Source organism: Hibiscus syriacus, unplaced genomic scaffold (assembly GCF_006381635.1).
Source record: "Hibiscus syriacus cultivar Baekdansim isolate YM2019G1 unplaced genomic scaffold, ASM638163v2 tig00110783_pilon, whole genome shotgun sequence".
In the NCBI taxonomy this organism is placed as follows: domain Eukaryota; kingdom Viridiplantae; phylum Streptophyta; class Magnoliopsida; order Malvales; family Malvaceae; genus Hibiscus; species Hibiscus syriacus.
Genome location: NW_024062861.1, coordinates 2282994 through 2355082, shown reverse-complemented (window position 1 = coordinate 2355082; position 72089 = coordinate 2282994). Strand labels below are relative to the sequence as shown.

Genomic DNA, 72089 nt, shown 5'->3' with positions numbered 1-72089 from the left:
GCGAATATTTGCATGGCGATGGTGACCAATTCACATGAAATGTATTAGTTATAAGCAAAACATCATATAACAAAGCAAGCTTTTGGATTAGTTCATTACATAACTTTTAATCATGTAATTGAGTTCGGGCGGTCGGGAGTCTATTCTATCATTTTTTTCATTGGTTTTTCCATTTGTATGTGATTTATTGATAGGTTAATCTAAATCAGATACTGCATAGATCTATTATAGTATATACTCTATCAACCCAGTTAACTCCATTAACAACACATCAAGATTCGAACTTCTAACCTTACTCAAAGGATTTAGAGTCTCATCCTACTAAATCCACTATCAAATGTTATAAAATATATTCTATAAAAATATTCAGAATTCAACAAATCTAACCTAGTTCTTTTAAAATTAAACTACAACAATAATAATAATAATCCTTAAAAATAAAAACTATATTTATGTCATAATCAAATGCATAAAAATTTGTTTATAATATTGTTATGTTATTTTTTTTATGTTTATAGTATTATTATAATTCGAATTAGCTTGTAAATGGTCTCAAAAATACATTTTCATTTGTTTTCCATTCGAGTTTTGTAACATAACAACATTATAAACAAAATTTTATGCATTTGATTATGATATAGATTTATATTTTTTATATTTTTATTTTTAAAGGAATATTAATAATAAATTTATTATTATGATTTAATATTACATAAATTCTAATAGTTCTAGGTTAGATTTATTGAGTTCTATATATTTTTCGGTGAATCAAACACTAGATTCATTTTAGGAATGTCAAAAAGGAGTGAGTTATAAATTTTATGGCTTAATAGTTGACAACGACAATGGACAATGCCGATCGACGATGATCAACAGTGATAGTGGTGAGTGGTGGCGGCGACGAGAGATTTTGGTCGAATTCAGGGTCAAATTAATATTTTATCTGAAGTTTAAGGGTCAAAATGAGACTTCATCTAGAGTTCAAGGTCTAACTAGTATTCAATCTAAAGTTCAATGGCAAAATTAAAAATTAAACCCTTTTGACTAACTTGTCACCTTATCAAACTAACAAGAATTAATAACTTAGACCAAAATTTAATAAATTAATAACGTAAGTGACCAAAACTTAATTTTTTTAATTTAATGAGAAAAAATGTGCAAATATGAAAGGAAAGCAATCAATCCAATAGTTTACCCTTCTTGTTGTCATGCTTGCATACTCACACGGTCATGCTTTAATTTTTTTTTGAACAATTCCTATAATCTAGGGAAAATGAGAAATGTCATCTGAGAGCTTTTAACCACTCATTTTAGAGATTGTTAACGGTCATGCTTGAATCTTTAAAATATTTCTTATATTATACATTCATATCATAAGCTTCATGTAATATAATCCGTACATCTTTGTTTTAGCTCGACGATATAATTTTTTAAGCATTGGCTCGACGGTATAATATAAACAAATATTAATTCCATAAAATATAACTCAAACAATTATGAGATCAGATTTTATCATATCACAGTCAATAGGTTAATTTTCAGCTCAGACTATCGCCCATTTTTTAACAGAAAATGATAAGTTTGGAACATCTGAACATATGATTAGTCATGTGATCATTTTGTAACTTTTAATAGTTAGATGACTCAACAGAACAAAGTCATGTAATCGATGAACCATTTTGTAACTTTTAACAGTCGGGGACTCAACAAAACATTATCTTATTATCGAGAGACTCAACAAAACATCGCCTATAACGAGAGGACCATTTGTGTTCTTTACCCACTAAAATATATATGGAATTTATCCAATTAAAACTCAAGTATATTTCCTTTAATGATTTAATTGCTCTATACTTTCCAATTTGTTTAGGTTCAAATACACTCTTGGCAATTTTTTTTGAGAAAATCGCCTCAGTGACCAAAAAAAAGTTATAATATACGATTTTAACCAACTTTTTTTGGATTTGCCAAAATGACCAACAAAATCGCAACGCGAAATAAAAATCGCAACGCGATCCCCAGAATCGCAAATCAGTTTCCAAAATCGCAACGCGATTCTTGAAAATCGCGATGCGATAGTACAAATTCGCATTGCGATTTCAATAATCGCAACGCGAATGAAAATCGCAACGCGAACACATAAATCGCAACGCTATCCGTAAATCGCAACGTGTATCCGTAAATCGCAACGCGTATGGGTAAATCGCAATGCGTATCCGTATATCGCAACGCGTATCCGTAAATCGCAACGATAATACATAAAATCGCAACGCGTATCCGTAAATCGCAACGTGTATCCGTAAATCGCAACGCGTATCCGTAAATCGCAATGCGTATCCGTAAATCGCAACGCGTATCCGTAAATCGCAACGATAATCCGTAAATCGCAACGCGTATCCGTAAATCGCAACGATAATCCGTAAATCGCAACGAGAATCTGTAAATCGCAACGATAATCCGTAAATCGCAACGAGAATCTGTAAATCACAACACTGAAATTTTGGGTATATAACACTGAAATCATAAACTAAATCCCTAAATCGCAACTCATTCCATCTCCATCTATCACTCTCCGGCGACATCCGTTCCTATATCCAACGACATCCTTCCCAATCCGGCAACAGGTTTAGTTTCGCAGCTCGTCTGTTTAGTAAATTAATTTACAACCATGAAATCATCTGATCATGTTTGGATAGATTTGTGTTTTGGAGGGTCATGGGATAATGTTCATGGTGTTTTACAATATATGCCTTTACCCATGAATCTTCAACTAAAATTGTCTTTACAAAAGTTAACTTATGAAACTCTAATGCTACGTGTTTCAAATAATTGAATTTAGAGCCCCTAAGTGGATTTAGGCTATCTTATCAGAGAAATGGTAAAGTTTATTGTTAACCGACAATGAAGATGTTGAACGATTCATTGCTTACATTAGTGTTTCACAAGATGATGTTACATTGTATGTTGTTGAACCTAGAAGTAGTATTGTTGGGTCAGTAGCGGGTAGTAATCAACTAAGTTTTTCTCAAAACCCACAACCTTTCTCTAATCCAAATCCCAATCAACTTTCGCACCAAATTCCGGTTTTCGTATTGACCAGTTAGACGATGATGACCAACAGAAAAAATTGTGAGTACTAGTCAGTATTCGAAATTTGGTCTTGGTCAATATCCGGACTTTGATATTGGTCAATACACGGATTTTGATGATGTTTCAGAAGAAAACAGACCATGTGTGTAATGATTTAATATTGGTCATACCCGAATTTTGATGATGAAACACCCGTGCCGAGGAAGATGTTGTTGATGATAATGAGGAGGAAGTTACGACTGTGAATGAACATGTTGAACATCCATTCTGTAATTCATATAATCCTGAAGAAGAAAAGAAGAAAGAAAAGTCCCCGAAGAAAAGAAAATGCCACGGGAGTATAACTGGAATATGCCAGAATTACTTCAGTTACCGGAAGAAGAGTTGGCAAAGAAAGCAGTTGATTGTTACACAAAGTTATTCGTGTCAAGAAGATGATTGTTTTGATACAAAGGAAGACTTGAAGATAGCTTTGTATACAAATGTGTGGAAGATGGCTATCAACTAAAGTTAACAAATCAAGCAAAGATCGTTTCGAAACAAGGTGTATGATTGACAAAACTACGTGGCGTATGATTGCAAAGAGAATAAAGATTGCAAAATGTTCAAGTAGGACTTTTATTGATAAACATACATGTTCAAGAACCCTCGTTTTTCCTCACCATAGACAGGCAAACAAAAGGTGTTGGGTGGTTTTCTGGCTGAGTTATGTTTTTGAATGGCAGGGTATATCGGGGACATGAAATATGACTGACATGATGCTCGGTTCAAGATTAGTATATCATATTCTCAAGCTTGAGAGCCAAATGTTATGCCTTGGAATTGTTGAGGGGGTCGCCAGAAGCATCGTTTGCCCAACTGCCGGCTTATTGTCACAATTTAAAGCTGAAAAATCCTGGTCGGTAACTCATATCAAAACAGATAGAGATGGACGCTTTGAGTTGCTGTTTATCGCCATTGGTGCTACGGTTAGTAATCAATATAATTTTGTTGACTCATTTTTGTTAGTTACATGCATTTCACATTTAAATGATTATATTTCTTGTGATATTATTTTGTAGATTCGTTCGTTTATTACTTGCATGCGCCCAGTTATTATAGTTGACGGAGCACATTTGAAAGGTCGATACCTTGGAGTAAACTTATTAGCAGTAGCCATGGATGCTAACAATGGGATATTGCCAATAGCTTACGGGGTTGGCAAATCTGAAACCTCTGATTCATGGACATGGTTTATGGGGCATCTTAGGGATTGCATAGGTCCTATTAGCAATCTGACAATCATATCCGATAGGGCAAACTCAATTGACAACGCTGTTAGAAGGTGTTTCCCAGATGCTTTTCATGGACTTTGTGTGTTCATTTGTATAGAAATCTAAAATCAAGGTCTGCTGGTATAAAAAAGCACAAATGGACATACTGGAAGGCTGTAAAAGCTTATCGGGAAGTGGATTTCAATAAGCATATAAATTGTTTAAGACGTGTTTTGCCTCAGTGTGCTCAAACACTAGAAGATGTCGGGTTTGAAAGATGGTCAAGAGTACATCAACTTGGAGCAAGATATGGTTTCATGACGTCTAATAGTGCAGAATCAATCAACGCTCTAAGTCGTCATTCCCGGAAATTACCCATTACTATGTTAATGGAGTTTTTTCGAGCCTCTATTCAACAGTGGTACTACAAGAAAAGAAACCATGCAGGTATTATTTCTTTGAATTCGTAACTTATCATATTTATATATTTTACTAAGTATTGTTTATTTAAATTTACAGGAACATTGGAACATCGTGTTACACCATGGACTGAAAAAAGATAACGAAACGTGTTGTGAAGTCAACGTCATGGAGAGTTGAACCATGTTCAAACACTTTGTTTCAAGTACTGGATAATAACTTAAATGGGCTAGTCGATCTAAATGCAAAGACGTGTAGTTGTATGAAATGGCAAACATCTGGTTATCCGTGTGGCCATGTTATAAAGTTGCTCTTCATTTAAACCAAGATGATTCAAGCGCATACGCTATGGATTGCTACACTACAGAAGTTTATCGACAGACTTATGCCGAGATTGTCTACCCTATTCCCATCCTTCTGAGTGGGACATACCAGATGACTTACAAACAGTTTTGCCACCAGCCATGGACAGAAGGCTACCTGGCCGACCAAAAAGTCACGATCGTATACCGTCTAAGGGTGAAGAGAAGAAGAGATCGACATGTAGTCGGTGCAAGGAAAGTGGTCATACAAGGTTGACATGTGGATCACCAGTGCCATCAAATCATCTTTTCCTCTACCAAAATATGGATCCTCATCAAAATCCAAAGCTCATATGGTGTCAAGCAAAAGGCAATCATCTTTAAATCCCAATCACGATTGGCTTCACCTTTTGAGACTGTTAACTTAGGTGATTTTTAAATGCAAACGTTGTATTATGTGGATTTTATGTGTGAACTTTTAACATTTTCAGTTGAATTAATGACTCAGGCCAACCATTTTGACTTAACCAACTCTTGTTATTCAGTTGTTATCACTATTAGGCATGCATTTGACTATCGCAACACGGAAATACAATCGCAACGCGAAATGAAAATCCCAACATGAAAATCGCAATGCGGAAATGAAAATCGCAACGAGAGAATCGCAATGCGAAATGAAAATCGCAATGCGAAATGAAAATCGCAACGAGAGAATCGCAATGCGAAATGAAAATCGCAATGCGAAATGAAAATCGCAATGCGAAATGGAAATCGCAATGCGAAATGAAAATCGCAATGCGAAATGAAAATCGCAACGAAAGAATCGCAATGCGAAATGAAATCGCAATGCGAAATGAAAATCGCAACGAGATATCGCAATGCGAAATTATAACGCATTGCGATTTTCATTTCCGCATTGCGATTTTCATTTCGCATTGCGATTCTCTCGTTGCGATTTTCATTTCGCATTGCGATAGTCATTTTTGCCTTCAACATAATGCAGATTGAAATCAACAAAATCAACCATTACATTTCAATCAATTAAACAAGCACAAATAAGAATTATGTTCGCATCAATTACACAAATCAACTTTTACAAATCATCTTTTACAAATCAATTAAACAATCAAAAAATAAGCAATTCTTATTTCCGATCATCTACTATTGAATCAACTTTTACAAATCAATTAAACAATCAAAAACAATCAATTAAACTATTGAATCAACTTTTGCAGCTCGACATCATTTTCACGCAGTTCACTTCTGAGATTAACCTGCAGAAACCAAACATTTGTTCAGACAACACTTTCTACAAATTATTGAATTCTAGTTACTTAACCAACATTTTCAAACCAAAAGTATATAAACTTACCAATTGTTTATGGACATTTTTATAACGCGGATGCAGGTAGGCAGCGTCTCGTATATATCGATTTAGCCATATAATGCCGAAACACAAGCCTACTGCAGCTTTATCTCTATCGGTGGGAGGTAGATACTTGATGCTTCCCGTCGTCAAACGCTCCAACGCCAAGCATACGAGAGGACCACAATCTCCTCTGGCTCCGCTCGTTTGTTGTGGCGCGGTCTCGTCTTTAATAACTGTAATATTGAGCTTCTTTGGCTTCTTGTTTCCAGAACGAGTCCAATAATTGATCGCATCCAAGAATTTAGCCAAATGAGAGCTCCATCCCTTAATAACATCTCTTAAATCAGCCAATGATATGTAATTTATCATGCTGTCATACACTATTGTCTTAAGGGATGGGAGCTGAAGCTCGACGAGAATCCAATGTTTACGTTCCAAAACAGGGATAAACACCTGCAATCATAAGTAATAATTCATTCATTTGCGCACTTATTTCATAAAACCTTTAAACTCAATCTAAAATAAATACTAACCTTATCGACCTCCCACCATGCAGGATAAAGTTTAGCTTGTCCATTGCCCAAATCAATGATTCATCTCGTGCATTCTTCAAGTGAACGGCGTGAAAAGACGTCGGCATTATTGTATATCGTATATTTTTATTTTTCTTAAGTTTTCTTATTATTAGAAGACGTGTCACCCACGCATCGATATGCTGTTTTACAAAAAGACATATATTAGTGACTTACATAAATTTAAAAAAAAAATTAATCAAATTGAAATATAGAAAAATATAAGACTTACCCCCCATCGAAATAGCCATTGTCTTCGACCCCTAATAATACGCCCCACCAAGGCCGTTCAAGCAACAAAAAGATATCATCGGTGAGCTTGCATATGTCAGTGAAACACCCCTTGCTCCGCTCATGTAGATAAAAATCAACTGCGGTCTTAGCCAAAGGTGTTATCCAAAATTGTGTCCGGTAGTTGTTCCCTCTCCTCTTCAGATACCGGTATGGTACTGGCCGTAACTCATACGAGAGCCAACTTGAATCCATCATGTCCGGCACGACAGAGGGTTTCTCAAGAAGCCACATATGACGCCATGTGAATCGGGCTCTTGAATGGTGGGAGGGACCTCTTCAATGATGACAGTGGCCTCTTGAACGGTGGGAGGGGACTCTCGAGGAATGATATGGGGGGCCTCTTCAACGATAGGAGTGGACTCTTGAGGGATGACAGGCGAGTCGGGCTTCTTCTTGCGGTGTCTTCGCACTATTGGGGTGTACGGAGACTTAATAGCACGTGCACGCTGTCTGATGCGTGAACTCCGTCGTGCAAGCATAACCCGACGTAAAGCATCCACTCTATCGGGCCGCTAAATAATTAAATACAAAAATCAGTAAATAAACAGACATGATATTTAAACAGTGAAAACAAGACAAATATGTTTCAAACTTGCATTGTATTCACCCAAGTCATTATTCTATCATAGTTCACAAAATGCATCAGATAACAAAGAAAATATGTTTCAAACTATACCCTGAAGTTAGTATTTGTTTTGTCTATTGGTTGAAGTAAATTTATCCATTCAAGTTTCAATTTGCAGAAGAAAAATAGTTTACTTTCGCAACACGAAACTTAAATCGCAACGCGAAACCAAAATCGCAACGCGAAATGAAAATCGCAACGACAGAATCGCAATGCGAAATGAAAATCGCAACGAAAGAATCGCAACGTGAAATGAAAATCGCAATGCGATTTTGGTTTCGCGTTGCGATCTTGTCGTTGCGATTTTGGTTTCGCGTTGCGATTCTGTCGTTGCGATTTTCATTTCGCGTTGCGATTTTGGTTTCGCGTTGCGATTTTAAGTTTCGTGTTGCGAAAGTAAACTATTTCTTCTTCTGCAAATTGAAACTTGAATGGATAAATTTACTTTCAACCAAAAGACAAACAAAGACAAATACTATTTCACAGTGTTAAAGAATACACAGTTTAGCAGAATTGGCAGCAACCGAACAAATTTACTTTCAACCAAAAGACAAAACAAAGACAAATATATTTCACAGTGTTAAAGAATACACAGTTTAGCAGAATTGGCAGCAACCGAACAAATTTACTTTCAACCAAAAGACAAAACAAAGACAAATATATTTCACAGTGTTAAAGAATACACAGTTTAGCAGAATTGGCAGCAACCGAAACAAATTTACTTTCAACCAAAAGACAAAACAAAGACAAATACTATTTCACAGTGTTAAAGAATACACAGTTTAGCAGAATTGGCAGCAACCGAATAAATTTACTAAGCAATCTAAGTGAAATGGCTAATCTAAGTGAAATTACGAGTAAATTTATCATTAAGTTAAATATGGAAAATCTTAAACTTACCTCGTTGCGTAGAGTATGAACCTCATTCTGCAACGATACTATCATCTCACGTAGAGCGGCAACCTCACCACGTAAAGTTGACACCTCACGCCATGCACCATCGTATCGCTAGAGTACCGATCTCCTCACGCAAGGCATTGACCTCATCACGTAACTCCCTTGACTCATCCCGTTGAGGTGGAGGTGGAGACAGGGAGATAGGAGTCGTGGCATCTTTGCCGGTCGCCTATCATGAGGTGATGGTGGAGAAGAGGCTCGATGATGTGACGGGATAGGTGATGGCTCTCGTTCTAGAGGTGTATAGTCGTCACGATCGGGTGATGGCTCTAGGTGAGGTGATGGCTCTCGAATTGGAGGAAGTGATGCTGCTCATCATCCGTGCCATCAAAAAAACTCTGACTAGCTTGCCACCAATCAGTGGCAAGCTCTTCCTCCGTGGGTGACAGTCTTTGTAATGGAATGTTGGCCTCCTAAATATAAAAACTCAAACAAAGTTAAACGTCTACTATTAATAACTTGTTTAATATTATATGAAAGTATTTGTGTTAACTTACATTATTTATTGTGGCATATGGTATTAAGTCTTCCCAATCCAACAGAGTTTCCTCTTCCAGGAAAAGCCCTGGGAATATCATTGACGTTTTTATTGCATATGTACGCATGCTGGGGAAAGCCTCGAATATCCAAATCTACAACAATATAATAACAAAATTAGTAATTGTTAAATAATTAATTATAATTTTAGAAACATTATATAGAAATTCTTACCTTAAAGGCCCAACAAAGCCTGACAAAGTGTATTTGGACCCATCGCCCCGCAAACTTTTGCGGTCATCAAAGGCAGACGACAACTTAGTCCAGGTAGCTTTCCATATATCGAACCCCACGGAAACAGATTCCATGCATTCAGGTCCTCTACCAATATTATTAGCTCCCGATGAATAGGTTGTCTGGCCTCTCTGCCTAAAAAGCCGGCATACACAAGTAGTAGAAGGCATACTCGGACAACATCGAGTCTTCCATCCAGTGAAACCAGCTTTCTTATTAAATAATTTCTTCAGGTCGTCGACATGTAGGTTCGGCTTCTCCATTGACTCATCCGGAAAACCCGGGATAACCATGATGGGCGGGCGATATGACGAGTGTACCGGCCTACATCATCGTGTCCGAATCGTATACCAGTGATTAAGCAGAACTCCTTCCGCCCAAAGCAAGTACGCTGGTGGAAAATGAAACCATATCTCTTCCTCACCACGTTGTATACTGTCGGGTAGATTTGATGTCATGGTCTGAAGCCACAAATGGGCAAATTAGCATCTCCACCGGATGCTGTACTCTCAGCCATGCCCGAAGCAGGTTTCCTCAAACAATTGTCTTTGAGCAGGTGAAAGCTTCTTTGCAATTGTTTGGCCAGGCTGACTTTATTTCTCAAGGTCAATGAGCGAAAAAAATTCTACAAAAACAATAAACATACCAAGTTAGATATACCAAAAACTACACTGTGAAGATATACCAAAAACAATAAACATAAAAAGTAGTAGTTTATTCTTGAAACTAAAATTTGCAACACTGTTTTGTCTTTTGTTGAAATGAAAATCGCAACGAGAGAATCGCAACGCGAGATGACAATCGCAACGAGAGAATCGCAACGCGAAATGAAAATCGCAACGAGAGAATCGCAACGCGAAATGAAAATCGCAATGCGATTTTGGTTTCGCGTTGCGATTCTCTCGTTGCCGATTTTCATTTCGCGTGCGATTCTCTCGTTGCGACAGTCATTCTCTCGTTGCGATTTCATTTATCTCGTTGCGACTCTTCTGCAATTGAAACTTGAATGGATTGCATTACTTCAACCAAAGACAGAACAAGACAAAGACACTAACTTGAAATCGCAACGAGAGAATAGCAACGCGAAATGAAAATCGCAACGACAGAATCGTAACGCGAAATGAAATCTAAGTGAAATGGTTAATCTATTATTGAAATGACCAGTAAACTTATCATCAGTTTCATATGAAAAACCTACAATAATGCAAACATTTCAAAATAAAAATAATTAAAAAAACTAACCCTCGGAGGTTGATTTTCCATTTCTGATATTTGTGAGGGATTTTGACCGTGAATGGTTGTGAGGATTTCGCCGGAGATGGGGACGGAAATCTTCGGAGATGGGGACGGATTTCTTCGCCGTAGAGAGTGAGAGATGGAGATGGGACTGAGTTGTGATTTTTAGGTTTGAGTTGCGATTACGGGATTTTGTCTTAATATTCTTTTTGTAATTTGAAAATAAAATACGCGTAGCGATTATAATGGCGCTTTAAATATCGCGTTGCGATTTACGGATACGCGTTGCGATTTTATGTATTATCGTTGCGATTTACGGATACGCGTTGCGATATACGGATACGCATTGCGATTTACCCATACGCGTTGCGATTTACGGATACACGTTGCGATTTACGGATACGCGTTGCGATTTATGTGTTCGCGTTGCGATTTTCATATTCGCGTTGCGATTATTGAAAATCGCAATGCGAATTTGTACTATCGCATCGCGATTTTCAAGAATCGCGTTGCGATTTTGGAAACTGATTTGCGATTCTGGGATCGCGTTGCGATTTTATTTCGCGTTGCGATTTGTTGGTCATTTTGGCAAATCCAAAAAAAGTTGGTTAAAATCGTATATTATAACTTTTTTTTGGTCACTGAGGCGATTTTCTCTTTTTTTTTTGGCATTAACTACATCATATATACTAAATGTAGTTCATATTACAAATTCAGGATTTGACATAATGGTTAGGGTAAGTTCAATTTTTCCTTGGGTCTCAGTTTTCTTCTCCTGAATATCATTCTTCTCCAAATTATTTTTCCTCCAATCATATCATTTAATTAAAGAATTAAATTTATTACATTAAATTAAATTTATGATAAGAATTTAACAAGAGAAACCCCTCAAACTCCAATCTAAATACCAAAAGTATTCAATATTGAGTAAACCAGAAGCTAGCTTAAGGGTGCTCGGTTTGTTCAAACTTTATTCTTTGCTCAAACTCTCGGCAAAGAATGTTGTCTACCCCTTTCATTGTTTGCTTAAACATGCTGATATGAATTGATTAAAGTAAAAAGAGGGGACAAATCTAATTCGGCTTGTGCAGTACTCTTTCCATGGGAATCGCCTAAACCTGTGTCCTCAACCAAGAACTTTATACCATAAGCTTTGAACCATATAATCAGTGGTACTACAAACCTAAAATTCCACCATACTTATTGTCTCTTGTCACCCCCCTCACTCATGGATTTGTCTGCTGTTTCTTCCGCTCTCAAAACAATCGGCGAGCTAACTCAACAAGTAACGTCCTTGTTGGGTGTCGATGACCAAGTTGAGAGCTTGGGAAGGGAGCTGAGATGGATGCAAAGCTTCTTAATGACGGCCGATTCAAGAAAAATCGATAATGAAGTGATACGTACCCGTGTTGAGGAGATCAGAGACTTGGCCTACGATGTTGAAGATGTGCTCGAAACTTTCGCCCTCAAGTTGCATCCAAAAGGAAATGTGGTTTTTCAAATTGCATCAAAAGGTCCGCTTGTTTCCTCAAGGAGTTTGATTGCTTCACCAGACCAGATCAGAGATAGAGAAGGTCACGACCAGGATCGAGGAATCGACACGACGATTGAAGACGTAACAAGGCTGGGGGATAATGGAGAAGGGCCAAGTTGTTCGACTGAAAGGCGAGAAGCAAGGCGGCCTTTTCCTCATAAAATGGATGATAACATCGTTGGAAGGGATGGTGATATCAAGAAACTGGTCTCGGTTCTTGTCGAGGAGGGAAGTGAATGCAAGGTTGTTTCCATATGCGGCATGGGTGGTCTCGGGAAGACCACTCTAGCCAAGAAAATATATCATCACAGCCAAGTAATTGGTCATTTCAATTACTTGGTGTGGGTATATGTTTCTCAGCAGTGTCAAAGAAGAAAAGTTTGGGAAGAGATTCTATCAGGCTTGAAGAAACTAGACAAAGATTACAGGAAGAGGAGCGTTGAAGAACTAGCAAAGAAGTTGCATAACTTTTTGAAGGAGAAAAAATGCCAGGTGATACTTGATGATATATGGAGCACCGAGGCTTGGGATAGTCTTGAACCTGCATTTCCAGTTGAAACGAGTAGCCATGGCAGTAGCAAGATTTTGATCACCTCTCGAAACAAGGAGATAGTCTCACATGCAGATAGAAGAGGATACCTGCATGAATTGCAGTGCCTGTGCGATGAAAAAAGCTGGGAATTGTTTCAAAAGATTGCATTCCCTCAAACTGATCCTGCAGGTAAACATGTTTATCTAATTAGTAACTGCAAAATTACTTTATTTTCATTGCAAATTTGGGAGCACGATGGTTACTCTGCGCTCCACCTAGTCTTTGATCTCAACATATAACATTACGTGTATATGCGTGTGCATATATATATATATATATATATATATATATATATATTATGAGTCCTATACTCCTATCAAATGTAGTTAGTGTAAAATATTGGAAGGGATTAAATTATTTTATATAAAATATTATTAAATATTTAAATTAAAATTTTAAGGGGATACATTTTCTATTTAACTAATATATAAACTAAAAATGAACAAAAATATTAATATTATCTAAAAGTTTAACCCTCCTAACCTTAATGACTCTGTCTCTGTATCCATTTGGTTACTTTTATTAAATTATTAATTTTATTTCAAATCAACACACATAAAATTAATTTTATTAGATTATTAATTATTAATTATCAACATATTTACGAGTTTATATTTATAAAATTTTATTTGATTGATCCGGATAGAATCGATGACTATGGTATTTGGTTGAGAGGGTGTTATATTATCTAGATTTTTTTTTAATTATTTTTGTAATAGACTCTATTTTAAAACTACAAATATATCTTTAACATACTAATTAGATAAATTGCTATTTTTTTAAATTGAAATACATTAATGAAAAACATTAAAATGATAGCAAATTAAATATTTATTATGAAATTGTATTCTTTAAAACTACACATATTATTTGAGTTTACTTATTTAATAAATTAATATTTTAAACAATTTAATCAATCACATCTCAACATATTTATAATATATTTTAACAAATATATTTTCTACAAATTAAAATCTTAATATTTATTTATTATTCCCTTCCAAAGTTTTCATTACACCTTTTTTCCCCTGGGAGTTTCAAGGGATAAAATTAATTAAAACCTAAAGAATTGGTATTGAGACCTTTTGATGGTCTGAGTAGAAAGGTAGTGGTCTTAGGTGGTTCACTCTTATTGAGGTGGACGAAGAAATGTAGTCGAGGGTGATTTAGAGAAAGGAGAGAAAATGATTGAAGAAGATGATGAACAATAAATGTGGATTGAAGGTCTTTCTTTTAACCATGTTTGTATGTGTATATATGTCCTTGACACCAGACAGTAGGATAGTTTGTGTCAGTCCTAAGGTTTATTGAAATTATGGCTATTGAAGATTTGGCAGGTGGATAGATCTAACTGATAGATAGTGAATTTAGCTGGTGATGAGATTGGCATCTATCATATCGAAGGATTATAGTCAAGTGGAGGAAATGATAGGGCCCGTATCCCGAGCTTGACTCTGGGCCATTATGAACTCGTCTTGGATCCTCCAACTCCCTCTTCAACATCAAATCTTGGCATCAATTTATTTAAATTTATCAAATATGAACCAGTCATGTTTGAATTTTATCAAAGTCGAAATTTATTAAATTATTCCAAGCCAACTTTTCCTTTTTCATATCACATTTGCAGTAGGACAGCCACCTCCCTATCATCAACTTGTTGAGTTTTTCTCTTAAACATAGTTAAGTAGTAAACCTAGCACCATTAACTTGCTTGCCGAGAGACGCACTTGACAGGCAAAGCGTGAGGAAAACCCATCATTTCTAGTTTCATTCCTGTTTTAGATTTCACATCTTTGGAAACTTGTATTCTACCTCATCTATTTTATTTTATTTTTCCTTACAGAAAACATGGTTGATGGCAAATTCAAAAAGCTAGGGGAGGAAATGGTTAAACATTGTGCAGGACTTCCATTAGCCATCGTTACTTTAGGAGGAATTTTGGTTACAAAGGATAACTCATTAAATGAATGGATGAAGGTATCTGCAAATGTCAAATCACACTTGAAGAGGGAAAGTCAAGGACCAGAACGTGTTAGCCTTAAGTTATGATGATTTGCCTCCCTATTTTAAACCTTGTTTCCTTTATTTAAGTCATTTTCCGGAGGATTATGAGATATCCGTTGATAGGTTGATTCAATTATGGTTGCCGAGGGTATTGTTTCATCAAAGCAGGATGAAAGAGATGGTGGGGAAATTGCAGAAGATCTGGCGGAACGTTACTTAATGGAACTTGTGGAAAGGTGCATGATTCAAGTACGGAAAAAAGACATTAAGATCAAAACAATTCAGATGCATGATCTAATGAGAGATCTATGTGTGTCGAAGGCAAAAAAAGAAAGTTTTGTCTTCATTGTTGACCAATCAAATGCATCTTCATTGTCCATAATTCCTAATGTTCGTGGAGTTTCTTCACACAAGTTTTTTTGGATACAGTGCATTAAAAGTCCAAATCTTCGGTCACTTTCGCTCTTTGATGAGTTCATTTCGGAAGAAGCAGAAAAAAAAACTTATGCCCCAGACAATGAGGAATTATGTACAAAATCATCAAGATGAAACTCGGAACCCACTGTTTTGGATTTGTGGGATTTCATTGCTTTGTTTGGTGTTTGGTGCGGCGGTTATTAAACTTCATGGAGTTTGGCGATACATGTGCAACAATTTAAAATTGCTAAGAGTCCTAAATTATGGAGGAAGATCTAATTTTAATGATTTTGCAGGATGCAAGTTACACAATGATGTAGGTAATCTCATCCATTTAAGATTCTTGAGTTTAAGGGGTCTTGCCTTCATATGGCAGAAGTTGCCATCATCTTTGGGGAACTTAAGGTGCTTACAAACCTTGGATTTAAGACTTGATTTCGTTCACGTACCTAACGTGATATGGAAGATGGAGCAACTAAGACATCTATATCTACCTCCGTCGTTTTCTCATGAAACAAAGCTGAAGTTGGGTACTTTGAGAAACCTGCAAACACTAGTGAACTTCAACACCAATAGTTGTTATCTAAAGGATCTTATCAACATGACAAACCTTAGAGAGTTGGTGATTCAATGTCCCTTCAAGATTGAAGATTTTAACGAGGAGGAGTTGGATAAGAATCCACCCATCATTGAAGGAAGGTATCTCCATACCTTGTCTATTATCAATTATGAAGGAAGAATAAACCCAAGACATTTGAATCACCTCCTTTCAAGCTGCATTAGTCTCTGTAAGTTCAGTTTGGATGGGGACAAAAGTGAGCTACCAAAGTACGATCACTTGTCTTCAATCTCGCTTACATAAAGTTGACACGATGCAATCTTGAGGAAGATCCGATGCCAACACTAGAGAAGCTACCTAACTTAAGAATTCTTAAATTGCATGATGAGGCTTTAAGAGCAAACAAAATATTTTGCTCTGCACAAGGTTTTCCAAAACTCGAGTCTTTAAAACTTGAAGGACTCTACAGCTTGGAGGAGTGGAATGTGGATGAAGGAGCCCTGCCTTGAAGATGGCATCCCTCTATAGGATGGAGATGGTTCCAGATGGATTGAGATTCATTACAAGCCTCCAAGAACTGAAGATCAAATCAATGTCAAGTATGTTCAAAGATAAAGTGGTGGAAGGAGGAGAGGATTTTTACAAAGTCCAGCATATTCCTTCTATCATATTACAAGACAATTAATTTATCCGAAGCTAAGTGTTTCCAGGTAAGATCATAATCTGTAATGTATAGGAAAATGCTTAGGTTCTTATCCTCTACTTTTTACTTTGATTAAGCAGTTATACTTGGGCACCGTTTCTTATTCCAGGTGACCAACAGAAGCTAAATACATTCCTCTAGATAACTCTGTTATTTGAACTCTAAAGAGCATAAGTTTTCATTCTGAGTAAATGAATTGCATATAAATCATAACATCACTCAATTTGGAAGTCTGAAATCCAGAATCTGAACCCTCTTTTATTTAATTCCAGGGGGAATGGTGTTATCTACTTGGATTCGATCCAGGGAAAAGGTAATCCTTTGTTTTTCAATTAGTTATGTTAATTAAACATGATTCATAGCTACTGCAACTTCAATTTACATCTTCTCTTTATCCTAAATCTCTAATGGTTTCTTTTCATTTGCATGAATTTTCTTCTAGGACTAACTTTTTTTCTTCTATTTGATCATACAAATATTAATAATCAAATGAAGTTCCATTGATATCTTTCATACAATGTCAACTACTCAAACATTGACATGATATATATACAGGGAAAGAAGGGATGGGACCAAGTATTCTCTTCAAACTCTTGACGTGAAATTCGTGGAATTTGGTGACAGATTATTGTTTAGTAAGATGATGTTGTAATCTTCTGTGGTTCAGGAATTAAATTGTAAATAACCTATTTGTTTAGGGACAAAAATTAAATTATCCCATAAATAAAATTTCCCACCGACTTTAGTGCTTTAATTCTTTCTTCATCACCGACAACTAGTTGATCTAATGAGAAGGTCAGAGATTCAAACTTTGACACTTACGAATGGACCAAACTAAGTTTGTCCCCATAATGGACCTATGCAAAATACAACTTAAATTGGTCCCTAAACTTTTAAATGTTTCAATTTCATCCCTAAACTATAATTATCATTCTAAATTAGTCTTCAAACTTCTAAATATTTAATTTCATCCCTAAACTATGATTACCATTCTAAATTAGTCCTCAAACTTCTAAACATTTCAAATTCATCCCTAAAATATGACCTTCATTCTAAATTGATCCCCTAACTTTTTGAAGATTCCAATTTCATCCCAAACTATACATATACACTAACGACATCCCTTGTTAATAAAATCGTTAGGCCAAGTTATATTATTATATATTTGGGAAAAAACAAAATTTAGGTTAAATTATGGTTGAAACTAATTACATATTTGGGATGAAATTGGAATATTCAAAAGTTTGGAGACCAAGTTTGAAAGAGGATCATAATTTTGGGATGAAATTAGATTGTTCAAAAGTTTAAGAACTAATTTAGAATGAGAGTCATGGTTTGGGGATGAAATTGAAATATTAAAAAATTTAAATACCAATTTAAAAGAAGAGTCATTATTCGAGGACATATGATGCAATTAACTCAATTTTAATAGAAATGGAAGTGTTGAGACCATATGGGGCCTAAATTTGTGTAAGAAAGAAAATTAGAAGTCAGGGTTGGCCTAATAATCAATTTGAAGTTGATATAGGAAAGGTCCAAAGTCAGATTGATTAGTTGGCTTGGGGATGTGTAATTAAATTTAGATTTTAATTTTTAATTAAGATATTTGAATAATAATATTAATTAATTTTGTTCTTAAAATTAGAGAAAATTAGTGATTTTTGAGGTATATCCAAAATCACTGTATCAACCTATACAGTATACAGCATGTTTTGAACATCGATTTACAAAGACGTCAGATGCCTGCGGTACAAGCTGAAGCACCCGCCTACCACGTTTTTGACTTTGAACCTTTCTTGTCCTACAAAACCCAATTCGATTGCTAACCACGCAAAAAGCAGCCGTCTCCCATACGTGGGTTTTGAAGTATTTAAATATAATCTTTTAAAAAATATATTTATTAAGTAATTGGATATTGTCAAACTCGTATAATTACGTGTCTTTGACATACACCGTACATATTTATTCTTTTTAGCTAAAACCTGTAGAATTTGATACTACCTTTCATATTTTGATATTATAAACAGAATGCCTGTTTGCTCTTTCTTATGCAACTTTTCCTTTTTTGCCAAGCAAAACAGAGGTCATAGGAATGGATACCACAATGTTGACGGAGTTGCCTTCCTTGTCCACTCTTCTCTCCGCTTATGCCTCTGTTTCAGCCATGGCCATGCTCATCCGTACCATCTTAAACGAAATGGTCCCCGAAAGGATTCGAAACTACATCTCCACCAAACTTTACAACCTCACCGCTGCTTACTTCTCATCGGACTTCAGATTCGTGATAGAAGATCGATGGCATGCCGACGATAACCAAATGTTTCGAGATGCTGAGGTCTACTTGCCGACCATAATCGGACCGTCCAGCGACAGTCTTATCGTCGGTTACGATGACTACAGCGACCCCATGGAACCACCAAAGCGAAGCATCCCTGTAGATTGCACCATCATAGATGATTTCCAAGGCATGCGGTTGAAATGGTCTTTATCTTCTATTGAATCGAAAAAGTACTACATCCCAAATAAGAGATTCTTTAACCTGACGTGCAAGAAAAGTGAGAGAGAAATAGTTGAGCAGAGGTACTTCCCTTACATAAACAAGACTGTACAAGCGATGCTGAGCAAGAGTGAGAGCCTCAACATTTACACATATGGTCAAGACGGTTCCATGTGGGAGTCGACGGTTTTCAAGCACCCTGCAACGTTCCAGACCCTGGCAATGGAGCACGAGCTTAAGGAATTCATAATGAAGGATCTCGACTCGTTCGTTGCACGCAAGGAGTTCTTCGAGAACGTTGGCAGGGCCTGGAAACGTGGGTACCTTTTGCACGGTCCTCCAGGAACGGGAAAATCATCACTAGTTGCTGCAATTGCCAATTACATGAAATATGATATATATGATCTTCAGTGTCAAAGCGTTAGAAGTGATTCTGATCTCAGACGCATACTCACATCCACCACAAACCGGTCGATTCTGCTCATTGAAGACATAGATTGTAGCACCAAAGTAACACATGACCGAAGCAAGGTCAAAGAAAACTGTGAAGAAGAAGAAGAAGAAGAACTCAAACGTCCAATGGGTGTCGATCCTGGGGTAATTCCTTTGTTTCTTTACTTGATCTGATTAAGTCCAAACAAGCTTTTCGGTTCTCTAATTTGACGTGATTGTGCAGGTAACACTGTCAGGCTTACTCAACTTCATTGATGGACTGTGGTCGAGCTGTGGGAACGAAAGAATCATAATCTTTACCACAAATCATAAGGACAAGCTAGACCCGGCACTGCTACGACCGGGGCGAATGGATGTGCATATTTACATGGGACATTGTACACCAGCAGGATTCAGAAAACTTGCATTTTCGTATCTTGGGATCAAAGATGACAAACTGTTTAGCTGCATTGATGATTTGATTAGAAGTATTGAAGTTACCCCATCTGAAGTGGCACAACAACTGATGATCAGTGATGAACCCAGAGTTGCACTCGAAGGTCTCATCGATTTTCTTAACACCAAGGATATAGAGGAAGCTGCGGTTGAAGAGAAGAAAAAGAACATCAAAGAAGAGTCAGAAACAGAAGAAAAGAAGGTTGAAAGGCAAAATCAGAGATTGCAGAGTCTGAAACAAGATGCATATATTTTACTTAGTTTAGCTATTATGCGACCAATAATCTACTTGCCCTGCAAACATGCAAACTACATTCACTTCATTCTTTGTTATCCAATCTTCATGTACCAAAGATTATATATAAAACATATATTTACATGAAATAGGCTTCTCCAATGAATTCTACTTATTTGGGTCAATGGAATATGCTTCTCCAAACTTAATAGAACCCTCCAATTTACTTGAAATTCATTATCTCCCTATTGGGTCTTCAATGAAGGCCTTTGATATGTTTTGGGCTTTTTCATATTTTGAGATTCTTAAGTTCATTTTGCACATGGAAGTGCTCTTCTTTATTCGTCTAATGTTTTGACTCCCCCTGTTTAATAATTTAAATGGACAGTTGAAATCAATTGGATGTACTTCATCCATGCATGTGTCATATTTTTTTCACTTATTTTTTACATGTAATATGTTAATTTGTATAGAAAAAAATATGAATTCATACCTTCAAACTCGTTTTCTAGGTTATTTATCACTTGTATCAAGAATGACTTGATTGATTGTTACATATAAAGATTAATAAATAGAAGAAATGCATACAAACTTATAAATCAATATATATGCATTGAGTAAGCCCGGAAGATATAAAGATACTTGATGAAGAGTATGAAAAACAAAAGATCTCACTAAGAACTTCAATTAATAATCTTAAATCAAACTTTAACTAGAAAAAGAGTTTAGCAACTGATAGAGGAGGAAGTTGTAATCAGCGACAAGAAAGGAGAATTTGATTATTTGTGTCTTCCCCTCGTAACTCTATTTATAATAGAAGTCATTTACATCAATAGAGAGAAAGAGTTTATATTAAAATATAATTCAAAGCCTGATCTTAATCTAAATACAAGATAAATATAGAAATTGCACTTGAGTATGGTTCTTCTTTCTTGAATTCTTGTCGAGGCGTGGACACACTTTATTCACCGAGTGCTTCTAACCGATGCGTTGATATTTTCAAGTGTATAAATTTGGTTAAAACACTACTTTTATACATTAATTGTTCTTTAACTGTTCAAACACCTGAAAACTCAAATACTTGTCAAAACAAAATCTTAAAGATAAATTGAAATATTAAAACATTCGAATTTATATATGAAAATCATATAAATATCTGACTTATCAGTGATATTACATTCGTGAAAGCCAATACAGTATTATGTTATTCAATGGAATGACCTCTAATCTATCATGGTCAACTAAATCTATTAGGGACTTCATGTAAGTACATTCTTTCTTAAATTGCAATAGCCATTTTTTAGTAATAGAGATTTTAAATTCATAAACTTTTTTTAAATATTAAATTTATAATTTTGAATTCTCTTATCTTCGTTTTCTCATCTGGGAACATTTTGTTACATTTTCTTTTCCCTTAAATTCAGGTGACTTTGAAATCATATAAAAAATCTTAACTTACATATATACATATTTGCTTTATCATGGTCAACTAAACTATTTTTAATCACACTAGACCCATTAAACCTTTAATACCCAATCAAAGTTTAACCTAAATGAAAAAAAAATATCCTTATTGAACTCAAATTAATATATCTAAAAAAAATTCAGAAAAATCCATTAATTCGATCACTTGCTGAATTAACTAAACTTTGTTCTGATCGGTTAATAATTTTTTTAAAATTTTCAATTCAATTAATGGTTAAAGAAAAAATTATTAATTTAATTTTAACTAATTTAAATCTATCGATGATCGAATTAACCGTTTAAACGACTTCCGTTGCGTGGGATTCCAACGCCATAGTATGTCCTTATTTCACTCAGATGTATAAAGCTATAGTAATTAAGTAATTTACATTTGTTGTTAGGTCAAATCATTTGTTTGTTTGGTTCTGTGGTGGGAAAATGACATGTTTTCTCTAAATTAATACCTAATTTTTTTCACTTCATTTTTTATTTTACCATCACGCTTTACGCACGCCACAAATGGACGATGGGCAGGTTTGCGAAAATATATATAAAAAACCAATACTTGTATCATAATATCTTTTAACTTAATTTATAAATTAATTAGGCGTGCACTCATGTTGTTTACTTGCATATGTTAATGATGTTGGATTAAGTTTAAATTTATTAGTTAATAAATATTGCGCACTTAATTAGTAATTAATTACTGTTTTACAAAGTGTTTTGTACCAAAAAAAAATTATAAGAAGTGCCTATCAATGCCTGATAGACAGAAAGGTATACGTAATCAATGCGTTATTTTAAAAAAAATAATAAATTTATGGATAAATTACATCTTTAGTATCTAAACTATTATTTTTGTTTTATGTTGGTACTCCACTGTTGAAAACTTAATGGTGATATTGACATATCACAATAAAATAATGTCACGTTGTCATTGAAAAAATAAATTTTTTTACATAAGTAGTTCTGTTAATTTTTATCGGTAATATATCAAATTGAAACCTAAACTAAATATTAGGCATGATTTTGAAAAAAAAATAAAGTTTGAGTACCAAACCAAAACAAAAGAATAGTTTAGATACTAAATGTGTAGTTTATCAAAAATTAATATATTACAAAATTATAACTTATACCTACAGGCACGGTTTATCTTATTTATTATTATTTTTTGGGTATGATTGGTTCATGTATAATTGATGAATCTTTAACAAAATTATTATTATTTTTACTTAAATACGTTGATGGCAAGCTAATGAAACCAAACCTAAGGATCAAAGATGGGTTAAAGAGATAGAGACATTTGGACAACTTCTTTAATCTTATTCTATATTATATTTAGTTGTATGTCATGTTTTATTATTTTAATTTTATATTTAATGATAGACTAATTGTCTTGTTGTGAAGACAACATCGATGATAGTTTTGGTATTTGCTTAAGCTTAGAATCAATGACGTATAACTTATTGATTATTTTTTCTAAATGTTATAATTCGAATAAATACGTCTATAGAATGTTTTATTGTTAATAGTGTATATGTATCTCACGTTAGTAATTAAACACGTTTAAAAATATCACATCAATAATATGTGCTAATCGTTAGTCAACTAACTACTTATAAGAGATAAAATAATTATGTATGCAAACGTTGAATAATTTTGTCACGGTGTTATTAAAAAAACATAGAATTTTCGCTCTATTAGGGTGGGAAATTAATTTATTTTAAATTTTTTAATAAACATTTTAAGTAAAAAGTAAGTTTGCACATTAATCAAAACTTAAATTAAATGTGTAAACTAATAACTAATAAGAATGTTGTATAACCTAGCTATGGTTTTGGCCTGGTTATCACAAATCTTCATCCATGGATCCTTTTATTAAAGAAACCCTTAGTTAAAATAGAGTACAATAACATCTTTTAAAACAAACACCGAGCATGAAAACAACCACAAAACAAGTAATAACAACACAGAAACGATTAAATCAGTACATGATCATATCAGCAGCTGCAATAATGGGCTGGTGATTCACAGAGAAACAACTCCATTGATTAATATTCATGAAGGTATCATCATCAACCCGATGATGATGGTGATCATATCCGAAAACCCCGTCGCCTGAGTCTATGAAACCGACGATTTCATTGAGAGATTGAAGCCTAGCACTGAGCTCAGCCATCTGAGCTCTAAGAACCGAGTTCTCAGCCTCCATGTTCAAGTAAAGTTCAGCGGCTATGTTGATGCTCGTAAGGATCCGGTGGTTTTCATTTGTGAGCTGAGAAACTTGGCCCATCAGATCATCGAGGTGCTTTTGTTTACGCACCCGAGACCGGCGAGCGGCTTCCCTGTTGGACACCTTTCTTTTGCGCTTTCTTTCGTTTAAAATCTGCTGAAAATCCTCGTCGGAGCAAGAGCTTCTCAGTGGAGTTGAGGAGGAAGATGATCCCGTTTTTGACGTAGCCATACCAATAACAATTATAACAAAACAAAAAGAAAAAATGATTATTTATGAAAAATGGTTAAGAGAGGTAGCTGATTATTTATGAAAACACATAGAACCAGTAAAGGAAAACAACGGAAAAAGATTGAACAAGATGGGTCCTGCGCCTGAGAGTGGAGTTTGTCATAAAACCACAAAGGAGGATTTCACTGAGTATTGGAGACATGAGTCTCGAGCATCAGGATCTTAACAGGCATCAAAAGATTGATTTTGCTAAGAAAATCTGGGATTTTTCTGTATATATATGTGTAAGATGAAAGACGATGAAGAATATGTAGAGAAAACTAAAGGGAAATGAAGAAGATGAAGGAAAGAGGTTGATGTGGGGATTCCACGGTGGTCTTTATAAACAGAAATTACCCATTGGAAACACATAAACTAATGGGGAAAACACATTGCTGATTTGCATCTAAAATGTGGGCGAAATTAATTTTGCATAATGTCAAAATTATACCTCAATATTTATTAAAATAATTATTTTGAATTTTATTTTTATGTATCTTGATTTAACTTTTAATTTTTGAGTAAAAAGATCTTTTACTTTTGATCGAATAATCACTTTAATTCTTATTCTTTTTTCTTAAAGTATTTTGATCTTCAACATAAATGTATCAATTTTACATTAATAAGATTTTTCTATCAGTGTAACTATTAATTTGGATTAGGGATGGGCATGAGTCGGGTTTCGACTAACCTAACCCGACTCGAAAATTTTATATCCTTCACTCGACTCTACCCGACCCGAAAAATATATACTCTCCACCTGATCCGAACCCGACCCCATTTTTTGAGAGAAAATCTAAACCCACCCTAAATAATAAAAATATTATTTTTATTTAATAAAAATAGTGATTTAATTAAAAAAATAATATATAGAGAGGTATTATTAGAATTATTCTTAATATATAAGGTAAAATTATATATTTTTTTAGGTCGGATCGGGTCGGATATTTTTCACCCTAAACCCGAATCTGATCCGAACTCGAAATTTTAAAAAAAAAACCCGACCTATCGAGTCGGGCAAAGTTCGAGTCTCGTGCCCATCCCTAATTTGGATGTTAAATGTCTGGTTAAATTTAACGTAAAGTAGATTTAAAACATACATATCAAATTATAAACATGGTTATACCTATTGTATCGATTGCTTAGATTTGGCATGTCAAAAAATTAAATAGCTCTCCTAAATTCTATTGACACTGTGTTTTTTCTTAACACGTTAATTCTAAATCATTCATATGATAAGCACATATATGTTTACGATTTAATTTATATATCTAAAATATATTACGTGTCAAGTTTGAATTGACATTTAGTTCCTAAATCGATGATTAGATTGATGGAAGGACATCATTGATATGATACTAATATTTTAAGAACTTAAATATAGTATTTTAAAAGTTAAAAACTAGTTTAAATTCTAGACTATAGTTCGGGGACTTTTGAAGAATAAACCCGAATAGTTATATATTAGTGCTAGTTTCAACTTAATGTGACCCTTCAACTCAGAAAACATATTAAATGTGGCTCTTTGACCAACGTTTTATGTTGTTGACTGTTACAGTACTGATGTGGCCGTTTACAATGATGATGTGGTGATTCACAATGTTGATGCGCTGGTCCACAATGGCTGATGACATGGCAAATAACATGACAGATGAGATAAATTTTTTTTTTGTTTTATTCGAAGGCTAAATTGATTTTTTTAATTAGGGGCTTATATATTTTTCAACAATAATAAAAAATATTTCAAATTTTAATTATAAAAAATAAATATAAAAATACTAAAAATAAAAATTAAGTTACACAAAAATTCTATATATATATATATATATATTAAAAATTTAAATATATATCATAAGCTATAAAATGATAAAAAAAATTATTAAAAAATCAAAAATATTTTTAAAAACATATATTATACATAATATATACATCTAACAAATGGTCATATCATCAACACTTATACAAAATATTCTGATTGGATTAGTTGAGACTTATAAATTTTATATCTAAATATAACTAGAAAACATCATAAGTTACTCACATCAATATACAAATATAATCATATTTTAGACAATTTTTAAGCATCACTTTATATACTAGCTTATTAAATGATCTGCAAGGATTTAGGAATAATCCTTAATTTTTTTTTAATTTTTAATAATATTTTTTTAATTTTAAATTATATATTTAATTTTGTAGTAATTTAAATTTTATTTTTAGTATTTTTATATTTAATTTATTGAATATTTGAATATTTTAAATTTTAAACATTTTATTTTTAAAAAAATTAAATAAGTCACTAAACTTAAAAAATCAATTTGGCCCTCGAACAAGATAAAAAAATAAATTTAGCTCATTTGCTATGTCATCTGTCACATCATCAATCACCGTAAACTATCACATTAACAATATGAATTGCTACATCAGCAGCGTGAACCGCCACATCAACATCGTAATGGTTAGTGATGGAAAATGTTGGTCAAAGGATCACATTGGATATGTTTTATGAGTTGGAGGGCCACATTGGGTAAAAAAATAATTCAATGATCATATTAATTTTTTTCAAAAGTACAAGGGAATGTAATGCGTTTTTGCCTAAAAGTAAAATATATATATAATACACACACAACACTAACATACCCAAAAAATAGTGTGATTTGTCAGAACGCAGTTCAATAAAAATGTATTTAAATAATTAATATAAAGCTTGTGGCTTTTTCTAAAGCAGCAGGAGCTGGTTATGGTTAATGGTTTACTTAACAATTTTTCTATTTAAAGATTCCCTACACTAACCTTTCCCAATGACCACTTTAATATTTATAAACTAAAAAATTTCATTGATTTTGTTTTTAGGAGAGCTGAAGCGGCTGATTTAGCCATAACAAGTTTTTTATTTAATTTATTAGAATAAGTTAAAATTTATTTTGAGATATATATTTTTTATAGTGTTATTAGGTGACGAGTTCGAATAAAATATATTTTTTTATTAAAATCTATCACATCGAGAGAAAAAATTAGAATAAAAATATTTTTTTATTGAAACTCGTCACCTCGACGTGATGAGTTCTGTGTCATTGTAGAAAAGATCATAGATCCCAAAATAAATATTGACTTGCTTTAATGGGCTAAATAAAAAATTTATATACTTTACTGAGCCAATTTTGCCGCTAAAGATAGGGAAGGAGGCATAATTTTATTCAAACTTTTAAAATTTTAAAAATTAATAAATTTATAAAATTTGAGGGGTAGAAATAATTTTTTAATAAAAATATGTAAAAAAATTTAAAATATATGATAATTTTAAATTTTCAATCAAACGATTGTAGTTAATGTTAAACATAGAATCGGAAGCCAACCATTTCAAATGGTTTCTATATTACCATGGAATCCGAAACTGTTAGTTTGGTCGAATAGGGTTGGCTGGTTTTGGACCAACCAAATTTCTTTCTTATTCTGTCGGCCGGCAATAATAGAACATTTTTTTATTGGTATTATAGAAATGGATATCGATGGACATGAAAATATTGGGTTTTTATAGGTGTGACTATAAAATAGTATCTGTTTAAAATATTTCTTAGTTATTAATAATACAAACATGCCATGTAGACATAGCCGTTCAAACTCGAAATCTTTAAGGAGAACAACACTCTCTTTACTACTGAAGTCGTTTGATAGGTTCTTACTAACGGAGAAGTTGAGTGTTTCTCAGTTATCAATAACGCAAACATGTCATTCAGACACAACCTTTCAAACTCGAAATCTTCAAGGAGAACAACATTCTCTTTTATTACTGAAGTCGTTTGATAGGTTCTTACTAACGGAGAAAGTCGAGTGTTAGATAAAAGATTTATATGCCATACAAAGTGCAAACATTATAATATATGATATGACATCAAAATGGTTGACAAAGTTAAGGTGGCCATAAGCCCTGCTTCATTGCTATGTTTTACAATGGTTTTGAGATAACCAGGATTAAAGCTATATTAACCTTGATTAAGCCTAAATCAATTTGGAAATGTTTCACCTTAGAAGTTGCAGAAGAAATGGCTGATTATGATTACAATATATTTATAACAGAGACCAAGAATTAAGGGGGGGAAATGAAGATTACCACTCATGACATATCACCTACATTCATCCAGGGGACTTTAATTTCTTCCCTTTGTATGCCCTGGATTCAAACAGGGGAAATACAAAAAATATGAAAATTATATAGTTGAAATGTACATTTCCATGTGAATGTGGTCAAAACTTTACACTTTCATGTTGTGTGTGGAACGAATGAAGACTAGAGTGCGTTTTAGGGTGGCTTTACAGAAACGAAAAGCCGGCACCGTGTTCCCGAGCAATCTTGTTGGCTTCCAGCTTTTCATTGATTACCAGAACTGGGATACCAGCATATCAATTTCTACTTCATGTCAATTATACTGTTCATAAGCAAAACAAAGAAGAAAAGCAAAAGATTAATGGGGAATGCTATAGTCTTAATAGCTTACCAAGGTCTTCTTCTTTTTCTTCTTTTTGTCGAGGTACGTTGCGAGCTCCTGTTGTTGCGCAAACGAGTCTTCTAGAACCTGGAAATGAAAAAAAAAGCAAGGGGATTGGTGACCAATTTAAGTACAATTCTGCATCTTCTTTCTACATGTTCCATAAAAGATTTTGTAAACAGCAATGCCTTACCTTCTTGGTTGCCATAAGCTCCTGCTCCAAAGTATCTGCTCGGGTTAGCGCTGTATTCAACATTTCCTCCTTATCAGGGGGCATTGCTGAAGGTTTCGTGTTAATAACAGTTAATCTCTCTTCCAACTCCTCCATACGTTTCATGACCGACATCAATTCTTCAGCAGAGAGGGCTGCTTGTTGGGCTAACTCGGGTGAAGGCTGCTGGCTCCTAGCCACTGTGTCTACACTGTCAACTTGACGCGAGTTGCTGATGGCATCGGTGGGTTTAATGGCATGTTGCGTGTCACTTTCATCATAGCACCAATTCCCATAACAAACGTCATGACGCCGGTGAAAAAAATGAGAGCTAAGCCCATCAGGAACCCTGCAAGCTTCTTGCCTAGAATCTACCCTTGGAACAATAGCCAGCTCATTACCTATTATAATTTAGTTCAGAAACATCGACACCGTAAGTACCCGATCCAAGTATGTGCTTAAATGAAGTATGATGTCCCTGATACTCAACTACATTGAGGAACATTCAGAGAACACAATGATGCTACATTATGTTTGCATGCGTGTGTGACTATTAGATGTAACAGTCTAAAAGTAGGGACATACCTCTAGGTACGATAGCAGCATTTTCATTCTGCGAAGGCAAATCAACAGGATTATCAACCACCGGGACAACTTCCTCAGTTTTGATCGTTTGGACCTGTGAGATTTATACATCAGAAGTAAGAAAAATTGGGGGGGGGGATTGTGATTTTCACAATACATCCACAAAAAAACAGATTTTCATAGTTGCAAAAGAAGAAAACGTGGAAGCAAATAAATTCTATGCTCAAGATAATCTACAAACTCAACCACTTTGTTGGTATTGGACATTGCATCCTCTAAGGGTTCTACATATTTTACGAGTTGGATCAACTTCGCGGTCTATGCTGGTACCACTAGATGCTAACTTAAAGCCTGTAAGAAGGCTGCTAAACTTACATTGTCATTAACAGGAGCTGGTAGCTCTGGAGGTTGTTTCTCTCCTGCATCTGGGACTGGAACAGCCTCAGCGTACGAGGAATCTCTAGGCTGCATAAACCGTGACACAAACTACTCAGAATAGACAATAAACACGAAAGATCTTCATAATTCAGGGACAGATAAACATATAGCGGGAAAAGAGGAAGAGGCAGGTGCTAGCTCATAAAGCAAGTCGAACCTTTGGGACTGCAGGCTCATCCTCTACAGTTGTTTTCTCTTCACTGGTTTGAGCCTGTGATTTCTTACCTGGTTTATGCTGACCATTTTGAATCATCTGCAAGTCAAAGAATCAGTTAGACTATAGCAAACAAACTATACAAGAGAATCACTATGACTGCAACTGAGAATAAAAAAGATGGTTGTGCTCAACCTTCAAAATCTCCGGGTCCTTCCATGGGCCCCTATCGGAAAGCATGCAGCCTCCCTGATCGGCACAAGTGCAAGTAACTCCCAAAATGTCTGGCAACTCGCTGATAAAGAGAAACAATAGGGAAAGAAATATCAGGAAAAGAAGAAGCAACACAAGGAAATTGTTTGGAACAGTGGATAATATTTTTGCTCTACATTCTAAGCTAGGATTGGATTTACTTAGCATCAATTATTTCGAGCAACTTGCTTTGAAATTTGTTACCAAGAACCTGGTACATAAAAGATTATACCGATTAGATTCAATTGGTCAAACTAGAAAATTCAGTGAGAGGAAGTGGATGCTTGCATTGATCTTGGCTGTGGTCTTAGGATCAAGGAAAGACTTAACAGTGTTCCACAACATTCTAAATACAGAACCAGCATTGATGATGAACATCCGGTTCAAAGTCTGCAAGAAAGGCAAAATTTTGCAAATCTCAAATCCATCATCTAATGTTAGAAGTCACAACCAAAACAAAAACTTGTCTATCAAGAAAATCGGTACCTCGGGATAATTGTCTCCATCAACCTTCTGAAGAAGAGTGATGAGGTCCCTAGCAGCTTTGGTGAAGCTTTTAAGACCCTGTGTCATTAAGCCAGAGGGCATTCTCATAAGTGATTTATATAAATATTGTATATATTGTAGGAATACATGAGTTATAATTTTGAGGAACTTTGGTCAAATTCTTGTATCATATACATAGTGCTATTGTTCCCCTTACCACACCATTAACATCCAAGATGGTTGTGCTTTGGTCAATGTGCTTCTTGGAAGCAATAGTGCAAGCTGGAAATTTAAATTGGAAGGTCTTCTCAAACTCCCTCACATGTTGAGATAACGATCCATGGTGGTGACTTGCAGGAGCTTGGTTGCATCTACTAGGCCTATTCTCTCTATATACACCGGTCGTCCGTCCATATCTACTCCATGGTACCCTTGCGGATAATATTTCAAAACGTCCTCTCTCACTGAAATCAAAGTCCTTAAACAAATATCAGAAAACAGAATGGAACTCAGCCACAGAGTCATTTTGAGGATACATAAACAAATTGCAGAATCACAATACATCCAAAATCGTGCCGGTTCCGAATTCCTTCCTCCAATTAAGCATATCAGACCACATTTGTTTCGTTTTCTCAAGGTCAAATCTTCTGGCCTTCAAGAACCTGCATTATCAGACAACGTAGTTTTCTGCTTGCCTCAGCAAGTTGTTCATTTCAATGCATATACTACAGCACCAAAGATGAAACAGGATAGAAACATACCTGAGCATCGTGTGATAATCATCGTGTCTTTCAGGCAGCAGATCCTCCACTATAAGCGCCTTACGAAGGGCTTCAACGGACTGTGACTCCTCGGGATCCCGACCATCGTCGATTTCAACAGATATTACTTTACTGCTCCACCTTTTCCTTGAATTCCTGAACCTATTAGAGGCTGTTTTCTTGAATGACTCCCTTGTGCTTTTTCCTTCCTCTGAGTCATCAATTTCTTTAGAACAAAATCATAACATTAAATACAGTTAAAAGAACTGAAAATCATCCCAGATGTTCTCCATATATTAAGACAAAATTTTAGATACCATCATGTATATAAAACCAGAATATCCCATTACAACCATGCTCCAAAAATTCATGCAAATGAAACATCTAAACACAAAATCAAAACATCAACAATGTACCATGATTCATGCCCTACCATGATTTTGAGATGGAATATCAGACATGATCAAGGGAAGGCAAATTCAATCACTGTTATATATCTAAAGTTCCTCAAAATGCCTGCAAATGCTATAATATTTTAATATGACCGCCAAAGCATTCAAAGATTAAAATGAAGAACACTAAAATTAAAACTAGAGAAAGAATATACCTCTGCAAAATGGGAGGGAGGATAACATAAGAGAGAGCTTTTTTTCTTCTTCTTTCTATGGGTATTTTTAGCGTCCTTCGAAAATGGCGGGGAGACGGATAATGAAGGGGCATGACAAGGCATGCCAATAAAAGAAAGTTTATTTTAATGTTTTCTTGTTCATGTTTGTAAGAAAATAAGAAATGGGTCAGTTTGCTTTCTTTATTTGGAATTGGCATTTGCTTGTCATCATCTTTCTTTGACCAATGGATTGACTTTGAATACGAAATTCAAGGCCTTTCCATAAAAAACATAACAAACGGCAAAAACAAAACCATACCAGGCTTTGCCTCTGTCGAGTTTTGGTTTTAGACTCTTTGTTTATGAGTTTCAGCACAATATCGTTCATGTATTCTCTCTTTTTCTTCCTGTTAATTATGCCTGTTAGGCTAATGCTTTGCATTTGACTCGTTAACTTGGTTGATGATTGCTTAATTCTTTGAGTAGAAGAGATATAGAGGGAGCTAAAATTAACGAACTAAACAGCTATGACGAGTAGATCTTTTTCGGGTCGATATAAACTCAGCTTAAAATCAATTTAAATGGCATAATTTATTCATAATTCAGTGATTTGCATTGAGCTAATTTTGGTAGAAAAAAATGCAGTGTTTACATTCTTCTCAACCCAATTCTTCCATTCACCATTCTTTTTCTGTTCACCATCTTTTGATCACCATCCGTTTTCAATCTCTTAACTCTTGATACTATTTCCTTCAATCTTGTGATGGAGGAACCAACTCCACCACAATCTGTTGTTTCATTCTTGGTTTCATCTCTCTTGCGTTTGAGGAACTCAACAAGACCTCGAAGAGCAGCATCAGCATCATTACTCCTCATCAATTCCTCAGCTACCTCCGCTGGGGTCGCCTCTGTACTTTTGAGCAAGCCATCAATTTCTCCAAACAAAGGGTTATGTTTGCTGCCGATTCCCAGATAATTGGAAGCTAAAATCCTGAATCCTGCAGTGGTGCAGTAGGACATGTTGATGTGCAAGTCCATTCGACCTGGCCGCAACAGAGCAGGGTCGATTCGGTCCTTGTAATTAGTTGTGAACACAATAATTCTCTCATCCCCACAGCTTGACCACAGTCCATCGATGCAGTTTAGTATACCAGACAGTGTCAACTGCTGTAAGTAGCATCAAGGAGACAACAGTTTAGTCCACAAAAAACAATGTCTTTTACTTTATGTTCTTTAAATGTTGTACTAAAAATCTCTTACCCCAGATTTAGCATCATGATGTCTGTTTTTGTTTGTAGGTTGTCGTTTAAGAACCTTAGAGCTGCAATCAATGTCTTCAATCAACAGTATCGACCGATTACTTGTCGACAGCAGTGTCCTCCTTAATTCAGCATCAGAGTGTACACTCGTGAGCCCCAAGTCATATATATCGAACTTGAGATGATTAGCCATGGCGGCAACCAAACTGGATTTCCCAGTGCCAGGAGGACCATACAGCAAGTAACCTCTTTTCCAAGCCTTTCCCACTTTCTTATAATACCCTTGCCTCTTCAAAAACATCTCCAAATCATCAATGATCATCTTTTTCAGATCTGGCTCCATAGCCAAAGTATCAAAAGTAGCTGGATGGTCAAGGATTATTGAACCCCAACAACCCCTTCTTTCATTATCATCTTCACTGAATGGACATTGACGACTATAAAGCTTTATCGCCTTGTCTTTGTTTTTTATCTCCTCGGCTTTGAGCAAAACGTAGGGCAAGTAAAAGTTCAAAACTTTATCTTTGTGTTTCTTGTTGAAGATGATCTCGAAGTAACTTTTTTCTCCGTATGGAGGCTTCTGTATTTTTGCAGAAACAAACCTCCATGTCAGTCGAACATCTTCGAAACGATCGACTACTGTTTCGCCGTTGTCGATGGCGATGGTGAGGTGGTTTTGTTTCCTGGTTTTGCTGACTTGGAGCCGCTCCGTCTTGGGGCTGATCCTGGTGCTGAGATACAGTTTGGCTGCTTCGTAAACTTGGTTCTTGCCCATCCCGCATCGCTCGTCGATGGCGAGGGTGAGGTCGGAGGAGAGAGGAGCGAAGAAGTAGCGGCATGTTTTGAGAAGGTAGGATCGGAGTGGGTGGGGAATGAGTTCGTGGGCCATGGATCGGACCAGCATCATGGAGCCTGCAAAGGAGGCGTACGAGGAGAATAATGAAGATGCTGTTTTAGACATTTCTGAAGATGAAAACATGGCGACCATTGAATGAAGACTCGAAGTAAAGTGTTAGGAGATTCAAGGTCGAGCGGGTTGATCGAGAATCCGGCGGACTGGCTTTGTTTTATAGGCAATTACAATAAATAAAGCATTGTTTATAAAACACAATATTTCTCGAAATAGACCTTCATAATTGTTATAAAATATTTGTAAGAACAGGAGCTACGTGACATAGTAGCTCACTAAAAAATATATATATAATGTTTTAAAAGGATATGTTGAAAATCCTGCTGCAATAATATTCCTCAAACGACTCAAGCTGCTTACACACAAACGAAAATATCTAAATGTTGAACTTGCAAAGCGCAATAATATATAGCCGATCTAAAGCTGCATTATAGATCTCATGAACAAAAGTATACTAGCGTATATGATAATTTGTAGAAACCACAGAATAAAATTTATCTGAAATACCCTATAAAACTAGGTCTAAGACAATCGAAAACTTTATGTTGTCGCCTTATTTAGGTTCTTTACCGAAGTTCAAACACATGAGAAATGAAGCTCAAAAGTTTTTCTTGGTGTCGAATCTCCTTCGAGTCCAATAATCTCTTTTTGAAACCCTTCATTTTCACTTAAATCTTTTCTAAAAGATGAGGAAATACCTCTTAACGAAGCTCTACCCTTTTCCTTTTCTCTTGCTCTCGTTCCTTTCTTCTTCTTCTTTTGGTTCGAATCTCTTCGTTTTTAATGTCTTTTCTTCTCTGAATATTGCTCTCGATTTTTTTTTTTTATCTAAAGCTGCATTATAGATCTCATAAACATAAGTATACTAGTAGATATGATCATTTGTAAAAAAAAAACAGAGAAGATTTTTTTTTCTGAAATACTCTATGAAACTAGGTTTAAGAGAATCGAAAACTTATTTGTCGCCTTATTTAGGTTCTTTACCAAAGATCAAACACATGAGAAATGAAATTCAAAAGCTCTTATTGGTGTTGAATCTCCTTCGAACCCAATAATCTCTTTTTAAATCCTTCATTTTCAGTTAAATCTTTTTTAAAAGATGAGGAAATACCTCTTAACGTTCCTATGGAAAGTGTAACTCCTAGACCTGATTTGGACGTTATAATTAAATCTAGGCAGTTACATATTGTATTTAGAAATTCTTTTCATATTTAAAACAACGTTAAAATCTATATAATAGTATAATATGGAATTAGTCATAAGAAAGATTCATATGTTTATATAAATATATATCAGAAAATCGTATAAAACGCATATAGAATAAAATACTGATAATATAGATATACCAAGAAATAGGAGTAGTCAGTCATCCTGATGCCAAGTATTACTATCTGAAAAGGTTCAAATTTACAGAATGAGGTAAATAGACCAGTGCGCTCCTTATGGTGTATAAAAATATACATATAAAATACTTTAGTAAAAAAATAGTTTATTTAACATGTTTTAAAAATATGAACATTACCCCTATCCGATCACCAGAATGTGTAGGTTCTTCAAAACCACACACCCATATGTACACCCAATAAGGGTATTTTACATATAGCATAAGGATATGTGGTAAGAACTTACCATGTGCACAAAGCAAAGGATCATGCGGTAAAGTTACAATTCATAGACTATGTCTTATATACTTCCTCCAATAATACTCCAATGACAGTAATACATATGTATGTATTCGACTGAAAATGGTAGTTTAGTCAATTAAAACATGAAAATATTTCATAATAAAAAATCATATACAAAAATATATTAACCAGAGATCATATCAGAAATATACAGTAAATTATATATTGAATAAACAATATTCATAAAATCATGTATCGTGTCGTAAAAATATTCAGCATCATCATAAATCTAAAACAGTTTAGATAAATATTTTAAAACAATAATGTAACATCATCAGGAAACACACTTGTATCTGTCTAAGTAGTCTGATAGGGAAGCCTACTACTAAGTCTGCCGATCACGATCAGCGGCAGTGCTAGATCGAGTAACTCTCGAAGAAAGCGGATTGAGCGGATCTAACGGACGGGAAGCATCGGATCTAATTAACCCTCGATCGGGGGAAACATGAGTACCAAGCTCCGTTCACAGCGGTGAACGGCGGAGAGCTCGATTTCGCAATGTCGAAAAATTGATTTTCCTCACCCCTCACAAGCCAGTGTTAACGGAGACAAGATGAACATCGGTAAACTCGGGACAACGTAAGGAACACGATCGTACGGGAGGTGTAGAAAACAGAACAACGGTCAGAGACGAAACATCGATTGAAGTTTCTTGTTAAAAGAGAAAATTTTGAAGAGAGAGAATGAGGTTTTCAAATGAGAATTTTTTTGGATTTAGGGGTTATATATTCTTTAAAAAGAAAATTTGTAAAATTACATCATAGGTCCTCTAGTTTTAGTTACTTTTGAATTTGGATATAAATTTAATCAAAATTTCACTTTGGTCGTCGAATTTAATTAAACTTTCAATTTAGTTCTATGAATAAATTTTAAGAAAATTTTAGGCCCTAATTTAGAGTCTGACAAAATGCTCTTGGGGAAATCATATATATACACGGGACATGATTTAATTATATAGTGTAAAACTTTTTAGTTTTACAATTTTTTATGATCGTTGGATTAGGGGAAATCAAATGTTGAGATTAACAGTAAAAAATGTGAAGATATTCACTGAAAAAAATAAAAAGTTAATCTTAACCTTTGATTTTTCCTCATTTAATAATTTTAAAAGCGTATAAAACTAAAAATTTTATATTAAATATAAGTGAATATTAATCCTATATATAAATTAATATATATATATATATGTTGCTTTAAAATGTAGGGTCTTTGCTTGTCTTTATCCCAGTGCCATTAATTATGAAGTGTCTCGTTCCTATTAATTTATTTCAAACAGCCAATATTATCCAAACACACCTTCCATTTCCCTTCCAAAGCATCTACACAAAGGCATTTGCGGAAGGGAAAGGCATCCAACAAACAAGCAACATTTGGTGGCTTCATTGGTCACATCCACAAAAGTACCCTTTGAGTGACTATTCTTTTAAAATAACCATAAATGTGAATTCTTTTAATATCCATTATCATTGAACTTATTAAGAGGCACCATTAGTTAAAAAAATTATTTTCTTTAAATGTCATGAATTCGAGCAGTATATTTATAGTATGTATGCTATTAATTTCATCCCAAAATATACATATATACTAATAACATCTCTTGTTAATAAAATCGTTAGGTCAAGTTATATTATCATATGTTTAAAAAAAATTAAGTTAAACTATATTGAAACTAATTATATATTTGGATAAATTTGGAGATAAAATTGAAACGTTTAAAAGTTTGATGACTAATTTAGAAAGAATATCATAATTTAGGGATAAAATTAAAATGTTTAAAAGTTTAAGAACTAATTTAGAATGTGAGTCATAGTTTGAGGATGAAATGAGAATATTCAAAAGTTTAAAGATAAATTTAAAATGAATGTTATAGTTTAAGGGCATTCACTCATTAAAAATCATATGTTTGAAAAAAATTATCTTTCTCGTACAAAAATTTTCTATTAATAATATATATACGTCCCCTCTAGAAAATATATATCAAAATCCACCGTTCAAGTTCACCACCTATGAGTATTTGGAGCTATGTAGAAGAAAGAAAACATGAAAGGTGACGGTGGATTTATAAGTAAACAAGAGGGGGGAGCCAACAAAGACTGTTGAAAACGAAAATGTTAATTTGTCTTTTCCAGAGAAAGAAGTAAAACTTGAAACAAAATGCTAGAGTACCTAAAAGGAGAAGATTTACACTAGTGTAGATGGCCATAGATGAGACAAACAGTTTACTTATCACTAGTGTAGATGATCTTACGTTGAGGACGAATTTATAAAATTCAAAAAAAAAAATCATCAGTTACTTATCAATTCTAAAATAATAATTTGTTCATGACACAATTACAGTTTTTTATTTTGTTTATTTTTCTCGATCGATGCTAATGTATATATTTTGCATTAGTATATTTTTCATGACATCTTAAAAATGATGTCATTTCCTATGGAATCCTGCTCCCTATGCATTTGAAGGGGTCATATACAAATGACATTTTGTTGTGTACTATATTCTGAATTCGTCTTACTGCTGTACACTGCTATAACTTGAGAGAAACGACAGCATAAAATTTTCATACTGCCTGAACATGTTCATCCTCTTTGTTCTCGTTAATCTTTTGAGGCAACCTCATCACCTTTACCCGGGAAGCCGCCTGCAATTTCGCTTGTAACGTTAGACGGGGTTCATGCTGTAGGTTAGTTCATATTTATATGTTGTTTATTACCTTCTTATCAGAACCAAACTCGATAACATCGGAGGGACGGAGGCGAGCAGGAACGTTTGAAGGTACCCTAGATCTTCTCTCTTCATGGCTGCACATATAGTAGTTTAGTTTTAGTGAAAATTCCAGGAAATTTTATACTACATAAAAATGTGGGTACCTTCAAACGTAAATCGATTACGTAGAATGCATAGGGTACCTTCAAATGTAGGGTACCCATGCTCACTCTGTAAATCGATTACGAAGAATGCACCATCTTTATAGATGATTTGAGCATGAGTTCTCGATACCTGGAATAATTTACCGAAACAAAAAGGAACAAATAAAATCAACATTATTGTAGCGGAAGTGAGGAAACCATGTTAGATCCAGATTGGTGACATAAAAAATGGTTAAAGATCACCTGGGGTGAATGTATCACCAGACTTTCCTGGAAAGTTCACTTTCTTTTCACTCCTGCAATGACCATTAAGAATCAACAAACAAATAAATTACCATAGGAGAAAGTATTGCACCGTTCAACGGGATTGATTAATCCGCAGCTGAAAAATGAAACAGATGACAATGTCGTATAGTATGAACCGAACATACCCTATTACGAAAGGTTTGTTTTCGTCCCTACTTAAAAAAAAAATAGGTTGTGATGCAACTACTTCATTTCCAACTGAAAACAAGAACCACCTGCAGAACAAACAAGAGGAAATATTAGAGGCTTATAGTGTTGAAAAAAAATTGTCATATAGTATGATGAAATTCACAAAATATACGATTTATCTTCGCACTCTCCGTTAATAGTCTGCTCCAATGCATCGTTGTCTTCAAACCATGTCCGCAATTGATCACTTGCCTGAAGAAATTACAGAAAGAGATGTTTCAAATGATTTCCATAGCAACTTATGCAAAATCAGTAGGATGAATGCAGCATACCTTGTCCGACAGTCTGCAACTTAAGGACTTCCCTTCAAGTTTTGAGCTGCAAACTAGCCGGGTCAAATTGAGAAGGAAGAAGGAAAAGATCGACGCGGAAGAAAACATGGATTTTCAAGGTCTAACCTGTTACCACCTAGGACCCAACTGAGCATTAAGGGCATTGCTAAGTCGATAAAAAAATCTGCCACCAACTCTTCAGGGATGTGGTATCCGAAATTTTGTCAAAAACTGTAAAGCAAGTTGATTGTGCATTGGTTTCTTGACTTTAAATCATTTTCACTTGAACAAAACAGATTCTTACCCATAAGGAACCTAGCCCTACACCTAGATAAGCCTTGTATGTTGAAGCCATGATTGCTGCCATTCTTGCCATTCCATGGATAATTGCAACTCGCAGTATTCTAGCTCTCTCATAGCTTTGAAAAAAATGATTCACATTGGAGAATAAATTTTAGATTGCAGGAAATTAGATGTATCGGATCGGTGACATATAATGCAATTTGGGGAAAGAGATGTTCATAACATGAAGAAAGCATAATAAGCATTCTGCATAGGAAATTACAGTAAAAATCCAGATTTTGTTGTGTGAATCTTGAATATGCTAAATGATATACTACCTCCTTAAAGAAGAAACAACATCAATAGGAGCTCCTGACTCGACACCTTGCTTCCATGCATTATCAATTTCCAATGCTAATTGGTAACTGTCCTGGAAAGACGATCGAGTAAAAAAGTGCATAAATTGCATCCTTCTCGTTACAGGGAAGAAACGGTAAAACGCTATTGAAATAACATGGTTTTATACATATTCAAGTTTATCCGGGTCTAGAACTTGGAACATCATCTATTCTATTATATACGGCAATGCTTAAAATCATACCTCGATGGCCATGCATCCCCCTTGACCCAAATTTGGCTGCATTGCATGGATAGAATCCCCGAGCAAGGTTACACGCCCCCTTCCCCAAGTTAGTGAGGGTATGCGGTCATATATGTCCCCTCGAAGAATTGCATCTTCGTCAGTAGCATGTAATAAATCTATCACATTATCACACCAACCCCCGAATATGTTAAGTAGCCTTTCCTTTTTACCTGTAAAAAAGGGGAAGAAGAAGATAAAATTAGAATATACTATACCGACTTCTGAAACTAACACTCGGATCCTATATTACATTGGGCGCATTCAAATACGAGCATTTCTATTAGTTGAAAATTTAGCATAAAGATGTATGCATTTGAAATGTAAGCCAAAAAACAAGCATTTGAAGTTATCTACCCTGGCTATCCACACCGCCAGCTGGCTCATTGTGAAATGCATACCACTGCTTCTTTCCAGCACCAACAGGAAACAAAGTACTGCTTGTGTCCCAAAAATACACGGCACCTTCACAAGAGAAGTTTCAGCGTTAGCAACTACAAGTAGCAAAGCACCAATGGCCAAATACATTCCAACATATCACAAGGCTTAACAAGAGAAAAAAGTGGAACATACCCAACAGATTCGATATCAGCAGGCACAAAATCTGCAATACCGGTATAGCAAGTGTATCCAGAATATACAGCGTCCGTTGGTCCAAATAAGTTCTTCCTCACCTGGAAAAGGTACATTAACAAACTATAATACTACAACGTTTCAAGGAACAGCTTACTGGAAAACTTTGATAATCAATTTGTCAGCGTCTTAACACACAAAAAGACTATGTCATGCTCATACAATAAACTAAATAAAACGGTACCTTGAACGATATTCCATCAGCTCCAACTAGAAGATCGCCATCATAGCGCTCTCCATTTTCGAGAACCATGGTGACCTGAAGAAACACAGAGGAAAATAACCACCTAAGATTTTCCTTTAGCAAGGAGGAAAATCGCAGTATTCTAGATCTCTCATAGCTTTATTATATGATCAAATTGAACTGAACGGAAGTATAATATGTATCCAAAATTCAGAAACGTCCGAATTAATGTAAAAAACTCTGAAGTGATCAGGATAGACTTGATGAACTAAATAACCTTAATAATTGAAGATTAAGTAAGTGATTTGGATAAGTCTGGAAATATTGATGAACTTACATGTTGTACTGTCCCTAAGAGTTATGAACCACGAATTAAAGTACATCGACAATTCCCGATATTGTTGCAATGTGAAAATGAAAAAAAAAATCATTGAAATATATGTTTGTCTTCTTAAGATCTATTTAGCGATAATTCCGAAGATGATATATGGACAAGAATTGTTTGTATTAAAGAGTGAATACCCTGTAAGGGCAATGAATTGATGCATTAGTTATGAAAGTTGTTCAACTTGAGTTATTTCATTCCGTAGATCGACACAGATTGTAAATGTCATGAACCTTCATTTCTCCCTTACCCCATTTGGTTCAATTGGAGTTAAAATCCTGATAATTCAATTCATAATCTTGAATACCCCTGATGGTTTGAGTAATATAACCACTCTCCATAAATCTGAATATAGAATTATTTTGTATAAAGGTTTATGAACACCTTCCTGATGCACCTGAATTATAGTGAGATTCTAAAGTATCAACTTTAAATGTCTGATTAGATCCATTAGTAATTCATCCCTTCAATTGGACTTTGTTCCTCGAATCTGGTCAAATTATATAAGTTTCACGTGTTCCTAATAACTATTCAGCGCTTTTGAAAAATAATTGGATCCTCTAGTGTGTTCCACATGTACTACATAACGGTTTTATATGTTTTGAAATGAGTTTTGACTAAATTATTGATTTACTAGTTTATGAACCATGACAACATGATATGTGTTCTCTGATTATGGTTTTTACCGAAAAATATAAATTATTCCTAATTTATGGAATCATGGAATTTACTGGTTTATGAACTATGGTTTCCTGTTTTCACTGGTTATACTTGAATTGTTTTATGGGGATATTATCTGGGTAAGCTGGAGTATGGAGGTACAACTCTGATCAAGCTGGTAAATCCTTATGGACCTAAAGTGATCATTGGGTAGGCTCTCAGGCCCCAAGGCACTCCCTTAGGTTAATCATGAGACTACTTTATGGCGTACAGGTGAAGATCAATTATATGGTTCATTTCATTATCATGGTTATGAGATTTTACTGGATCACAGTCCATATATTATGATTTACGGTTAAAATCGATTTCTACTGATTTTTATATGGGTAGGATTATGGAGTGTGTAGGTTCATCCCTGATCCAGCTGGTAAATCCTTATGGACCAAATGATACCCTTGGGTAAGCCCATAGGCCCCAAGGTATTCCCTTAGGTTTGCTCATTTTGTTGTGTGCATAGGGTAAACCCTTATGGATGCAGTTCTGGGAAACTGCATAACGGTGTTTGGTTGGAGGGTTCCACTATGGTTTTGAAAAATATGTTGTAAACAATTACTGTTTTAAAAGATTATATCTTTCACTGGTTTTGGTTTGAACATCCTAGACATCATATACGATCTCTTGAAAACTTGATACTATGAATATTTCCTATGAACTGAGATCTTCAAGGCTTCTACTCAATGAACTACTAGTGAAACCCTAGCTTATCCCGAAAACCGGTATATGTCTGTTTAAAATAAGGAATTTTATGGTTTTTCATTTATCTGCATGTCCTGTAGCATCAACTGGTAGTATTGTATTACTGAGCTTCCTAAAGCTCACTCTATTACCCACCGTTTCAGGTTAAAAGAATTGTACCAGTGCAGCTATCAACTTCAGTAGGGGAGTTCCACCGGCGTTGCTTGTAGAGTACGGTGCATGTGATTATGGGGCATGTAGGTTGTAATTTGTTTTACATATGAGTCTGAAATTTGTTTTATTTCTGAATACTGGTAAATTTTTATGTTTGTATTTATAAATTGATTTTATGATTTTACATATTTTAATAAAAGTTTTAATTTTTATGAGATTTTTATGCTGGGTCGCTCCAGTGGCCCTAATGTGACACACCGGATAGGATTGGGGCTCCCGCATCGGTCTGAGGGGGTTACAAGGTGTGTTGACACAAGAATTAAGGTGAACAATGCCTTTTTCCTTAAAGAAATACCCAAGAGTTTTATTCAAATACCTCGATCCCATTGTCACTCCTTAGAATTTTGATTTTTGTGTCAAATTGGGTTTCAACTTTTTGATAAAAACGAGACTCAACCTCATATTTTTCTCTCATTAAGAATACCCATGTTATCCTAGAGTAATCATATATATAAAAGACACAAACCACTTATACCCAGAAATACTTTTCATAAGAGAAGGGCCCTAAATGTCATTATGGGTGATGGAAAAAGGTGTTGATGGTTCAAATTTAGCTGCAATATATGGTTTTCTGGTGTGTTTGGCTATTTGACAAATTTCACAAGAAAATAAAGATGGATCTTTATTTATAAATAAGTTTGGTAACATTTTGGGAAGATGGAAAAAACTAAGATGACCTAATCTAGAGTGTCATAACATAATTTTATTGGTATTGAGATTAGAAGATAAAACTAGTTTCCTAAGAGCACTGGATAAGGCATGATTTTGAGATGCTCGACCTCCAAGGGTGTACAATCTTTTGCCCAACCTAGCACTGCCAATCACCCTCTTCGAGCCCTGTGCCTAAAAAATGCAACCACCAATACTAAACACAACATTTCAACAAAAAATATTTAATTAATTTACTGACTGACAACAGATTGCATGCAAGTCTAGGAACATAGAGGACATTATGAAGTAGTAGCTTTTTGTTTAATGTAACAAAACCACTCCCTTTGACTGTAGTGAGAGAGTCATCTGCTATTTTGATACAAGCTGGTAAGCTACTTTCACTATATTCCTCCAAGAGATTAATATTTCCTATCATATGATCTGATTCACCCAGGTCTATTATCCATTGTATTGAGGAAACATATGGATTACTACATTCAGTAGCAGTATAAGCCATATTGGTAGGCTTGGCTATCATACTGTTCAAAATCTGTTGCAGCTCCTCTATTTGTTTCTTGCTAAAACTGCTTGATGAATCATCTTGAGAGGTAATATGGGCCTCCTTTTGAAACCTGGACCGTGTGGGCTGCCAATTTGCTGATTTTCAGCGTAGCTTCCAACATTGATCTATCATATGGCCTAGTTTCTTACAATGTTCACACCAGAGGTGATTTTTCCTCTGATGATTCCTAGAGTTGAAACTGGTGACAAGTACTGAAGCATTTGTTCGCTGAACTGATGGCACCATCAGAGATCTTTGGCTTTCCTCCCTCCGAATTTCTAAAAAAACTTATCGGACGAAAGGAAGGGGTTTGGTAACAAGAATCATTCCTCTTGATCCATCGAACGCTTCATTCAGCCCAGATAAAAACTAAAATAACTCTCATATGATTTGTCTGCTTGTTGTAGAAGTTGTTGTCTTCCTGGCAATTTCATTAATTCTTTTCATATAAGTTGATTTGCTGCCAATACTTATTGAGAATTTCGATGTATTGTACGACAATAAGATCTCATTGTCTGATATATTTAATGTGGTTCTCAACCCCAAAGAGCTTTGACATATTGTCAGCACTGGAATAAGTATCTTATGATGCATTCCAAATTTCTGCAATAGTTTAGTACAGCATGAAATTCTCCCATACTTTAGTAATCATGGAATTTATTAACCATGACATTATCATGGTATTTTCACTCAGCTATGTATTGTACTTTGGGTTTGTCTCTTCTGGAATCGTCATTGAGTTAGAAATATAGGCGATTTTCCTTCTTCCTGTGATATATAGTCGTATGGACTGGGACCATGGTAGGTAGTTATTTACATTTAGTTTGTAGAAGGCTATCGGTGAAAGAGAGGAATCTGAAATTTGAAAATCAGATTGAGAGGGGTTGGTCTGGGAAGTGATTTCAGATGCTGATGGATCCATATTAGCTATGGAAAAAACATAGTTGAACAGGAATTGATTTAAAGAGAATAGGAAATTGGATTGATCGTTCTAACTCAATACCATGTAGAAAACAAAGTAAGTCTATGTTATTTCATTCTTATTTTTCAGTAGGATTATTTTTCAGTAGGACATATTACATCTTTATATACAAATTATGTCTCTAAACTATAAAACTCTAAGTTAGGAAAGATACTAATCATAAGAGATATAATCCCTTGAAATAAGGGATTGAAAAGCAGAAAGAATAATTATAGAATCTCTTAACTTAAGGGATGAAACAACTCATTTATATAGTTCCTACAACCTTACACTTACATAACCTAAAATTTCTATGGTTTCACCTAAGGCTGTAAAATCAGGTAATCGGACAGGTTTCAGTCGGATCCTGGCGGGTCGGGTAAAATCAGGTACTGTCAAGTCATGTCAATTACTCGGATCAGGTCGGGTACATGTCAAATTAGTTTTGGTCATTTTCAGGTTGATTTGACACCAGATCTATATCAAGTTCAGGTCGGGTCATTTTCAGTTCAGATCGATGTTAGTTCAGGTCTGAAGCAGATAAAGACCAGGTTAATTCAGGTTCAGGTGGACTTAAGTCGGATCTCGTTCAGATCAGATCACATCATTGACAGATAAAATTCAGGTCGGATGTTTACCGGATATGGATTGAGTTCAGGTCAGGTCATTTTTATTTTTGAATTAATTATTTTGTCATCTTTCATGATTGTTGAATTGCAAGTTGTAATTGTATATGATTTCGAGTAAATTACAAAAAAAATCATGGATCAATTTTGTAAAAAAAATAAATTTAAGGACAAAATTGAAGAAATGTAAAATTTTAAATAAAATTTTAAAATATAAATTAAATAACACACATAGGTAAGGGACCAAATCGAAATAAATTTAAAATGTAAAGTTTAAATTAATATAAAAAGGCATAAATTATACATATTTAAAAAGTTATGGGTCAGTTACAAAAATATAAATAACAACTAACAATGGGTCAAATGAATATGTAAATATAAAGTTAAGGACTAAATTGAATACATATAAAAGTGAAAGACTTGAAATTGAAATAAATTAAAAAAACACAAAAGGATGAAATCGAAATAAATGCAAAATGTGAAGAAATAATGAAAAATATAGTAAATTGCATTCATTTAAAAAATTGAAATTTTTTATAATATATAAATATATATAAAGACAAATATATAATATATATAGTTTACATGTAGTTTATTAATAAACTATGTAATTTATATATATAAATATATAATATATAAGATTTATGTATATAGTTTATATATATAGTATATTAAGTACGTATATATTACTATATAAATAGTTTACATTAAAATTATATAGTTTTTATAAGCTGTAAAATTTATTAATGAACTATGTGTAAACAATATATAAACTATATAAAGTATTAAAGTATATAATTTATATTAATATAATATAACTTTATATATAAACTATATTTATATTATAAGCTATATATATAAATTATGTATAAGTAATATAAGTAATCTATAGATTATATATATATATATATATATATTTTATAGAAATTCTAAACCCTAAATTTTATAAACTATATATGTATAGACACAGTTGATAATTCATATATAATTTATATAAACAATAATTTATATAAATTATATATATATATATGAAACATTAACCTATAGTCTATAAACAATAGTTAATATATGTAACCTATAGTATATGTATACATGTAAACTATATGTAACTTATATTATATTTATGTATAAACTATGTATAGTATATATAAACTGTATACATATATATAACCTATATATATATATATATATATATAAACTATATAAAGTAAATTACTTATATAGTTTATAGAAACCTTAAACTTTAAACTCTAAATCTTAGATCCTAAACCCTAAACTATATAAATTATATATGTATAACACAATTGATAATTCATATATAGTTTATATAATCAACAGTTTATATAAATTAAATATGTAACATTAACATATAATCTATAAATAATAGTTAATATATGTAACTTATAGTATATGTATACATGTAAACTATATATGTAACTTATAGTATATATATGTATAAACTATGTATAGTATATATAAACTATATGTATATATACAATCTATTTATATGTTATATAAACTATATATATGTAACCTATAGTTTATAAACAATAGTTTATATTAGTGTACTATATAATTTATAACTTATAATATATAATTTATAAACTATAGTTTATATTAATATACTATAGAGTATATAGTTTATATTAATGTTAATTATCTTAACTATAATTTATATTAATATAGTATATAGTTTATAAACTATACCATATTAGATTAGTCCTTGATGGTGCACTTGGATTGATGACATGGCTTCATGAGAGCCATTAGATTAAATTTCCCATCCAAGGGTCCATATACATTTGTGTTTTTTCACATGGATCCAAGAAATGGCTACCCTTGGATCAAAGCTCATCAAGGGTGTAGATTTGTTGTGTTTCTTTTGCCTTAGATTGATCATGTGGACTCCTCAAAAGATGAACCAAATTAAATACTTTGTCTCTTTTTGAATTTCAAAGCAAACTTCCCCCTAAGGCAAAACCGTCGACTAGAGCATGTATTTAGGGATTGTTATTTTTATTTATATTTGTAAAATGTACATAGGCTAATATTTGAGCTTTGAAAAAAATAATGTAATGTACTAGTTATTGGGTTTTATTATTTAAAAGAAAAAATGGGCTAGCCTATTTAATATGGACCCACTAACATGCAAACTATATAGTATATACTATGTAACATATATAACATGCAATATGTAACACACTACTCATGTTGAAATTGTCATTTTTTTGGAAATAGTTACTCATGTTAAATTATGTTGGTAGCTTTAAAAGTTGCCCGTAATTTAACAATGTTGACAACTATTTCGATACAAATGCTCAATGAAGAAATTTCTGGTAGTAAAGTTAGGCTTTTATCCTTATAAAATTTTTGTTATAAGATATGAGAGCTTAAAAAATTATTATTTTTTCATTTTATTTGTATTCAACTTGAATAACTCAAATGTTATTCAAATTTTAGATCAAATATTATTCAAATTTTAAATCAAATGTTATTTAAATTATCAATTAAATTTATCTTTTATATTATGGTTATATATGTTATAATTGTTAGATAATTTTTCTTTACTAAAATTAAATTGTATAGTTTATATTTATATTTTAGAGAATTAATCACGTTCAATACCAATATTCATTTATTATCAAATTAATTATCATTTCATTGTCAAAATTATTTGTATTAATAATGTAAAACACCAATATAAATTACATAATAAATACTTACATTATTAATATTATTTTTTCTTTATATAAATTAAACTATATAATTTACATAAATTAAACTATATTAATTTACATTTAATCATTGTTCAATGCCAATATTTTTATTAATCATGTTTTATATAATTTAAATTTAAATAATTTTATTAATTTTATTAAATAATTTTATATAATAAGTCTATTTATTAATTTAATTATCATAATAAATATTTTATTATAATATTTAAAAATTAATCATATTAATTTTTTAATTATATCATAAACTCAAAAACTCATAATTTTATTAAAATCATATAATTTTGTCTATGGTAATATATAAGTCAGGAAAATGTCAAGTAAAGTAAATATAAGACCAAATCAATAACAAGTCGGATCATTTACAGGTCAGTTAAAAAACAGGTTAGGTTCATCACAGGTCAGGTTGAAAACAGGTCGGGTAATACTAGTTATTTATTAGGTCAATATCGGGTTTAAGTTCATATCAGCTGGATACAGGTCGGGTTCAGGCATCATTTTTTTGTTCAATTTGGGTTTAGGTCGTTCTCATGTCGGGTGCAAGTCGGGTTCAAATCCATAATTTTTAGGTCCAACTCGGATTCATATAAACACCAATTCTAACTCGAGTCAATTTCGAATCACTACAGCGCATATTAAAAATAATTTTAACTCGAGTTGATTTAAGTCAGTTTTACATCTAATTAGCTTTTTACAGCCCTAGTTTCACCAATGACCCAGTGACTTGATACCTTTGAGTTGGTATCTGTGCCAGTTTTAACACCCTTCCTATAGCATAATGATTGTAAGAACCTTTATTTGTGCTAATTTCATTTTGAGTCTGAGTTAGTTTTGCTCTCACCTTTTTACCTCTCTTTTCATAGGTTTTGAACTGATGTCATGGAAAGTTGGAAACTGTTATTTCTTGGACCAATAGCTTGTGTATTGATGTTTCTAAAGGTCACATCACGACTCATGTCAGTGAGGCCAAGTCTCAGCCTGTTGAAAAGGATGATAAGTTTTTGTCTTCCTGGATTGTACTTGATATTGGCATGGCCAGTGGTCTGCTCCTTCAAGAAGTTTCTAAGCAGGGGTATACTCTCAGAATTTCCCTGTAATTCTGGTATTTTATGCAACTAATATTAATTCAAGGTTAATACTTAGCTAAAAAAAAAGTCGGGTAAAATTAAGTCATGGTCTTTAAGTGAAACAATCAGTATTGCTCCACTGGTATCCTATAAGACATATTTTTGCTGGATTCGACAGAAGCAGATGAGAGCTGCTCTTAGTCTTGCAATTGAATTTAGGTTGGCCAAAATATTATCGGTGATAATGGATATGAGCGAATTGAAGAAAATAATGCAATTTTACTTGAAGATGGAAAAGGTTTCATTTACATATGTATGTATCAATTATGGACATCAAAGGATGCATATAAATGTGAATCAATGTAGATATATAAAGAAACCCCGGTAGTGTAACAGTGTTTGAATATGGCAATGTAGCCATCCTGGCTGTATTACTTGAAAAATCAACCATTTTAATAACCAAAGAACATTTTTCCCATTTGTAATCGCGTGCATATATTTTAGGTTTATTGCAACAGACATACCCAAAGTATCTGCAAAATTTTGAGTTTTTTCCCAAAACTTTAAAACAGTCCGATTGAATCCTCAAACTAAAGTATTGTTACAGTTAGGTCCTTCTATTAGCTGTCAGCTTTGGGTTAATTCCAACTCAGATCTGACATGTTTTGTTTCAAAATATGCATGGATTAATAAACATGTTAAGCCTTGTGATCAAAGCTGACATTTAACACAAAAACTAACAGTAGAGCAAACAGAAGGACCTAATTTGAATGACACTTTAGGTTGAAGAATCAATTGAAGGACGCTCTATTTTGGATATGTATCAAAAACTTTATGAACTGTTACAGTATTTTATTATTTTTTTTATAGTTGATTTGAGTGATCAACTTTTTCTCATTTAATTAGAGAGACCACATGTGCTCGCACTCGCACACACACCAAGAAACTGAAAAGGCACAGAAAAGAGTATTTCTGTTATTCCATTGTGCATCACTTTAGTGTTGGTGAATCTATTTAATTGTAGCCAAAATAAATAGATTCAAAAAATTTACTTAGGCCTTGGGTAAAGTTGACAATAAATTTGTGTAAAGAAACAAACATTTCTTTTTGTTATTGCTATGATGGTGCTGGTCAGGTGAATGTGCTGCATTTTTTTAATTCAGGTTCTCAGATTTAACTGGAACTGATTATAGTGAAGGGGCAATTGACCTTGCTCGAAGCCTTGCTGATCGAGATGGATTTTCAAACATCAAGTTTCTGGTACGGATGTCATTCTACGAAATCTTACTGAATTTAGACTCTTTGTTTCACGTAAAACGTTTTTCAGAAAATGTTTTCCTCATTTTTCAATGTTTGATTGGAGGAAAATTGGTTGGTCAACGTAAAACATTTTCCTGGTCAACAGAATTTCCTTTGTATTTTCTGGAAAATGACTTAGGATCTGATTTTCCGTAAGTTATTTTCCGAACTTTTCACTTCAAAGAGTAAATACTAAAAATAATTTTATTCTATTAATTTTAATATTAATAAAATATTTTAATATAATTGAAATCAAAATATTAATTATTAAAATACTTAAAATAGATTTATTAATATTTATAATAATATAATATTATATTTTTAATATTATAATAAAATAATCAATTATATTATAATAATATAAGATATTATATTATATTTTATTTTAATAATATATAATAAATTATTAATAAAATTTATATTATTTATTAATTTCACTGAAATAATATTATTAAATTATTAATAATGAATAATATTATTTAAATATTTAATATTAATATAATAATCTAATAAAATTTTAATAAAGGTATTTAAAATATACTAATTAATATTTTTAAAATATAATATAACACTATTACTTTAATAAATAAATAATATAATTTATAATATTTTTATTTCAGTAAAATATACCAATATTAATATATTTATTAATAAAATTATAAAAATAATATTTTAATAAAAAATAAATTATTTTAATTATTTTAAAATTAATAATATTAAGTTTTATGATAAATAATATTATTTATTGTATTTAATATTTGTAATAAATATTTTTTTAAAAATTAATCAACTAGTGGAAAAAAAGGTTTAAATAACATCGTAAACGTTTTCCAAAAAATGTTTTTCAGAAAATATAATTAATTTTACAAAAAATATTTTTCGGAAAATGTTTTCAGTGAAACAAACGGACCCTTAAATACAAACTGTTTTCCTCCCATTAAAAAACTTTGGTATTATCATGTTCTTTGTATGGAAGTGCTTGATTTCCATTTGAAATGAATTGATCCATGGCATCTTTATGTGTGCATTGGTTAATTGTCATGCTTTGTATATTTATTTATGCATACTTGTACATCAGCGTTGTCTTGGTTCTTAGGTTTGATTCTTGTTTAATCGTTAGAACAACCTCATCCATCTGTCTTGATTAAGACAGCCTATTTAGTTTGCTTTTCTTGCTTCTGTTGTTGAGAAACCGTTGAATTCATATGCACCCTGGGCCTTTCACTTATCAACTTTCTTATTTTTATATATTTGTTTGATCTTTGGAACTTTCTTAACCTCATACGGGGTGCTATAAAAAATATAGAATGGCTTGGGGATGTTAGGGCTGACCATGCAGTCCAAAAGACAAAATTGTGATTTGTCTTGCAAAGAAAGCTGGATATTAAAACTTCAAACACCCATCGAAGAGATAAGGATGGAGTTGTAGGATTCTCATACAAACATAGAGCATAAAAAAATTCCTGTTGAAATTGAATTCCTACATAATTGATCACTCTCTTGGTGCTCAACTCTTCTAAATGCAGCACCTAGGCAGTTGGCCATTTTCATTTGGTCCTTAGGTTGATGATATTCTTGAAACAAAGTTGGATAGACAATTTCAACTTATCATGGATAAGGGGACTCTCGATGCCATTGGCTTGCATCCTGATGGACCGATCAAAAGGTAATAGCGATTCCATCTCCACTAAAATTTCCTATTCACCTTCTGTTTCCTTGGTACAGCAATCTGTATAATGAATAACTGATCATAAAGAGTTCATGTCCATGCAGATAGAATCTCATGAATTGAGTCACACAATTTGCACTTTTGCATATGATATGCATTAGTTAGTTAGCCCCCCAACTGCCCAGCACCCACACACAAAGAAAAGAAGTAGCTTTAGCTCCTACAGTTATGACTTTCTATCTGATCACCTTTTTAAAATTCCTTGAACTTTTTCCTCTTGCAGGATGATGTATTGGGATTCAGTTTCAAAGTTGTTAGCCCCTGGTGGAATATTAGTAAGCACCTTACAGGGTTGTTTATGGTTTATATTTTATTTTTTAAAATTTGTCTGTGAAATGAGAGCCATTGCATTCAAAGCTTGAGTTCAAGCCTAGGTTTCAACACTGGCTTGTTTGTCTACTTGAAGTTCCTCGAGTTTGAGCTGGAACACTCTTTAACAGAGATAGGATGAGATATTCTTAAACTCAATCCGGAATTTAGCTTTGACAAGGCTAGACTACGTGTGAGAATTTCAAGTAAAAGAAATATACAGTACTACTTGTGTTACCAGGACTCAAATTCGTATATGAGTAGGTGTTTGACATAAGTAGTTTCAGTTCTTTTTCTAAGTTTTTCTATGCATTTGGCGGGCCATTCCTCATACCCTTGTCCAAAAATGTGTCAGACATGAGTACTTGAAGAAAAATGAAGATTCAGAACAACATAAAGAGCAACCTTAACCCAATTTTTTTTTAATGCTGTTTGTAGGTGATTACATCTTGCAACCATACAAAAGACGAATTGGTGCAAGAGGTGGAAAATTTCAATCAAAGGAACGTTACGATATCCCAAGAAACACAGAAAGACCATCCCCTTTTCGATATCTGAATCAAGTTCGGACTTATCCAACATTCATGTTTGGTGGATCTGTAGGATCGCTTGTTGCCACAGTTGCGTTTCTAAGGAACTAAAGTTGAAGGATAGATTTTTTTTTTGTCATGAACCGACTTACATGTTGATTTGTTGTGGTTGAAAACGGTTTAAGTATCGGGCGCATACAGATTGGTGCTGGATAAATATCGACACTTGAAACTTTCATTTATAGGATTCTTCTTTGATGTTTCTTTCCATGAAAGATACTGGTGTAGCTTGTGGTGAGAGAACGTTAGGCAATTGAATTGGTTTCGTCTGTGGAGAGATGTACTTTTTGTTCATGATGTCCCTTGAAATTAGATTTAAAAGATTACATTATGGAGAGACCCATTGTAAAATTAAAGTTTTACCATGATTATAATTTAACAGATTCAGTAATTAAAATATGATATAAAACACATTAAAATAAATTATAGGTAATATACAGATTTTTGGACCAAATGTGTAAAGGTTGAACAGATACTAACTTGAAATCCATAACACTTGACCATTATTGGTTTGATTGAAAGTGGTGTGATAATTATTATGAATAATATCTTTTTGCTAATGTAGGTATTGACTTTCACTCATATGAGACTGAGTTTTAAATATCGTGCATTTTGTTAAACTCTAATTATTTTTTAAAAAAATTGTAAGAGATTTCCATGCAATTTTCAAGAAAAGACATCTATGTTTAAACATAAACATGAGTTGTACAATTTTCAACAAACACTTTGATGCAATCGCCTCATTTTAAGTCCTATGCCAAACACATCTTGAAGCTAAACTAGTAAGACCAGAGGGATGAAAGAGGCTTCCCCTTCCGGCAACTCGAGACATGTTCCGATACCATCTCCTTCACCTGTTTTTCCACATCTTCCAACGATTGGGATGCGTCTATTATCTGCAATACAAGCAACAAATCCCAAAACTATTCATCCTCCCAAACATCATGAGGCCATGCATCTTGTTGCTATTGCTATTTGACATACGATGCAGACAAACTATTACCTTCCAAGAAGAATCTTCAAGAAGTTTATAGTGTTGGGCAACTTTCTTCTGAAACTCGATCTGCTCGTATCTCTCACCTCCATACCCTCCTCTTTCGGCAGCTTTCTGATAATTATGAAAATATTACATGTAGTTTTTATATATATGTACGTATATGCATGTTAACCAATTAAAGTGTGAAGAATCATGAAGTTCCAGAATCACCAACCCAAGAATTGAAATAAGTTACAATGTGTAATGCAAACTGCATTGGCTGTTTCTGTAACTTTTATTGGCTATACAGTCGACCTCTTATAGAGAAATCCGTCTTCAAAATTCCCTTTGTTAATGAACTAAGAAGTTTCTGATAACATTATATTAGGACCATTAATTCCCTGGGAAAAGGGCACTGGTTATATATATGATATTGTCGGGGGGAAATGGAGTGCCGTAAATACTGGTTGAAAGCAGTAGATCAATCGTAATCAGATTATTTTGAGCAGGGGGCCATGTAAACCATAAAAAGAAAAGATTTGCATATATCAAACAATGAAATATTCACAGGGCATGAACAAATGGAAAAAGAAAGATTAGTTGTATATTACTCGAAGTCAGACGTAAATGTCAGACATGGCTTTGTGTCCAACACGGTTATGTTCAAATTTTTTCAAGATTTCCATGTAATTGGAGGATCCTTGGAGAACCAAATCCCCACATTGCATCCTAATATATGTTGGACTTGGACGTCAAACATAGGTATTTCAGAAAGAAAGAAAAAAGTCGAGGTAACGTTGGGCAAGTCCCTGACATAACAAACTTCAGGAAGTCTATAGGACAGAATAACCAAAATTATTATCATCCAGCCAAAAAATTCAAAACAGAGCAAGTTGCTTAATATAACCAATCCAATTCACTAGTTTTAGCAGAGAAAGCGTTTATGTGGATGACTAACCTCGGGTGGTATGTTGAGGTACAATACTAGATCAGGAGCTATTAGTCCAATCTCCGGTGCCTGTAAGGAAAGACCTTATTTTGTTATTGTGGACCATGCTAGGAAATAATTTAAGACGGAGTGGCAATTAGTACTTTCAACAGTGTGCCTTTACCTTGCACCATTCGAAATCAAGTCCTTTAGCAGATGAGAAAGCAACCCCAGAGTAAGAGTAACGGTCTACTATAAGGGTGGTTCCAGCTTTCAGTTTCATCTCCATCAATGATCTGCAAACAATGGTAGATTTACGACTTAATGTTAAATGCTGCAAACTACTATCAGAAGTGTGCATATGCAGATGACGGATTCATTAGGAGGAATATCTGAGTGGTTCATATGCATAGCACCTACAACAAATTAAACACGGACAGACAAATATGCTCATTAAAGAAGTAATGCTGTGCATCATTTTCCTTGTATCTATCACTAAAATATGTCATCAGAATGTGTCTGAATGGCTTAAGAGCCTAGAAATTTTAGAATTTCATCTGATAAATATTCAAAGATCAGTGTATTCAGGCTACTCCAATCTGGAAGTATTACTTTGCTGATCCGTGCAAAGACCAGCCCATTAGCTGCAGTGTGACCAATCAAAAACACATGAACTTAGTCAATGGATTGCCTAAACCCAACTATTGGCAAAGTTTCTCAGACACTAAAACAAAAAGTGTATAATTCTAAGCTAGGCACCTAGGCCAAGTTCGTGCAGTGTAGGTAAAAGTATAATCTTTAACAATAATGGCAAAGAATACAAGTTCCAACATAAAAAATTGAACCAGACATCAAAACTTCAAAGATCGTAAAATTTGTTGAGAAATGCAGTATTGCAAATCCTAGAAGAAGACCAAGATAATAAGGAGACGGGGAAGCTCAGTTTGAAGGATTTTCCTCCGACCAATATGGCTAACAAAATTTCTAATGAAAAGAATTAAACCGAACACTAATAAACTTCAAAGATTGTGCAAACGCTGGTAAAAAGTGTCAGATTTGGGTATGAATCTGACACAAGTATCTTCCTTGGAGAGTGATATTCCAAAATTCATGTTAACAAATGTGTCTGATATGATACTTCAGTAGACATCAAGAGTCGTAGTAACATGTAAGTACGACATATCTATAAAAAACATGAAAACAATCATAGACTATATGGTACATGTATTTCCGACGGGCAAACATTTTTCTAAAGCACAATATAATGCACTGCAAGAATGAGAAAACAAACCTCTTCTCCCACCGATTTGCACTGAAAAGTAGATGGATTGTGTGGTCATCCAACTGCGATTTATTACTTAGATATGCCGATATCATCTGCCCAACACTTGTCGTTCTGTCGGGGAATCGCCATAACTCGACTGAATGCCCCAATCCCTCCAAATATAGAAGCATCCTCCCACATTGTGAAGTTTTACCACTACGATCCAGTCCTTCAAAAACTATCAAGGCACCTCTAGATTCATTGCTTGCATCCATCACGCTACAATTAGTACCATTATCCATTCTAATCAACCTAACCGAACACTTGCACAAAAGATTTGATCCCAAATTCAATGACCTCCTCACTGCCAAAGCTCCAAAATTCCTGAAATCCAACAACTAGTAATATAATTAAAGTCTCAAATACATGCAAAGTGAAGAGCGTATTTGATAAACTATCAATTTGTGCAGACAAAGCTGGAGTACAACAAATAGAAAAGAAAATGTAAATACTTAGAAAGACTTAGAAACTGTAAAAGTGCAGGAACGTATCATGCCCTTAATAATGCTACAAACTGCAATCAATAAAAACACAAACAATGTAGTAATATGATGATGATACTTGAAAGCTTATGAATAATTCAATTGCAATTTACTAAAAAAATTCAGCTAACTTGAGCTAAGCATAAATAATCTGCTTGAAGTTGAGCATAGGGATCAATTCATTTTATTAGGTAAAAACGCCTAATAGAGCAATTAAATCTTTATAAAAAAATTTGGAGAAAAATCTATACAAAAGCAAACACTCGTAAGATTAAAGAAGAAAAATTTATAAAAGAAGCAAACAAAGAAAAGAGGAAATGGGGAGAAAGTGTAAGTACCTGAGATGAAATGCAAGAATTAAAGAGAAATTGAGGAAAGGGTTTTGAGGGAAAACTATGGAGACTTTATAAAAAGTATAACCTTTGCCCGCGCAAGTCAGAAAGACCAAAGTATCCCCCTTTGACCCAATTGCCAAATCCTCTCTCTTTTAATTCGGCTTGAAATCAATTATTTAATTTTATTTTGAATAAAATAAATAACTCACTACTTTCTAAGATATAATTGAAGAAAAATATATAAAAATAAGATGGAAAAAATAGCTCAATAAAAAAACCAGACTCGCTTAAAATTGAAATTTGAAACCCTATAAAAACCGCGAGTTCAAATTACTTGATCCTTTTAGCCAAGATCAAGGAGTATTTAGTGCTATAGTATCAACTTGTTTAACACACAAGAATCATTTGAAGAAAGAGGGGGGAAATGGCAACTAACAGGAATGGCTCTATTTCTCTCACTTTATCTAATCCTCGAGTGCTTGATTGTTCTATCTGCTTTAAGGCTTTGACTATGCCTGCTTATCAGGTTGGTTAGTCTTGATTTATTGGATATGGGTCTTCTTTTGTTGGGTGAAAAATATTCACATTTTCTGTTTATTTTCTTGATTCTATGAAGAAAGGATTGGATTTTGAACGTGGGCTTTAATTTAGGGGCGAGAAGGTTGTAGATTTCGTTTCTCGATTTTACCATAGAAAAACCTTGGCATTGGGTTTCTGTTTTGGAATGCTTAAAATTTGGTATAATGCTTGATTTTGTGACGAGTTCTTCACATTCATATTGTCTCTGAAGATTTTGAGCTAGTTATTGATGCAAAGTTTTTTCACTATGTGTTTGGGTTTAAAAAGAAATGTTTTTACTAAAGGTATTGGATTCGAACAGTTGTGTGGTTATCATACTTAAATAGTATATACCTTCTAATTATCTTAGACTACTCAAAAATAAATTGGGCGTAATTGTCGGATTCTTATTATCAGTCTGGAATTTGTTAGGATAAAGAAAATTTAATACTTCCCTAATGTTTAATGATGAACTTTTCTGGAGATATGTTACTGACTTCTGATCTGCAACAATGGCTGTAGTTTCGAAAGTTTTGTCATTTTTTCTTATGTAAAATTGTTCATTTTCCTTTCTATCTTGAGAGGCTTTTGGTTTTGATTGATGGCACACTTGAAGTTAATGGAATCAGATAGTGTTTTTTTGGGTACTTTTGCAAGTACATAAGTTGTTCTTTCATATGTTAAATGAATCCTAAGAAGTTGTTTTATGTTCGGTTGGCAATTCAGTGTGAGAATGGGCATTTAGTTTGTTCAACCTGTTGCCAACAAATTAGGGATAAATGTCCAACCTGTGCTAGTCCGGGCAGCTATAGTCGCTGCAGGGGGATCAAGAAGGTTCTGGAATCTGTCAAAATGTCCTGCCAGAACATGAAGTATGGCCTATGGGTGCCGAGAAGCAGTCAGTTATAGTAAGAAGCAGGAACATGAAAAGTGGTGTCCTTTTGTGCCATGTTCATGCCCCATTGCTTACTGCAACTTCGAGGGTTCATTGGAGCAGTTACGCAGACACTTCAATGATAAACACAAGAAGTCTGCAAAAGGTTTCATATACAACCGCCCAGTTTCCATTACCTTAGGAGTTGATGAAAAGTTCCTTATTCTTCGAGAGGAGACGGATGGTTCTTTGTTTATTCTCAGCAACAAGGTTGAAACTCTGGGAAATGTAATCACTTTGAGTCAGATCGGACCCTTCATGGAGATACGTTCCTCGTACGAACTAACCGTAAAAGATGAGGTGGATAGAAGATGTACCCTTAGATTGCAATCGTTAATGAGAAGTACACCGAAATGGGTTGATAGCCCAGCTTCGGTAGGGTTTCTCTTGGTTCCCAGTCAGTTTTCTTGCAATTCAAGGCAGCTCAAGTTTATTCTGCGCTTTCCTAGTTAATCTTGGTGAATAAAGTGGTAAGCTCCAATTATAGCAATTGACAAAGCTGATTTTCTTTTCTTTTCTTTTCCATCATATAAGACTTTGATAGGCCTGCTGTTATTAGAACAGGGAAACTTGGATGCATAGGAACTTCAAAAACAAATGTGTTGTTGCTTTTAGAGAATATATCCTTGGGCAGGAGGATCTAGGGGAGCAGTTGGGGCACTTTTTCCCTTAGACTTTTATAAATTTATTCAACTTAACATAAAATCTCTACATATATACACTTGATACGTCTCCAAAAATCACTACATCATTTCCAAACTAATTCTATCCGAACCCCTTCGGTATGGGACATCTGGGCACATACCCAAGTTATACCCAACCCATACGTATTTTGAGAACATATTAGATACTTGAAATGACATTGGGTTGTCGTGCCCGTGCTTCATTTGTAGAATTAAACTTTAAAGTTGTTGAATTGAACACAAATATAAACAAATCATACATGATAAAAGATTGTTGCTCCGACTCCTCGTTTTATTAAAATATTAGTATTTGACACCTGTCAAGTGCATATTGGGAAATTAGTGCAGGAACAGAACACTCCAAAATATATGGAAATAATGTGACACATATCCATATACTCTAAATGCTTATAAAGATAGCTTACGGTGAGTTCCTAAGATTGCCCTCTTTATCTCAATAAACCATTTCAACTTACTACCAAAATGCATTGTATTAGGTCCGGTTCGAGGAACCGAAAGTATAAGGCAAATCACAACGTATCCATAACGTAATTTCTAAAGGTAATTTTTTATGGTTCACTAACTATCAACCAAATATGATTATTTGGAATGTAAAACAGTTTTTTTTAGAATGTATTCATACAAGGGAGGTAAACGAGCGGAGTTGAGTTTGATTATTATTGATTTCGGTTTGACTCGAAAAGTTTAAAGTCAAGTTTGATTTAACTCGAAAGCTCGCGAGCTTAAAACTATCACACTCAACATGAGCTCAAAATCAAAAATTGAAGCTCGATTCGAGTTCGAAAAAACTTACACTCGAAACATTATCAAACTTAGCTTGATTTAAGCTTGAACTCAAGTTCGGTTTAAGCTCGAACTTAAACCTTAAGTACATAAAAATCTTATATTGTATTTTTTTTATTAAAAACCAATGTATAAATGTTAATATTATTTATAATTTAATTTAGAGTTAATTGTATCACATGTCCTTAATTGATCCCTAAACTTTTAAATATTTCAATTTCATCCTCAAACTATGAACTGCATTCTAAATTAATCCCCAAATTTTTTGAGCAATTTCAATTTCATCCCAAACAATAAATATATATTAATCACATCCCTTGATAATAAAATCGTTAGGTCAAGTTATATTATTTTATGTTTCAAAAAAAACTTTATGTTAAACTATGGTTGAAACTAATTAAATATTTGGATGAAATTAGAATATTCAAAAGTTTGGAGACCAATTTAGAAAAAGAGTCACAGTTTAGGGGTGAAATTAGAATGTTCAAAAGTTTAAGGACTAATTTAGAATGAGATTCATAGTATGAGGATGAATTTGGAATATTCAATAGTTTAAGGACCAATTTAAAATGAGGGTAATAGTTTGGGGACATATAATGTAGTTAACTTTTAATTTAAGAAATTAAAAGAAATTAATATATTAAAATTTTGAATTGATTGAAAGCTTTTCAAATCACATATCAAATAGTTTGTTTTGACTCATTAAGAATTTGAATCAAGTTTATTCAAATTAAATGTTGATTGAATTTTAACCGAATAAATTTTGAATAACTTTTAATATGTTTTATATCATTTACAACCCTAATCCATACATCCAGGGATGGATCGATGGGGGGTAATGTCACCCCCTAAAAAATTTAAATTCTTTTATATTCTAATTTTTCTTTTATTTTCAATTGAATATCCAATTTCATACCTCTTGAAATTTTATAACTTCACATCCCTAAAAACTTTTAATATTATTTCTTAATTTCGCTGACCTGAATTCTTGGTCCGTCACTGCATACACCGTCACCCAATCTACAAACATTTCGTGAAGCCAACTACAACATTCCAATTCGCAAACAATACATTTAAGGCAAAAGCTATACGCAAACAACACACAAGTGGGTCATACAATCCAGTTCAGATATCATATAATGAGTATTGCTGGTTATGCCATGTACCCGAATAGGATTCAAGTTAATATTAGACAAAAAATACATCCGTTTAATGTGATTGTGTATTTTTTTTTTCTAATGTGGTTTTCTAATTCAGAAAATAAATTTAATATTATCTCTTGATCAATGTTTTTCGTTGTTGACTGTTACGGTACTGAAGTGACAATTCACGATGCTGATGTGATATTCACGATGTTAATGTGATTGTCTATAGTGATTGATGACGTGACGGATGACATGACAAATGAATTAAATAATTTTTTTGGTATTGTTTGAGGCCAAAATGGTTTTTTAAAGTTCAGGGATTGTTTAATTTTAAAAAACAAACTTTATTTTAAATTTGAAATATAAAAATATTCAAAAAATAAAGTATAAAAATACTAAAAAAATTATTTAAAAATTAAATATTTATTAAAACACTAAAACTATTATTAAAAAATTCAAAATAAATTAATATATCATAACCTATAAAATGATAATTTATAAATTATTAAAATATTAAAAATAATTTTAAAAAGATATATTACACATAATATATACATTTAATATATAGTGATATCATCGACACTTATACACAATATTCTTACTCACTCGATTAGTTAAAACTTACAAATTTTGCATCTAAATACAATTAGAAAACATAGTAAATTTCCATTAATCCGAAATTTGTATTTCTTGACTAATTTAAATATTGCAAGCATTGATTAGTCCAATAAGAATACCTTGTATAAGTGTTGATGATATGACTATATGTTTATATATACATATGTGTGTATAAATATTTTTTTAGATTTTTTTAATTTTTTAATAACTTATAAGTTAACATTTTATAACTTATGATATATATACTTAATTTATTTAATATTTTAATATGAGTATTTTTATATTTAATTTTTTGAATATTTGGATATTTTATATTTAAAAATTAAAACTTAAAATATTTAAAAAAATAATTAAATATGTACCGTGAACTTTTTTAAAAATTAATTTAGCCCTAGAATAAAATAAAAAGAAATTAATTTAGTCAATTTATCACGTCAGCATTGTGAACTGTCATATCAGCTTCGTGAATTATCATATCAGCACCGTAGCGATTAACGACAAATAACATTGATCAAAGGATCATACTTGATTTATTTTCTGAATTAAAATGTTGCTTTGGGTGAAAAAAATAAAAGTCACATTGGTTTTTTTTTAAAAAAAATATAGAGGACTCAAGTGCCTTTTTACCTTAATATTATATCATATTCGATACATTTTTGGCATAAGGAGGACTGAGAAGTGTTGATGGATGATTCAAATCAATATCATCGTCCCAAATAGGAATTCTAACAGTTAGAAAACTAATACGTATTAGAACCAAATATTTGCACATGAACTAGAGAAATTTGCACATGAACTCGTCAAACAAATCCCACAAAACCATCACAAATAGAACTTTGCAACAACTCAATCATATAATAATGATCCAAAAATTCACAATCTGAATTAATATAACATTGTAATTATTCATTATATATTTAAGAATAATTGTAATAATATCACTTTCTATATTTTTTCCAATTAGGTCTTTATTTTATTTTATTTATACATATTTAAGTCGGGTCGAGTCGAGTGCAAATTTTGATCTAAAAATCGAGTCAAATTTTAGGTCGAGTGAGACTCTCTTAAACTATGGTCGAGTGCATATGCAAATAGAGTGCTTCAATTTTCAATTTTCGAATCAGGTTCGAATAGGCCAAAGATCCGACCCGACTCTAAGTGCGAGTGTGTCTAGCGGAGAAGAGCAAAAAGAGAAGAGACTTGATTCAGCAAAAAGCCCTCAAATTATATCATTTTCTAATTTAAGTATCTAACTTGTTTATTTATGGAACAGGTTACCTAAACTATAATTTAGTTAGTGGGATTACGGCCAACACCATACCAAAGCCACAAAGTTAGGTTTTGAATCATTATTTGAGGTGTGGTGGATGTTGGCTGCTAATACTGCATTCATACTATATGCTTCATATTGGTACGTAATATCAAGTTTTATAGAACATTGTTCCTCTCATATTTGATATAAATATCATTTAATTACTTTTACATTAAGCCTTAATTATTACAACAATGTGGTTGGAATACTAATGTTTTAAAATAAAGAAAAGCGTATATCACATGGTATGAGCTCCAATAGCATTGCCGGAAATGTCTTTGTCGGAGTTGAGTAATAGCGTTCAAAAGTCGAATCAAGTTACAATTTTAAAATATATATTTATAAAGTTAGATATTTGGTCATCACAAATTTGTATTCTTCAATAGGTGGAGTTATAATAAAATCTAACTTAATTAATAATTATAATTAAAATTAAAATATAACAAATCTCCTCATTAACTCAAATTTCATCAAAAAAAATTAATCTTCAATTATTTGAATCTTTATGTAAGTCATATATCAGTTGAAGCTCTGCCACCAAGTCTTCAACAATTTCAATTCTTACACAACGTTTATTCAAGCAAGAGATTACTTCTTATAGTAAAAGAACAAAAACTCATTTTGCATGTCTTCAACATCGTAAATAAAAATCTAAAACAACAAAATATTTTAAAATTTCAAAGCTCAAATCATAAATCACGACTCCACTTATTAAAAATTTGTAATAAAAAAATAATCAAATAAATATCAATGTAAAATAAAATATACACAAGAGGCGAGGTTTTACGTGGTTAAATCTTATCTACCTTCACGAATAAGAAAAATAATAATTCACTATAAACATAGATATTACAAAAGAAACAAATACATAATTTAATAAAAAAATATTGATGTATATTAAAAATACAGACGCGGTAGCATTTTTTTTGTTTATTTTATTAATTGATTAATATGATTTTTCCTTTTTAAGAGAGAGAAATTAAATACTTGTAATAGATAATGATTGATGACTAATAAGCTTTACCTAAAAGTTTATTCGATGTTCCAACCGACAAAAACACTCTAATTTATTTATTATTTTGAAAAAGAAATCAATTTGTGCAATCCAAAGTGGAAGAGATTATCTGACATCATATTTCTTTTTTGAGGAGATTATCTTATGTGATATAAAGACATAACACTCACGGTAAGTAAACGCATCCAAACTTCAATATTCAATTCAAGTTGAATTTGGAAAATATAAATTTTAAATTGAGTTAAAAGTTAATTTGATTATTCATCTCATAAGTAATATCAAGCATTTAAAATTTAATTTAAAAATCATGATTTAAAAATTAATTTTCAACCTAATTTCATAAACTCATATTTTTAACTTTTAGGCTAAAATTATATTTTTCTTAATTATTTAATTTTAGTTTACAACATAATATCTAAAATGTATATTTTATCTATTTAAAATAATTTTTTAAAAGCAAAACAAAGTTGACACATTTATACATTTGTTCTTCGATACTTGCATATTATATCAATATAATAATCTTAATTTTAATTTAATTACCCTCCAATCCGGAGATGTTACATGTTAACAAATTATTATGACACATTTTCAAACAACATGTGTCACCATATGATTAAAAAAAATGTTATCCAAAAGATTTGAACCTGAAACCAAGTGTCCTTAGTCACACTTCAACCGTTGGAGTAAATGCCTCATTTGTTATTAAGTTGAAAACTTTTTTATATTTTTTGTTTTAGATTATTTCACACACGTATATTAATTTATTGAAATAAGTCTAATTATATTTCTCTCTCTCATAAGTGTGTGCATATATATATAGTTAATGTAAAATTTAAAAATAAAAATGAGTATAATATTTTTCTATTTTTAGATTAAATTAATTTTTTTCTTTTTCACAATTATTTTTAAATGATTATAAATATAAATTAAATGAGAAATAATTAAAAAAAATTGAAGACAAAAAGTTAAGATTCAGATTATAATTTTATTTTATGATTTAAGTTGTTTTTATGATTATGGATTCTCTAATGATTTTTTAATATAATTTTTTTAATACATTTCATATATAGTTATTTAAAGATAATTATGAAAAAAATTAATTTAATTTTAAAATATAAAATTATTAAACTCGTTTTTATTTTTAAATATTGTATTAACTATAATTTAATATATATGTGTGTGAAATGTAATTTATTTATTATATTTGTTTTAATAATTTAATATATATGTGTATGTATGAAATACAAAATATATAAAAGAGTTAACAATTTAATAATATACTGAGTATTGACCTCGGTAGTTAAGGTGTGCCAGGGACACTTGTGCTCCTTGGTTTGAATCGTTAAATCATGTGGTGACATAACTTGTAAATATGTCACAATAATTTGTTGACACGTGACACCTTAACCCTTCAATTTTTTAAATTAAATTAAAATTAGGATTAAATTATTAGAAAATATAAATATTAAAGACTAAATATATAATTATGTTAATTTTGTTAATTGACACGTCACCATCTCTATTAAAAATTAACGATCAGTAGTTTGATTGTAGCATTTAAATAGTCAGATGGTGTGATTGATTAAATCAAAATATCGATAGTCAAAATGAAATCGAACAATAATTAAGTAGACACTCCTGTAGTTTACCCTATTTTATTAGATGATAAATTATATTTGTGAAATTTATATAAAGTAACTTGATAATTACATATTTAGTATCTAAACTATTAATTTTATTTTATTTTGGTACTTAAACTTTATTTTTTTTTAAAATCATACATAAAGTTTAGTTTATATTTCATTTTGGTATCCAACTGTTAAAAACTTCACAAAACTAGTGACATTGTTTTTTTCTTAATGATGATATTGCATTACCTTAAGTTTTAAATGGTTTGGTACTAAAATGAAACACAAACTAAACGCTAAGTATGATTTTAAAAGAGAAAATCGTCTCAGTGACCAAAATTCCCATATAATATACGATTTTAACCAACTTTTTTTGGATTTGCCAAAATGACCAACAAAATCGCAACGCGATCGCTAATTCGCAACGCGATCTCCATTATCGCAAATTCGCGTTGCATTTCGCGTTGCGATGGTCTACAGTGTCATTGCGATTTTCCCAATTCGCAATGCGAATAAGTAAATCGCAACGCGAATTGGGAAAATCGCAATGCGATACTGACTATCGCAATGCGATACTTACTATCGCAATGCGATAATACAAAATCGCAACGAGATACTGACTTTCGCAACGCGATTCTGACTTTCGCAACGCGATAATACATAATCGCAATACGATTTTCAAAGCGCCATTAGTATCCTGGCCAAGTATTTTATTTTTAAATTCCAAACACGAATATTAATATATTGGAACACTGAACCGTCCACAGTATATCCCGTAATCGTAACTCATAACCTAAAACCTAAAATCACAACTCAGTCCCATCTCCATCTCTCACTCTCTCACCCATCTCCGACGAAATCCGTCCCCATCTCCGGCGAAATCCGTCTATCTCCATCTCTCAGAGCCACCCTCACAATCAGAAATGGAAAATCAACCAAATCAACCAACGAGGGTTAGTTTTTTTAATTATTTTCTTTTTGAAATTTTTGTATTATTATTAAGTTTTTCATATTGAAATTGATGATAAGTTTACTGGTAATTTCAATAATAGATTACCATTTCACTTAGATTTCTTATTAAATCAACCGAGAATCGCAACGCGAAATGCAAATCGCAACGCGATTTTAGTTTCGCGTTGCGATTCTCTCGTTGCGATAGTCAAATTCGCGTTGCGATAGTCATTTTCGTGTTGCGATTTTCATTTTCAGAAACTATTATTCTTCTGCAAATTGAAACTTGAATGAATTGCATTACTTCAACCAAAAAACAAAGACAAATACGAAATTCACAGTGTTGCAAATTTAAGTTTGAAGAATAAACTACTACTCTTTATGTTTATTATTGTTTTTGGTATATCTTCACAGTGTAGTTTTTGGTATATCTAACTTAGTATGTTTATTGTTTTTGTAGAACTTTTATTCGGCTCAATTGACCTTAAGAAATAAAGTCAGTCTGGCCAAAACAATTGCGTCGAAGCTTTCACATGCACAAAGAAAAATGTTTGAGGATACATGCTTCGGGCCATGGCTGAAAGTACAACATCCCGGTGGAGATGCGATGTTGACACACCTGTTTCTTCAAACCATGACTAGCGATCTACCAGAGACTATACAACGTCGTGATGAAGAGATATGGTTTGATTTTCCACCGGCGTATACGTGTTTTGGGCGGGAGGAGTTTTGCTTAATCACCGGTCTACGCTTCGGACACGATGATGTAGGTCGGTACACTGGACACATTACTCGCCCATCATGGCTATCCCGGGTTTTTCTTGAGCTGGAGAGGCCGAATCTACACGTAGAAGACCTTACAAGATTGTTGAATAAGAAAGATGGTTTTACTCGGATGGATGACGTCGACGTTGTCCGAGTATGCCTTCTAATTCTTTTGCATGCCCGCTTTTTAGGTAGAGAGGCCAGACAACCTATTCCAAATGATCTAATCAAATTGGTAGAAGACCTAAATATGTGGAACCTGTTTCTGTGGGGCTCGTATTTATGGAAAGCTATATGGAATAAGTTATCGTCTGCCTTAGATGATCGAAAAAGTTTGCATGGCGATGGTTCCAAATACACTTTGACAGGCTTTATTTGGGCCTTTAAGGTAAGAATTTTTATATAATGTTTCCAAAATTATAAGTAATTATTTAACAATTACTAATGTTTGTTATTATATTGTTTGTAGATTTGGATATTTGAGGCCTTTCCCGCCATGAAGACATATGCAATAAAAACTTCAAATGATATTCCCAGGGCTATTTCCTGGAAGAGGAAACGGACCTTGCAATGGGAAGATTTAATACGGTATACGACAATAAATAATGTAAGTTAACATAAATACTACCATATGTTTATAAACAAGTTATTACTAGTACACGTTTAACTTTGTTTGAGCTTTTATATTGTTAGGAGGCCAACACTCCTCTACAAAGGCTAACACCCACGGAAGCTGAGCTTGCCACTGATTGGTGGCAAGCTAGTAAGCATTTTTTTGATGGAACGGTTGATGAGCAGCCTCCACTTCGGGAGCCATCACCTCGCCCAAAGCTATCATCTCACCCAGAGCCATCATCTGATCGACCCGACTATACACCTCCACAATGACAGCCATCACCTATTCTGTCACATCATTGAGCCTCTTCTCCACCATCACCGCAAGATAGGCGACCGACAAAGATGCCACGACGTTTATCTCCCTGTTCTCCACCTCCACCTCAACGGGATGAGTTAGGGGAGTTACGTGATGAGGTCAATGCCTTGCGTGAGGAGGTCGGTACTTTACGCAAAGACGATGGTGCATGGCGTGTTGAGGTGTCTACATTACGTGGTGAGGTAGCCGTTCTACGTGAGATGGTAGCATCGTTGCAGAATGAGGTTCATACTCTACGCAACGAGGTAAGTTTAAGATTTTTCATACTCGTAATTCATTCGGTTGCTGCCAATACTGCTAAACTGTTTTTGTTAGTATTTGTTTTTGGTTTTGTTTTTGTCTTTTGGTTGAAGTAATGCAATCCATTCAAGTTTCAATTTGCAGAAGAAGAATAGTTTACTTGAGCAACACGAAAATGACTATCGCAACGCGGAAATGGCTATCGCAATGCGAAATGAAAATCGCAACGACAAAATCGCAATGCGAAATGAAATCGCAACGACAAAATCGCAACGCGAAATGAAAATCGCAATGCGATTTGTGTTTCGCGTTGCGATTTTGTCGTTGCGATTTCATTTCGCATTGCGATTTTGTCGTTGCGATTTTCATTTCGCATTGCGATTTTGTCGTTGCGATTTTCATTTCGCATTACGATAGCCATTTCCGCATTGCGATAGTCATTTTCGCGTTGCGATTTTAAGTTTCGTGCTGCGAAAGTAAACTATTCTTCTTCTGGAATGTTTATATATGTTGTCCTTTTAAATGTTTATATAAGTGCTTACTTCTGGAATGTTATCTGAGCATTTTGTGAACTATGATAGAATAATGACTTGGGTGAATACAATGCTAGTTTGAAACATATTTGTCTTTGTTTAATATCATGTCTGTTTATTTACTGATTTATGTATTAATTTTTTTTAGCGGCCTGATAAGGTGGATGCTTTACGTCGGGTTTTCCTTGCACGACGGAGTTCACGCATCAGACGGCGTGGACGTGATATTACGTCTCCGTTAACCCCAATGGTGCGAAGACTCCGCAAGAAGAAGCCCGACTCACCTGTCATCCCTCAAGAGTCCCCTCCAATCGTTCAAGAGGCCCCTATCCTCCCTCAAGAGTCCCCCCCACCGTTCAAGAGGCCACTGTCATCGTTGAAGAGGTCCCTCTCACCATTTCAGAGCCCGATTCACATGGGGTAATATATCGAAGTATTGAGAAACCCCCACCGGTTCCGGACATGATGGATGAGAGTTGGCTCTCGTATGAGTTACCGGCTAGTACCCTTCCGGTATCTGAAGTGGAGAGGAGACAACTACCGGAAACAATTGTGGATAATACCCTTTGGGCTAAGACCGCAGTTGATTTTTATCTACATGAGCGGAGCCAAGGGTGTTACACTGACATAAGCAAACTCAACGATGAAATGTTTTTGTTGCTTGATCGGTCTTGGTGGGGTGTGCTATTAGGGGTTGAAGACAGTGGCTATTTCGATGGGGAGGTAAGTATTATATTTGTCTTATATATGATTTTGATTAATTTTTTTAAAAATTAATGTAATTCACTAATATATGTATTTTTTTGTAAAACAACATATCGATGTGTGGGTGTCACGTCTACTAATAATAAGGAAGCTTAGGAAAAATAAAAAAAAATCGCGATATACAATAATGCCGGCGGCTTTTCACGCAGTTCACTTGAAGAATCAACGAGATGAATCATTTTCGTTGGGCAACGGACAAGCTAAACTTTATCCTGCATGGTGGGAGGTCGATACGGTTAGTGTTTATTATTAAAATTTTTTAAAGGTGTTCATAAATAAGTGCGCAAATAAATGAATTATTATTTATGATTGCAGGTGTTTATCCCTGTTTTGGAACGTCGTCATTGGCTTCTCGTCCAACTTCAGCTCCCATCTCTGAAGATAATAGTGTATGACAGCATGATAAATTACATATCACTGTCTGATTTGAGAGATATGATCAAGGGATGGAGCTCTCATTTGGCTAAATTCTTGGATGGGATTAATTATTGGACTCATTCTGGACACAAGAAGCCAAAGAAGTTCAATGTCACAGTTGTCAGAGACGAGACCGCGCCACAACAATCGTCGGGAGCCAGAGGGGATTGTGGTCCTCTCGTATGCTTGTGCTTGGCGCGTTTGACGACGGGAAGCACAGAGTTTTTACCTCCCACCGATAGAGATAGAGCTGCAGTATGCTTGTGGTTTCGACATTATATGGCTAGAGCAATATATTCGAGACGCTGCCTACCTGCATCCGCCTTATGAAAGTGTCCATTGTTAATTGGTAAGTCAAATGCAAGTTTTGTTAACATATATACTCCTTTTGGTTTGAAAATGTTTGGTTAAGTACCAAGAATTCAATAATTTGCTGTTTGTAGGTTTTAGATGTGTAGGAAGTCTTGTTTGAGCAAATGTTTGGTTTCTGCAGGTTAATCCTTAAGTGAGATGCGTGAAATGGATGTACGGGGTCACAAAGTTGTTGATTCATTGATTCAATTATTTATGAAGAAATAAGAATTATTTTTTTTTATTTTTTAATTTATTTGTAAAAGATGATTTGTAAATGTTGATTTGTTTAATTGATGTGTACATAATTCTTATTTGTGCTTGTTTAATTGATTGAAATGTAATAGTTGA

General features: G+C 33.4%; 3 protein-coding genes and 6 pseudogenes across 4 annotated transcripts; 4 read left to right on the top strand and 5 right to left on the bottom strand.

The window, feature by feature from the left end:
* Positions 1–12080: 12080 nt before the first annotated feature.
* Positions 12081–16780, top strand: LOC120140382 (annotated as a pseudogene).
* Positions 16781–18798: 2018 nt separating this feature from the next.
* LOC120140384 lies at positions 18799–20344 on the top strand (annotated as a pseudogene).
* A 3371-nt stretch (positions 20345–23715) lies between these two features.
* On the bottom strand, positions 23716–24604 carry LOC120140385 (bZIP transcription factor 2-like). The gene has a single exon (XM_039155372.1). The coding sequence runs from the start codon at positions 24244–24246 to the stop codon at positions 23767–23769; it is 480 nt and encodes a 159-aa protein (XP_039011303.1). The 5' UTR covers positions 24247–24604; the 3' UTR covers positions 23716–23766.
* A 4109-nt stretch (positions 24605–28713) lies between these two features.
* Positions 28714–32654, bottom strand: LOC120140340 (annotated as a pseudogene).
* A 184-nt stretch (positions 32655–32838) lies between these two features.
* On the bottom strand, positions 32839–34549 carry LOC120140210 (AAA-ATPase At2g18193-like). The gene is made up of 2 exons (XM_039155224.1): positions 33527–34549; positions 32839–33433 (listed from the first exon to the last, which is right to left on the bottom strand). The coding sequence occupies exons 1-2, from the start codon at positions 34511–34513 to the stop codon at positions 32915–32917; spliced, it is 1506 nt and encodes a 501-aa protein (XP_039011155.1). The 5' UTR covers positions 34514–34549; the 3' UTR covers positions 32839–32914.
* Positions 34550–39039: 4490 nt separating this feature from the next.
* LOC120140339 lies at positions 39040–44676 on the bottom strand (annotated as a pseudogene).
* A 5245-nt stretch (positions 44677–49921) lies between these two features.
* LOC120140338 lies at positions 49922–54286 on the top strand (annotated as a pseudogene).
* A 466-nt stretch (positions 54287–54752) lies between these two features.
* LOC120140223 (thymidylate kinase-like) lies at positions 54753–58205 on the bottom strand. Of its 2 annotated transcripts, XM_039155235.1 has the most exons (7): positions 58086–58205; positions 57722–57779; positions 57233–57589; positions 56126–56237; positions 55972–56031; positions 55041–55145; positions 54753–54933 (listed from the first exon to the last, which is right to left on the bottom strand). In XM_039155235.1, exons 2-7 carry the CDS (start codon positions 57757–57759, stop codon positions 54817–54819), a joined length of 789 nt encoding a protein of 262 aa, XP_039011166.1. In that variant the 5' UTR covers positions 57760–57779; positions 58086–58205; the 3' UTR covers positions 54753–54816. The 2 variants fall into 2 exon arrangements, with proteins under 2 accessions (XP_039011166.1, XP_039011167.1); XM_039155236.1 differs by lacking the exon at positions 57722–57779 and having other exon boundaries at positions 54755–54933; positions 58086–58204.
* Positions 58065–60183, top strand: LOC120140337 (annotated as a pseudogene).
* The last annotated feature ends 11906 nt before the right edge of the window (positions 60184–72089 follow it).

Bases quoted from the DNA above. Each gene is read 5' to 3' on its own strand.
- LOC120140210 (XM_039155224.1), bottom strand. From the start codon at position 34,513: ATGGTCGCCATGTTTTCATCTTCAGAAATGTCTAAAACAGCATCTTCA. The intron at 33,434-33,526 runs GTAAGAGATTTT...TGCTACTTACAG, and splicing joins ATCATGATGCTAAATCTGGG to CAGTTGACACTGTCTGGTAT.
- LOC120140223 (XM_039155235.1), bottom strand. From the start codon at position 57,759: ATGATACGTTCCTGCACTTTTACAGTTTCTAAGTCTTT. The intron at 55,146-55,971 runs GTTAGTCATCCA...CATAATTATCAG, and splicing joins ACCTCAACATACCACCCGAG to AAAGCTGCCGAAAGAGGAGG. The intron at 54,934-55,040 runs GTAATAGTTTGT...CTTGTATTGCAG, and splicing joins TTGAAGATTCTTCTTGGAAG to ATAATAGACGCATCCCAATC.
- LOC120140385 (XM_039155372.1), bottom strand. From the start codon at position 24,246: ATGGCTACGTCAAAAACGGGATCATCTTCCTCCTCAACTCCACTGAGA.